We start from the raw sequence: 72,089 nt of genomic DNA on the forward strand, positions 1-72,089 counted from the left end.
TGGAGAGAGTTAGATGAGATGAAATTTTATAAAAAATAATTGAAAGAGAGAAAGAGTTAAATAAAAAATATTATAAAATTAAAATATTATCAGACACTTAGATTATAATTTTATAATATTATTTTTATTTTAAAATTTAAAAAGATAAATTATATTTTATTTGAAATTTGAAATTTTGAGAAAGTTGTAATGATTATTTTTAAAATTTTGTATTTCAGTTATGTTTAAAAAGAAGATATGATATGATATGAAAATTTTGGAATAAAATCTATTTTCAAATAGACTTTTATTTGAAACTAAGTAAGGGATGAACAGTGTTCTTATCAATTTTTCTCTCTCTCTTTTTTCCTTTTTTCTCATCAAATCCGATTCTCTTATGTTTTTGCTCTTTTGCTGATTAGGTGAGTTTGGATACTGAGGTTTTTTTTTTTTTTTTTTGATAGCTTAGATCCTAATTGAGTTGAGATTAGTTGAAATGAAAATTAAAAGTTAAATAAAATATTGTTAGAAAATTATTTTTTAATATTATAGAAGGAAAATGCTACATGCCCCGCTGGGGGCTCTCGCTGGAAGCTCCCGCTGGGACCTGTAGCATTTTTTTATATATATTTTTTAAATTTATTTTTATATAGATATTTTTAATAATTTTAAATATTTTAAAAAATAAAATAAAAATTATAATATTATTTAAAAATATTTTCTTAATTACTAAGTAGAATAAAAATTAATATTTAATGATTTGTATTTTACTTTCTGATTAAGGAAGTGTTTTTTAATGATTTGTTTTTTACTTTCTGATTAACGAAGTGTTTTTTAATGATTTTTTTTTTACTTTCTGATTAAGGAAGTGTTTTTTAATGATTTTTTTTTTTACTTTCTGATTAAGGAAGTGTTTTTTAATTATTTTTTTTCTACTTTCTGATTAAGGAAGTGTTTTTTAATGATATTTTAAATTTATTTTATTTTTTAAAAATATGTATAAGTGTAAAAAAAATCTATACAAAAAATAAATTAAAAAATTACACATAAAAAAGTACATGTTCAGCTCAACGGGAGCCCCCAACGGGGGCTGTAATATGACTATTTTAAAATATTAAAAAGTCTATATAAAAATTATTTAAATAAAATATATATTAAATAATACTACAGCCCAAGCGGGAGCCCCCAGCGGGGGCTGTAGCACTACCCATTATAGAAACATTAGTCTTTTAAACAAGAGATTTTGGTAAGGTTAACCAAACAATATTTTATTTTTAGTAAAAGAAATAATCTTAATTTGCTTATGGACGTTACATTTCATTTAAATGCATTCAATTCTTGAGTTTGCTGCCTAACAAGATCCAAGATTCTCATTATATATTATTTTATCTGGAACTCGTAAAAATACTATTGGATATAAGCATTGATATTAGGGTTTATAATATGAGATAAAGAGGGAAATGATTTAGTTAAAAATCCTTATTCATATGCTGCTTGTGATAATATGATGATTTACTTTACACGATGATTCTATCTGAAATTGATCATATTTTACTGCCTATTATATATCTTACAATATTTAATAGTATACAACTGGGCCCTTAACTAGTATATATATATATGTCTGTGAAATCTTTGAGGGGCTTTTAGCGGGAAAAAAATCTCTGAATAGTGAATAGTCAATCATAAATCCTGATTACCCATCCCCGAGTAGATTCTTTAGAATTTCTAAAAATTCCAGGTCTCGATTACAAAGAAATAAATATAACAAGGAGGAATATTTATCCAATAATTGATTGTTGTTTCAAACATGCACTATCGGCTTGATCATTACATTTCAAGGACATCATTGATTTTGATTTCGAATGCTATGATCATAAATGTCAAGAACTACTCGGTGAGTGCATGTCTTACAAAAAAAGGGAAAAAAAAAAGACTTGCTGTGAAAAGTAGTAAAAAAGCGCCTCTAGATCAGATTGCAACACGAACGTTAACGACTACAAAGATAGTCCTCGTAACATTGGCGTCAGATTACCAACGTAATCAGGAAGCCAATTATTGTAGACACATTACATATAGATAAGAGCAAACAAACATAGAGAGGGAACATCATAGTTTAGGGGAAACACGAACACCGGTAAATATCTAGTGCAGTGAGTTCAGAGCACCGTCAACATGACAGCACTTAAAGCTGATATAGGTCTCCATGACGCGGGGGCAGTGAGGGCAATGCATATGCTCAGGGATCTTTCCGACACCAAGGGGAATGTCAACACGGGAGCAAGGGCGATTCACTTCAATAACCTTATCATGGTATTGCTTGAATATAATTTCGAAGCCAATCTCGCGCACATACCCCTTCCATTTTTCAAACTCATCCACGACCTTCATAACTGTTGTCCCATGACCAGTGAATATCACTTTAGACCCTTTGCTCAGCACCGCCCATCCACTTTCATTCTTGTAAGACAGCAACTTTTGGATTTCCCTGGTCACAGCGTCCGGTTCAGTCTTCTTCTCAGTCTTGGAGAAGAAAAAGCTTTCCATTTTGTCCCAGAAACGCCCTAGGATGCCGACATCGTCCTGCCCTTTCTCGTTTTTCCCTAGAAGAACCAACTCAATGGAAATCCTTGCCTCCTTTATCGCCGGATCGTTGGCCAGGGCAGTTGCTTTCTTGGTGAACTGTTGAATCCACTCGTTGTCCTTGCCTCCATAGAAGAAAATGTATTTGTCATCCTTGATCTGATTGAATAAGATGTGTCAAACTCCCAAATGCAATTATAAAGATAATTAATTATGATTTTTTACTAAAAGTGCGAGCTTGCAGATGAATATTTGTAAGAACTTAACCAGACTATGAATATGAAGAGAAAAAAATTAAATAGAATGTGACAATGACTTTACCACGACAGGCGATCTTGGATTGACGCCAACCATGATGTCTTCCATCACATCTTCTTTAGTTGCTAAAACATCTTCTGCCTCTTTAGTGAAAGGAAAGGCCTTCATTCCCCATACCTTAATGATGTGGAGTGCATTCGGATGTTCCACCTTTCCTCTTGGATTTATCACCACGACGATAGGCTTATTCTTGAAGTTCCACTCCTCCTTGATGAACTTGATGCCCACCACAGGTGAAAAGTACTGCACTGTATACCAAGGCATCTTAGACCGCAGCACCTCAAACTTCTTTCTCAGCTCATCGGTCCAGTGCTCCACAATTGGAATCCATACAATTTTATGCTGATCCTTCTTACTTATTCCATCATAAACTGGCTTTAGGATCGAGATCTCTTCGATGGTGATTTCCAGGCTCGAAATGAAGAACAGAACATCCTTTTTCTTCAGCACGTCGATGCTAACCTGTTTTTGTGCAACACAACTACGAAAATCAGTTTACACAAAATAGTTCCTAATGTGCGCGGTGCAGTTTACTTAGACGAGGTATCGGAATATATATCAAAATATATCAAGGAGTGAAGATCGGAAATATCCAGATATAATTGCAGTTCTTAATGCTAACCTGTTATTAGGGATGATATTGGCCAATTAAAATTTGGGCTACTCAGAGTTTTCATTTTTCTTGGCTAAGAATTATATATCCCTCTCGGTATTCCAGTCTAATAATATAAGTATGATTAAATCTTGCCAAATATATCGTTTTAACCAATTAAGAATTCTATTTGGTGGAAATTCGAGATTTTTTTTTAAGAGCTAACCAATTTGTTGGTAGAACCATCAATAAGCTTGGGCTCTGCATCTTTGTGGAAAATGAGCGCCTTGAAAACCTCCATCACTTCGCTAGGCGTTTGAAATATTTTCTTGAGTTTCCTATAAGCCTCAATTACGTCTGCAACGAACAAGAATCTTTGGTCAGCATTGTCGCGCAATTGAAGTAGCATGCTTGCTTCTGAATGAAATCAACAGTCATAATTGCTAACCTATTTGTTCGTAGGCAAGTTTTATCGTCCTCCTTAGGACATTGAGGATGACGTTGATTTTCTGAGCGAAGGGCGATAGTTCCTGTGTCTTGCCTCTGAAATTAGGCAACAATGGTACTCATATGCCGTAAAATGAACAGATCAGGAAGCGTAACATGATATGCAAGGTGAAGGAATGAAACTTACTCATCCCCTGTGATGCAACACATCTGCGTGGTGCAAGCTACAACTGTTATGATAGCCCAGTAGACATCCACAGGGATTCGGTCCATGGCACCTGCCAATGCCGGTACGTCCTTTGTATCATAGACTGTTAGCTTCTCCAGCTCAAAAATGGACTCGATGACCTCCAATGTTGCCTTGATCAGATTGTTCAGCTCAACTATGGCTTTCCCATATTTTTGAAGGCCCGGGCGCTTTAAGACAACAGGTACTCTTTTCAGGATCCCCACTGATTTGGCGAGTTGGTCCGATGAGTGAAGATCGGCAAGCATCCAGAAATCCCCATAGTCCAAAGCAAAGGCCGCCAGTGTCAGCACTGCCTTGGCGTCCCATGAATAGTGTGCGAGTTTGTTAAGTATTGACAGTGTTGTTTTGTGGGCAATCTCCTCACCCGGTGCCTTGCATGACATCTACATTAATTACAGATTCGTTAGTGTGTAAAATGCTTATGCATTTATATAATAAAATCATCACATTCATCGATCGTAGTCCTATGTCATGCCACGAGCTACTGGAATAAGTGGCCGTTCCCTATAATCACCTCGCAGGAAAGTGCCTTCAGTGTGCACGACGGCGGATTGAAACTGGATTTGGGCACCTTTTCGTCCAGGTGCTCCTGTTGTGTCTTGGTACCCTGTAGTAAATCACGAGGAATATGAAGAAGTGTATGGAGAACAAAGAAAAGAAACAAAACCACAGAAACCGCATTGTCTCGGCCTGCCTCAATTTAAACTAAATTTAACTTCATCTCATCTACATTTTCTCGGTTGTAAAACAATGTGTTTGGAAGAAACTATATATATGTATATGTACCAGAACAACATTGTCAACGAGATGGGTAGCACGCTGAAGAATGTTCTCGGTAACAGCGAAAAGAGAGTCGACATCAAACTTCTCGTCACCGTGAACATGGGTTGCATAGATTGTATTCATGATCTGGTCGTCGGACATGGTTAGCACGCTGTGCTCAGCCTTAGCGGGTGGCTGAGCCCCAGCCAGGAGACTCTTGAGGGTGGCCATAGTGTTTGGTAGTGTAAAGTGCGAGAGGTCAGAACTTAGAAGCTCGAGTTTGGGAAAGTGCTAAGCAGTTTTGCTTGTGTTGTGCAATAGCGGTTCGCGAGACGGCCTTATTTATAGCCGTCGGGGAACGGTATGCTTTGCTAATTCTTTTCCAGATGGGGTCCTTCTAATAATAATTATCTAGGGGGCAGAATTCACGTGGATTAATCGTAGCGACTTGGAACCGGCCAATTTATGACATTGAAAAAAAATTCGGAAAAAGTTAAAAAAAAATTAGTTTTTTTTTAATATTAAATATCACTCTTTTTTAAAACGAATATATAATAATTATACTGTCTATAATTATATTTAATATTATTTAAAAATATATATAAAAAAATCATAAAACCATAAAATCAAATGGCATATATTTTGAATAAATAAAACCTTAGATTAAAAAATAAAAAATAAATCTAAACTAAAATAGAAATACTAATAGTGGATGATTCCCTTCACCAATTTTTATTTTTATTTTTATGTTTCTTAGTTTTTTTTTCGTGTTCACATATATATATTTTTAAAAATATTCTGGTTTTAATAAATAGTCTATTCTTTGCATTTTGATTTTTGTTGTTTTATTTTTATTAAAATTTTATTTTAATGATTTTGGCCTTTTTTAATTATTTCTATCAATTTCTTATTTTTTATTATTTTATTTGAGTTTAAAATCTTCATGCCAAGAGCATTTGTAATTCTCCAGATAAAAAATCTGAATCCAAGCCCACACTCTTGGTATAAACCAAATAAAAAAAAAGCCCCGTTCATGCCACACATACCAACCTACAAGCCGTTCGTTTGCTGAAATCACGTGACACCTAATGCTGTTACACGTTGCTTTGAAACAAACAAAGTAAATAATTGTCGCGTCATTAAGGTATAATAAAATTATTTTTTAAAAAATAATATCTTAAATATATAAACTTTATATAAGTTTTTATAAAAATGTGAAAACCACTTTTAAAATATGAATTTTTAATTTTTTTTTTTTACGATGAAGTTCACTATTTTACAAAGAGATTTACTATTCATAAGTTTGAAACGATGCAATTTCACTTAAACTTAAGTGAAATAACATCATTTCAAGAAGCATCTTCTTCTTCCCAGCCTCGTCATTCCGAATCCAATTTATTCCGCAACTCTTTCTCTCTTTCCTCTTTAACTCTCTCTCTCCCTCTCTCCTCTATGCAACTCTCTCCCTCTCAATCTCTCTCATTATTCTCTCAATAGATAATCGCTGCTAGGGGAATCGATGCCTATTGAGAACCGCCTCGATCGGTTTGCTCCTCCCCATCGGTCGGTTACGATCGGTGGCTCTCCCATTTTTTTAGACATCGGTCGACGTCGATTTTGCCCAAAAACCACACTGACGACACAGTTTTCACCTCCAATTTGTATATGTGAACATGAGGATACAAGAACTCTTGCCATATCTGAAGAGGGCTGCTACAGACACAAAGGGATCCCACACACTGATGTGGCACACTCACAGTGTGCCATATCTCCCCACTTTCTTTTCTTTTCTTTTCTTTTCCTTTTTCTTTTTTCCTCCCTTCCGCGTCTCCCCTCCCCTCCCCTCCTCCCCCCTCCCTCCTCCCTCCGCCCGTCTCCACCGTTCGCCTCGTCGCCATAGTGGTCGGGGACCACCTCAAGGCCGGCAAAAGCCACCAGCAGTCCAAGTGGCAGCGTCTCCCACTCAAGGCAGCGCGCGAGCCCCTCCCCTCCTCCCCCTTTCCCTTTCTGTCTCAGCCCGTCTCCACTATTCACGTCGCCCCCATGGTGGTCGAGGACCACCTCAGGGCTGGCAGAAGCCGCCGGCGGTCCAAGCAGCAGTGTCTCCCTGTTAGACCCCCACGTCGAGTTACCTCTAGAGATGCTGCACATGCCCTAGTCATGGTGGGGACATGTACATTGGCTAGCCCACAACCATGCCTTGGCTAGTGGGATAACACGCACGGGGCACCCAATATGCATGCATGTCTTGGCCCGCGCGATGGCACTCAAGGGCGCCCAGCATGCGGGCTGGTGAGGCTAGTGTGCGCCTGCCCATGCGCGCAGCCATGCGCCACGCGGCAATGCGCGCAGGCATGGCTATGCGCAACACAACTTCGAGTGCCCATGCTCATGGCATTGCGCGCAACAGTGTGCCGCACGCCCATGCGAGTTCCTGTGCGCAAGCCCATGTGCACGCAAATGGGCTGCGTGGCCCTTGCGCCCGCCCATGTGCCACAAGGCCATGCGCCGCACGGCCAGCCCAGCCAGCGCGCGCACATGCCCATGCCCACCATCCTACCGCACGTCGCATCCAGCGCACGACCCCAGGCCGTGCCTTGCGGAGCAGGCCAGTGGCATGCCATGCAGCGCACGGCTCCAGCCCGTGCCTTACAGAGCAGGTCAGTGGCATGCCCACCAGGCATGCCATCTAGCGTATGGCTCCAGCCCATTCCTTGCAGCCAGTGCCTAGGCCACTAGCCTGGGTCATGCAGTGCACCCACATGGCTCACCATCAGCAAGTCATGCCGCACCACCTAACCATGGACCAGCCCGAAGACTAACATGCAACCACTTAGCCCACCATGGGCCCATGCATGTCACGACCAAGAGTGGTCTATACCACTATCTTATTGCTTTTTTATTTATTTAATTATTATTTATTTCCAAGAGACCTATTGGGAGTTTCCAACTTGCAACTCTTATAAATAGGACCCATTAGTCATTTCTTTTACATCTTTTGGCAAATTTTCTAAAGGGAAGACTATTGTTTGAGAGATCATAAACGGTGCCTTTGCATTTGGACTTTTTGGGTGAAATTCGTGAATCCCAAAAAGAGAATTACACTTTGCAATTCTTTGAATAAGTGTGATTCATTTATCTTGTTTTTGCAACTTGGTGAAATTCATGAATCCAAGTTGTGTTCATCAATATATGAGATTTATTCAATTCTTGTGCAATTCGTGAATCAAGTGTTGAATTATCATTGTTATTCTTTTGTTCATTCAAGTTCATAAGTATTATTGCCATTGTTCTTGAGTGTTCTTCCTTAAGTTCTTGATGTTCTTTATAAGTTTGCTTTTCCAATCCATACAAGCCATAAAAGTCGACCAACACATTGTTTGTCAGCTTTCCATATTTAATTTGCCTCTTCAAATCCTAGCCTAGCCGAAACACACTTTTCCCTTGGTGCAAAGTCCTATTCGGCTACTACTTGCTTTATTTGGACTTGACCTAACTGCCCACTCCACTTGCCAAACTAGTATTACTATAATTTAAGAACCATAGTTGACCCAAACACTTCACCATACTTGGCCAAGTCCTTTTCAAATTGAGTTCCTAGATTTTAGGAAGAACTTCCTAGAATCACTCTCTAGCCTTGTTCAGCCAACCCTAGCTGACCACATCCTTACCCTAATTCCAAAACCCTAAACACAAACCCTAGCCGTCCATCATCATCTTCTAACCCTAAACCCTAATCTCAAGTGGTGCCAACCCTAATTCCTTCCTTTCCCGTGCACCACTTCTCACCAAAGTAGCCATACACTTTCCCAACCTTTTCCACCACTCCATACACCCATTCTAGCCTAAACACTTAACTTCACCATACTTAAGTGGTCATCTTGGCCACCATTGATCGAGAATCAAGCAAGAGAGGAACGGAGGTTCGGTCATCACAAGGTCACCATTGGCGTGGAGATCATAGTGTTTAGGGACTTGACCGAGATCCCTAACACTCCCACTCATGATAGTGCACGAGCCCCTCTCCTCCTCCTCCTTTCCCTCTTTGTCTCGGCCCGTTTCCATCTGCCAACCCTGAGCTGGTCCCTGACCACCATGGTGGTGACACGAACGGTGGAGATGGGCCGAGACAGAGAGGGAAAGGGGGAGGGGGCTCGCACGAGAGGAGAAAAAAAAACAAGGAAAAAAAAAATAAAGAAACGTGGCACACTTAAAAGTAAGTGTGCCACGTCAGTGTGTGGGATCCCTTTGTGTCTATAGTGAAACATGTACGTAAGACCCATATAGAGCTCAGCTAAGGTTATGGATGAAGAAAAAAGTTGGGTACCGATTGGGTCTAACAAATTTTTTATTTATTTAATGATTAAGTAAATATTTTTTAATGATGTTGCGAATTTTTTTTAAAAAAATATTAAATAAATAAAAAAATGAATAAAAAATTAAATTAAAATTAAAATTTTTTTTTTGCCCTTATCGAGACTCATCTCGTGTGGCTGTAGCAGTACTCTATGGATGAATGAAATGTTGAAATCCTACCAAGAAAAAAAAAAAGAAATGATGAAATCCCCTTCGGTTCCGTTTAGATAGTGAAAGTGTTTTATCTCATCTCATTTCATCATTACAACTTTCTCAAATTTTCGTACAAAATATAATAAACAATTCAAAATTTTCAAATCACAAAACAATAATAACATTAAAAAATAATATTTTAACAATATTTTATTTAATTTTCATCTAAAATCATCTCATATATTCCTACCATTCAAACCGGACCTTAGTCCTTACATATAAGGTGGGCAATGTTGTTTTTAAAGTTAGTTTATCGATCCTCGACAAAACGCCACCAAGAGTGCTGATATTGCGCTACGTGTCAGAAGAACTTTATTACTCATTATCTTTATACACCATACACTATAATTGTTTTTTAATTTTTTAATTCTATCATTCTTAAACTAATTGAATTTTTGTACTTATCATCCATATACCACACATTTGATAAAAAAAAAATAAATGTATTGTGTGTGATATGGAAGATGATGATTTCCCACCTAGAATACATGAACAAATATCATTGGGAAACGTCCAAGTTTACCGAGGACAAACTTTTGAAACATGAATTAAAGAGATTCGGGGAGCTAGCTTGAAAAAAATCATGCCATGCAGTTAATATTGAGAGAGAGAGAGAGAGAGAGAGATATGTTGGAGTATAGCCTTACATATAGAAAATATGAAATTAAAGTCCAAAGAAGAAAAAGTCAAACTAGATAATAAGCATTAATCACATTCTATTATCCGTTATTTCTGTTATTTTCAGTACTTAAGTATAAATACAATGCAAAGCTACTTGTAACGATATCAATTCATTCAATACAATTCAGTACAAATTTCATTTCCTTCTCTGTTCTCAAGTTTCCCTTATGCTTTTATCCAGTTCTTAACATGGTATCAAATTCAAAAATTTTTCTACAAAATTTTTCTTTTCTAGAACTTGCTTTATCTCTTTTCGATCATTTCTTTCTGCATTACAATATCTTTCTCAAGACCTTGTAGTGATTCCTTACACATTTCTACAAAAATATCGTGTTTTCTTACAGTCCCTATTACATTCATCCGAGTGATAACTCTGGTGCTCTCTTAGTCTCAAAGATTTTTAATGGAGACAATTACGTAGCTTGGAGCCGATTCATCATCATAGTTTTGACTGTCAAGAATAAAGTGGTGTTCGTCAATGGCTCAATCAACCCTCATGCTGTTGCTCACACAGCTTGGCCGCGCGCAAACAATTTGGTACTTTCTTGACTAATAAATTTCATTTCTAAAGAAATTAGAAATAGTCTGTTGAAGTGAAGTGATAGACCAAGAGTCTTTCATCTTCATAAATCTTTAAGGTGCATAAATCAAGGTTCTTCTTCTGTTATTGAATATTTCAATGCCTTCAAATCACTCTGAGATGAATATGTTAGCTATCGTCCATTTCTAACTTGTACTTATGAAAAAATGTCTAGTTGCACTTGTGATCTTTTTACTTTATTGCTACAAAGACAACAATCTGATTATGTTCTAAAATTTTTTGTTGGCTTGAATGACTAATATGCATCTGTTAGGAGTCAATTGCTTCTTGTTGTTCCATTACCTAGTATGGCCAAAGTATTTTCTCTGTTGTTTCAAGAAGAGAGTCAAAGGCAACTCACAAACTTAGTTTCTCATGAAACTCATGCCTTAATGGTCAAGCAGTCGAATCCAACAGCATATTAGTATAGATTTTCAAAAGAAAAATCTAAGAAGTCTTCTCTTCATTGTCACATTGTGGATACAATGGATACACTATTGACAAGTGTTTTCAACTTTATGGGTATCCTCATGGGTGGATTGGACCAAAAGGAAAAATGAATTACTCTATTGCACATCCTGTCATTTCAACTGATGAGGTTTACAATCAAAATAGTAATGAGCAACAAAGTTTTTCTTTAACCACTAAAGAATTTAATAAACTCTGAACACTTGCTAATTCCTCTATGCCTTCTCCAAATACTTAGAGTGTTCCACCAGCCTGTAATCTTGTTACTTCTTCTCAATCTGGTAAAGTCTCTTGCAATTTTGCCTCATTTATTCCAAAGTCCAATTATTCTTGGATTCTCGACACTGATGCAACAGATCATATGATCTATTCACCACTTTTGTATTGTTCTCCTCCCAAACATATCAATGCTTCTATAAATCTACCTAATGGTCATATTGTACCAACCACACACATTGGCACCATTTGTCTTTCTAATCAATTTTTCTTATCAAATGTCCAATGTGTACCTTCATTCTCTTTTAATCTTCTATCCGTTTCTAAGCTAATTAAATATTCTAACATTTGCTTATCTTTCTTTGGTTCTTATTGCCTTTTATAGGACCAATCATTGAAGAAGATGATTGGGATTTCAATTGAGAAACAAGGGCTCTATAATTTGTCACAAGCTTTTTCCCAAGCTTCTTCCTGCACTACTTTTAAGTCTAACTCAGTCCCTTTTATTTCAACTGTTTTACAAAAACCACTAGATATTTGGCATTGCAGGATTAGGCCATGTATCTTCTTCTAGACTATCTTCTCTTAAATAGTTAGATCCTTCTATTTCTATTGATTGTCAAAATGCCTATGACATATGTCATTTGGCAAAGCAAAGAAAGCTGTCTTTTTCTGTATCTCATAGCAGCTCTAATAAAATTTTTGATTTGATTCATTTTGATATCTGAGGTCCATTTGCAACTGTTTCTTACTCGGGTTATAAATTTTTCTTAACAATTGATGATGACTTTACACGTTGTACTTGGGTTTATATGCTTAAAGCTAAATTTGAAGTATCACTTATACTCAAAAACTTTTGCAAAATGATAAATACACAATTTAACACATCTGTAAAAATTGTAAGATCAAATAATGGACCATAATTTTTTCTTACTGATTTCTATCATGAAAATGGAATTTTACATCAAAAGAATTGTGTAAAAACTCCACGGCAAGATGGAGTAGTTGAAATGAAATATCAACATTTACTTAGTACATCTTGAGCCTTAATGTTTCAAGCCAATATTCCTTTGTCTTTTTGGAGTGGCTGTTTATTAGCTGCAGCACATATAATAAATAGAATCTCCACTCCACTTGTTTAAAATAAAACACATTATGAAATGCTTTTCAACAAAATAACCAATTTTTCTCACCTCAAGGTTTTTAGTTGTCTTTGTTTTGCCTCTACACTTCAACATCACGGACAAAAATTTGATCCAAGAGCTACAGAGTGTATTTTTCTTGTTACCCTTCTAATGTTAAAGGTTACAAAGTGATGGACCTTAACACCAATGAAGTGTTCATTTCTAAGAATGTTGTATTCCATGAAAATATCTTTCAATTCACAGTTGTTCCAATTAATTCTCATTATCATTCTTTTCTATTTCCTCCATCAGAAACTTCATATAGTAGTTATTCTACTCCTATTAACTGCTATTACCAAGCAAAGTGCATCATCAATTTTCCCTGTTGATGAACATGTTCCAAAAACTGACCAGGACATGCCTCGGCCTCAAATTAATCTTACCAATAGTCCACATATCATAAAATCTTCTTGAGTTAGACAAACACCTACTTTTTTGTAGGACTAATATTCTAGCAATGTTTCTTCAGATGCAGGTCCCTCCACTTCTTCTATTGATTGTTCTACCAAAGGTAATTTCAATTCCATTTCTTCTTCCCTATCTACTAGTAGATAATGAGCATCCCATATAGCTTTTCTTGCCTCTATCTTAAATTGTCTAGAACCCAAAACTTAAAAACAGGTTGCTAAATTTCCAGAATGGTAAAAAGCTAAGAAAAATGAACTTGATGCTTTAGAAATGAAAAAAACCCAGGAGCTTGTTACTCTTCCTAAAACTAAATAGACCATTGCTTGTAAATGGATGTTTCGAGTTAAATATAAAGTAGATGGAACCATAGAAAGACAATTTGCCAAATTAATGGCAAAAGGCTATACTCAGCAAGAACGATTAGATTTTTTTGACACATTCTCTCCTGTAGATAAGATAACTTCTATTCGACTATTGCTTGTTGTTGCTGCAATTAAAAATTGGCACATTCACCAACTAGATGTAAACAATGCATTTTTATATGGTGAATTGCATGAGGAGGTCTATATGGAGTTGCCCCTGGCTTGACTAACCAAGATAGCAAAATTTGCAGACTTTTAAAAAACCTTTATGGCCTCAAGCAGGCTTCTAGACAATGGTTTGAAAAAACTGTCTACTGTCCTTCTCAGCTATGGCTTTATTCAAGGCAATTCTGATTGTTCCTTACTCATCAAGAAATCTGCAACATCTTTCATGACACTGCTAGTATATGTAGATAATGTACTACTAGCTAGTATTAATTTGCTAGAAATTCAGCTCTTAAAGGATTTTCTACATGACCATTTTTCTACATCTATCAAATTCTTTTCTAGATGTTATCCTTTCATCACCGCATTATTTTCCAATTCTTATCTTATTCTGCGCATTCTTTTCCAGTTCTTATCCTATTCTGCTTTTGCCAAATTCTTTTCCAGATGTTATCCTTTTCATCACCACTTGAATCGACTCATTTTGAGTATAAAATCAGATTCATTTTCTAGTTGTTATCCTTTGTTCTGCATGAGGCAATAGTGTTGTTTCATCTTCTGTTATGCTTCACAATTTTACCCTATTGTGTTTCTCATTTGACGGTTTTGTCTCTTCGACACATGCACAACCATGGGAGTCTCGGTAAAAAAGTGAGCCAGTGGTGCAGCTCTAGATGTGGCGATGGAGCCGCGAAGGAAGCCCTCGAGCTTGATATACTATGCGAGAAGTTAGATCAGAGAGAGAAATGAAACACGACTTACCTTCGGTTCTTGCAAGGCTATCAGAAGCGACGAAGCTGAGGTCAACGCTCAGAGAATGATGGTCATTCCTATTGTTGGTGGAAGATGAGGGAATGCCATCGCCGTCTGGCCGAAGGCATTGACAGTGGCCATGCGGCCCCCAACGATGCCGTCATGCTCGACCTTATTATCGATATATTTTTCTAAATGAATTAGACATTATATAATTGTATTTTGTAAAATTAAACATATTTTAACTTTTCTTTAGGATATATAATTTATAAATATGACCTTTTTTGGACAAATACACACCGAAGTATCTAATTCTGAATATATGATACTATTTCGTAAATCATAAATGGACATATCAAACTCAATCAATGTCACAAATATATAAATGTCATTTGAAAATGTTTAAATAAAAAGCTTTTTAAATTATTTTAGAAAATAAAATAACGAGAATTGAGCTTTTGATCCTAACAGCTTTTGAGCTCCTTATTGGCGATCCCTCTTTTATTTTATACACGACACGAGATGGGTCCAAGTGGCGGGTAAAATTTTTGTAAAGATATTTATTAAACAATTTTTGTACATTTATTTGAATAAAATAATTATTTATTTCTCAATTTAAAATCATAATAAAATATTAAATACAATTAATAATATTTTATAAACAAATTTATAATAATTATTAAATAGTTATCTCTCATCAGTTCTTATGACAGCTAGAGCAACCTAAAGAAAGGGTCTCGCATCGGGACTGGGGCCTCCACTGAAAATTAATATTATTTTTTTATAAGTGTTTCATCTCATCTTATCTCATCATTACAATTTTTTTAATTTCTCACATAAAATATATTAAGCGATTTAACTTTTTCAAATATCAAAACATTGATATTATTAAAAAATAATATTTTATTCAACTTTTAATTTTTATCTCAATTCATCTCATCTCAATTCACAATTTAAATGACACCTAAACATGTAGATTCTTATCATTTCGCATCCTTTCTTCTCTATTTTTTATTTCTTGTCTCCTTTTGGCAAAAAAGCATTCCATACCATAAATGTTACTTAAAAGTAACTTCATAAATTGACTTGCTTTTATGGTATTCTTTAAATTTATTTTATAATAAAATTAACTTTACAATCACACTTATTATATCAACCCACACAAGTTTATAATTTACTTTTATATAATTCTTTTGTTACTAAAATATTTCCATCTTGGTAACCATTAGTACCTACTTATTTTCTTTATATATGATATTTACAATTATAAATTGTGCAAGCACTACATATTATTTTTAAAACGTAACTTAAATATAAGATTTACATAAAATAAAATAATTTCTAAATAATAAATTTACTTTTTTAAAAAATAATGCTTGATTTTACATAACTTATAACGGTAACTGACATTACTTTTTTTTTTTTTGTTGGGAGCATTTAAAACTTGAAAAATCTCATATTTAGGAGGGGAAAAAAATCTTCAATATTCATTGATATCTCATAATCTGAAAATCATTATATAAAATTTGCATAAAATGAGAATGACATAACAGGATAAATCGGCATGCGGTCGGCAACTGGGGACAACGTGCAATGCAACTGGGTACACGTGCATTGCACGTTGTGCCCTTACTAGTATGTATATATATATATATGTATGTATGTATATATACATATATAGAAATGGTGTGCCACTTCTACATTTTTCCACGTCCAAATTAGTACTACTCAGCGTACGCGACGAGTGTCGTTCACAGGGTTTGGTCCCAATTCCGAGTAATGTCGAAAGAAAACGCCAAAAAAAAAGAAAAAAAAAACCCGAAAAATGAAAACACACACTAGCTAGATAAGACTATGGATAAGATTCAGTGACTATATTCCTTTATCGGTATTCGCAAAGAATTATCCGCATGTGTAACCTTTTCCCTTATTTTATTTTATTTTTCTTGAGTGCCAAATTGATCGGAATTTAAGGCCTCCTTTAGATAATAAAATAAGATAATATAATCTGTAAATAATAATAAAATAAATTTTAAATAATAATAAAATAATTTGAATTAAAATATTTTATAAAATTTTAAAAAATGAGAAATAATAAAATTGAATAAAAATATTATAAAATAAAAATTTTTTATAATATAACTTTTATTTTAAAGTTTGAAAAAATTTAATAATTTTTTTGTATTTTATTTAGAAGTTTAAAAAAATTATAATAATTAAATAATAATTAAATAATAAAATTTAAAATTTAAAATTAAAAACTATCTATATTTATGATATTTAAATATTAAAATAAAATAAGATAAAAGTTTCACTATCCAAACCAAACCTAAATATTTAGCCTTCAAATGATAAAAAAAATCACGCGGCATGTCCATGATCCTCGTGGACAAGTTAAAGTCAAATGCATTCCCCATGGACATGAATAAGCCATTGGAGATAAGAAAATAGAAGTTGAACTTTATTTGTAAGATATGAACATGAGTAGTACTCTAGTATATGTATGACAAGAAAAATGAATATTTATAATGAATTATTTGTTATGATAATAACTTTTTACGATGAAAATAAACTTATTTTGATAGAAAATAGTTATTTTGTAGAAAATAACTAACCACAAATAAGTAATTTTTTTATTGTGGTAATTAATTAATTAATTAATATATATATATATATAGCGAAAGGAAAAAATGAAAGTTCCATCTTCCAACTAATTGAAGCGAAGACCGACCAAAGCAATAAAAGATGATCGATCATACTCATTCAAAACGTTACATGAAATTTTCAGAAAATAATATACTGATTTGCGTGAATATACTTATATATATTTGTCTGCTTATTAGGGGTGGGCAAAAATTTCGCCGGCTTTGATTCAGGCTGACGTCTGCTCCGATTCCGACTCCTTTGGAGTAAAAAAAAAATGATGTTTAGAGTTGAAGTCAGAGTTATTATGAAAAAAACAGTCGGAGTTGGAGGAAAAATTCGCTCTGACTAAACAAAATATATATATATATATATGTGATTTCCTTTTCAATGTCTAAGTCTTCAAAGTCTTCATTTTTTGTCTACTTAGCTGTGTGTCTGTTTAAGTCTATGTGTCTGTCTATCACATCAGTCTGTGTCGATCTCAATCTGTTTGTCACGTTTGCTTTATTTGCTTTGGATTCAAAATTCATCTTCGTTTTGGGTTTTTTTTTTCGTTTAATATACTCATAAATAAATCTCATTTACTTCATGTTTCAAAAGATCCCTAGAGTTTGCTACAACTGGTCTAAGCAAAGGAACAAAAGCAACGACACCTCCACTTTTTCACTGCCACAATGGGTCGTATGCATAGTTGTGGGTCTCTCTCTCTCTCTCTCTCTCTCTCTCTCTCTCTCTCTCTCTCTCTCTCTCTCTCTCCATATTGCCTCTCTTTTTAGCCTTGGCAAAATCAAATTGATTTTTGTGATATGATTCCAGTAAGGGTATCTCGACCTTTGCTCTGCTCTACAAAAGAACTCTGTCGAGTTGGCTTAAGATCTCTTTTTAAGACGTCCCCATAAAAAACCTAAACTCTCTTACAAGGGTCTGACGCTGTCCCAGATTGGTGTGATTTTTCGTGACACTCATGGTATCACTCAGGTCAAGAGCATTATTAGAAGCAATATTTTGCGTATTCTCAAGACTCATGCTATACAAATCCCCACCGCTGCCTCATTTTCATCAACGAATTGATTGTTTTTGGTTATTGTGTACATATATAAGTATTCAATCTGTAATTCTCCACTCTTCATCTCCTCCGTTTTCAGTTTTCAATTTTTGTTTTTGTCAAGGCGTCTTCCTGACGGACAAATGCACGGTGGCTTTGGGCCTTTGGCAGCGTTGAGGATGCACGTCACAAATGTGCCGACTAAGCCATCTACCTCTTCTCTCTCTCTCTCTCTCTCATAGCTTTGACCCTCTAACTTTGACTCCAGCAACTCCGATCGGAGTTGGAGTCGGAGTTTGAAATTACCTCCAACTCCAGTCATTGGAGGTGGGCTTTTCAACTACGTCGAAGTTGAAGCCCACCCCTACTACTTATACTTAATTAGATAAATGAAAAACATATAAGACGATATAATCTTGACAGCTAAGTACTCTTAATAAAGAGTGTCACGACTATTTTAGTTTGCAACCTATTGTTGAATATTGAAGATACAAACCGGCTAAGCAGGGTTAGGAAAAAAATAGGTAGAGGAAATATAAAATTGTTTTATATATATATATATATATATGTATGTATGTATGTATGAGAAATACTACTTATCATTCCTACCTCACACACTATACATATTTTTTTCTTTTATATCAAATGTCTGGTGTATGCATGATCAGTAGAAGAATCACTTTAGTTTAACAAGAATAAAAAAAAATTAAATGTGGTGTGTGGTGTATGGATAGAGAGTAGAAGGGCTCTATATATAACATATAAAAAATTATACTCATCATCCTCACATTACACACCCACACCACACACCACACATAATTTTTATTTTTTTTCTCTTACTAAATGTATAGTGTATGGATGATGAGTAGAAGAATTCAATTAATTTAGGAAGAATAAAACCAAAAACATTTAAAAAAATAAAAATAAAATAAAAAAATAAATAGGGTGTGTAGTTTGTGAGGATAATGAGTAACAAAACTCATAACATATATAACATGTATGTTTTAAACTCCTAATTAATTTCAGTCTCCAATCCTTCAGACATACTTGCACGTGGACACGAATAACTCATATATCATGGATATAAAAATTCTCTAATATCTTTATTGTATGAGAAATACATACTTTTGCAAATAATTAAGAGATTTCATAAAAATAAATTCATAAATTAACACAGCTTGATGTAGTACATTAGATTGTAAAGTTACTTCTATAATAAAATAGATCTAACATATTATATGAAATCATATCAATTTGTTAGTTTACTTTAATGTGATCTTTTTATGCATGGTTGTAGCACTTCTCTTATTGTATATACCGCTACATAATCGCACAAATTTGAAGATCAATATCCCTAGTGAGGAGGAATTAATGATGATCTTTTAAAACGTGCGAGCAATATTGATGATTATTTGAATAATTGTCCTTAGAAAAGATAATTATTAAAGATTGCCTAGTCTATCTCAAGTACTGTCCATGTTGCATACTCGTCTTTTTAAGATATAGTTGTAGTACTTAAAAAATCTTAAATGATTGTTGTGTAAAAAAAAAGCCCGAAAATAATTTTTGCCTTTTAAATACCCTTATTTAACTTGAAAATGACAATGTTTACTTATTGATCAGTAAAATATCTGTAAAATGCGTTGTAATTGTTTTTGAAAATGAATGGGTCCTCTTTAATCTATTGACTGCAAATTAAAGAAAAGGAGCTAACGTTAGAAAGAAAAGAAAACTAATAAATTTCACAACCTTTATTTTCTTTTTAATTTGCTTTTACCGTCTGAACAAGATGTACCTGTAAGCAAAGTTGGCATGCACGTCTAGAACTCTCTTTAATTTGCTCTCACGTGTTACACGTTTCCTTATTCATTTGAATAGATATGGGATCTAAAAAACAAAAGTGTTTGCACGTGGCACGTTCTTAAGCGGAGCTTGTGAAAACAGGATTAAATTCCGTCGTTGTCAGTTGGTTGCCTTCTTTTTCTGGCATAGCAAGTCCCGCTCCCCCAGATAATATATATATATATATATATATTTTTTTTTTTCTCTCCTAAGAAAATTCCAAAGATAATTTATTGCATGTCAATTCGTCTTTTTGAAATTAATTAAAGATGGGGGATAATTGCCATGCATGGTCCTACATCTCATCACCAAATCTGAGGACCATATTGCTTGGTATTATTGATCTTGCAAGTATCTCTCCTAAGAAATAATATATATATTTTTCTCTCCTAAGAAAATTCCAAAGATAATTTATTGCATGTCAATTCATCTTTTTGAAATTAATTAAACACTTTTTTCCACAACAGTGTTTTCATCTTAAATTACACGATTTAAATAGTTCAAATTAAAATATTTTATTAGTTTTGAAAAATCAGAAAAAATTAAATAGAAATATTATAAATTTTAAAAATTGTTTGAATATAATTTTTATTTTAAAATTTAGAAAAATTGTATTATTTTTTTATGTTTGTCTAATAGTTTAAAAAAAGTATAATTATTAAATAATTATTAGATAAAAAATTTAATATTTAATTAATATTTAAAAAATAAATATTTAAAAATATCGAAGATATTCTAACATACAAATTACCAGAACCAACATGTGCGCATATACCAGCATTGATATCTGCAACTGTTGTATGCGTTGCGAGCCAGAAGATGTGGAAAAATCTTCAACTAAAAGTAACGATTATTTACTATTTCAGGAACAATGTTAAATATATGCTGGTGGCCTACATTATCACGTCGCAGAAACGATGGGACCAATCGAGACCATATATTTGTGGTACGAATTACCTGACGCTTGAAAGGAGCGAATTGAAACGTGATAGAAAAAGAGAAAGAGAAGACAAGGTGCGTGCATGTGAGGATGTCATCGATTCTTCTCTGAAAAGTTAGATCCTTTCTCGATAAGAAACATGTGGCTCAGCTTCAACTATGGCCTTGTATGTTTTTGGAAAATATTTTATTTTATTTAATTATTATAATTTTTTTAATTTTTAATATAAAATAAAATAAATAATTTAACTTTTTTAAATTTAAAATAAAAATAATATTAAAAAATATATTTTAATAATATATTTTTTAATTTTTTAATTTTAATTTTAATTTAATTCATCTCATCTTTTTCCATTTTCGAAAACAACAAGAAACAGAAATCCAAAGGACGCGTGTAAGGAGAAAAGATGATGTTGTAATACTACTACTCTGTCGAGGTCAAAGAAATTGATGAAAAAGAAACACATTTACTCCATTTATTTACTACGTACACGCAACACTTTTTTTATAACAAGCTTTTGCAGTTTTCAGTCTTCAGATGTACGATAAAGCTGTAGGTTAATGGTTTAATTTCATGCGTGGTCCGCATCGTCCAAAGCATATCGGTCATCATTTCATCTCCATCTCACTACCTAAATATCATTTAAATATAAATATTTTTTAATTTTTAATATTTTTATCAAATAATTTTAACTTTCACAAACTTTCAAACGTAATAAAAAAAATAATTTAATTTTTTCAATTCATAAAATAGAAGTAAAAAATTATTTTCTAACATTCTTTTAACTTTAAATTTTCTCTCTAATTTTCAAAATCACATATAAAAATCTTAACTCAAATTATTTAATTATTATTTATAAAATATTTTATTATTATTTACAAATTTTTCATTTCATCTAATTTCTTGTCATCTATATAACAAAACTAGTTCTTACTATTTCTATCGTTTGGCAAGAAAGACATACGAGCTAGTTAATACTTGATTTACTAGGGCGTGTACTCCTCTGATCGAAATTATTTTTTAATTAGTTAATATAACACAAATTTTCTCTTTTTTTTTATTATATATATAACGAGAGATATAACTATCAAAAAAATTTTGATTTTTCATTTTCATACCATACATTATATGTTATTTTTTTTTATTAAATATGTGGTGTATAGATAATAAATAGAAGAACTCGATTAGTTTTAAAAAAATAAAACAAAAAATAAAATTAATAATTTGTAATATTGAAGGAGTTTTTTGTAACTCTCCCTGGTTCTCTTCTTGAAATCTTGTTACCCACCCACCTTTTCCTTTTCATGAACCGCCTAGTTCGAATTCCAATTCGAAGGTGCATAATAATATGTTGGCTTGAAAGAAATGATTGTGTTAATAATAAAGTGCATGAAGAGGTCCATATCCACTTGTCTTTTTTTTTTAGGCATTTTTAGTGTGGAAAATAATCATGGCTCGTCTGTAAATCAAAGACCAAGACCAGGAGTAGGTCCTACAAGGACTGTGGAGATGTCCTACAGATGGAGGAATTTCAAAAGGCTCTTGTTATAAAAAAAAAATGGTAAATAAATAGGAAGGAAAAAAACTATTTTATCTTTTTAATTGTATCGCTCCATTTGATAATTTGGTAAATTTTTTTTTATTTAGTGTTTAATTAAGTGATTTTAAGTATATTGAGATATTTTTTTTATTTTTTAAAAATATTTATATATATATAAATGTAAAAAGAAAAAAAAAAAACCAAAAACCAAAAGCGATAAACTTGAGCGAAAGGTACCTATCATTATCCATTTCAAGATGTACGTTAGCACTACCAACAACAAATCGCTGGCGACAACGTACGCTCTTGGTTTTATTATAGTGAAAACACTGAAAAGTCGCAGACTCGCGACGCGATGGCACGTCTGAGCAACAACAATACTCTGTGTGGTGAGTCGAGCTTCTGTCGCCCAGAGTGCTAGTTCAATTTAACCGCTTACTTAAATGTGTATTTTTATTTTTTTATTTTTCATATTTTTTTAACATATTTAAATATTTATAAAAAATAAAAAAATATAATAATACATTAAAAATTATTTTTTTAATCATTAAATATTAAGATTTAAAATAAATAATAAAATAAATTTATTTCTATTAGTTTAAATTTTTAAAATAAATGATAATTTTACATAATAGCAGAATAGAAATCTTAAATTCAAATCTGACTTTATATTTTATTATATTTAATTAAATATTTTACGTATTAAATTATTTATTAAAAAAAATCTGATCCACATGAAAAGAAATAATAAGATATAAAATAAATAATAAAATTTATATTTTTTTATGCATTAAAATTTTTAAGATAAATAATTAAATAAAAAAAATTTTAAAAAAATTAAATACAGTTACTATCAAAATGAAGGACAAACGCAAAATGAAGGGACTAGCATTTTCTCTGTATGGTTTGTTGGTAGATATATAGCAGTGCTATAATTATTTGATTCTGCTCCCAGCGAGGAATACAGTACGCTATGCATCGAAGAATGAAAATGATTTTTTATTTTAGTTACTTTTTGAAAAAGCGATCAGAAGAAAATAAAATAAAAACACGGTATAACTTAGAATTCTTTACTTGCGATTGGGTACCATATTATTTGTCTTGAAGTTTATTATAATTATAATAATGTTAATATATATTTTTAATTAGTGTCTATTTTTGTATTAATATTATATTAATAATATTAATAAATAAGCTTTGAAATAATTATATTTTTGGAGAACTGATTATAACTTGTTTTTCTACCGGATGCCTATAGCTGGTAATTTCTTAAAATTTAGTAAATTTTTTAGTTTTTTGACAAAAATCCCTTTCCATTTGGTGCCTATTTTAGGAAAAGATTTTGGAATCTAACAGTGGCTCCCTATATGTTCATCCATAAATTATTTTTTATAAATATTTTATTTTAATTAATAAAACAAAATTTTCTTCCAATCATCTATACTCTTATACTCATATTTTTTATAGTTGAAATTTGAAAAATATGTCACCATTGTCATAGTCCCTTTTTTTTATTATTAAATTGATCATTTGTGAAAATATGATTTTTTTTTATAAATATTATTGTTACGAAATCACTGATTTTAAAAATATTATCATTTAGAGAAATAAGTAGTTTAAAAAAAATTGTTATAGGTGAAAAATATAAAACATAGGTACAATAAATAATTAAATAATTATGAAAATGTGAAAAAAAATAAGTTAAAAAATTTTCTTCCGCTCTTTTCCCGAAAGAAAAAAAAGACTAGTTAAAAATGTATAAATAAATGAGTAGAAAAAATAATAAAGAAAGATAGAAAAAGATTATTTTAATAGAATATAAAAATAATAGGGAGTGAGATATAAGACGTTTTGGAAATATGAGTAAAATTTAGGAAGAAATTTAGAGAAAGATGATTTTTAGCTAAAATTTTGAGAAAATTTTGCTCATTTGCTCTAAACCTACTTATCTCTTTTCAAAATTTATCTCGGTAATTCCTTGTGGGTGGATTTTTTTTGTAACAAGTATGCTAGTGGTAATCATATATCCCTATTGGAGCCTAACAAGGCTATTTGGTTTTGGCAGTCTATTGTTAGATGTATACCGGAAGTTTTAGCTAATTATAAGTGGTTAGTGTGGGAGGGTAATATTTCTTTCTGGCATGACAATTGGGAGGAGGGTGGCCCCCTAAAAGACCAGTATCCGGTTATAGAGAATCTTTTTATTAAAATTAAAGAGTGTCACATTGAAAAAGAGTGGGATATCTCGCACTTGGAAATGTTAGTTGGATCTCAAAAAGCTAATGATTTATATCAATTTTTAGCTAATCCTAAGGAGGGTCAGGATGTTCTTATTTGGAATAAGGAAAGTGATGGTAATTTCACTACTAAAAGTGATTGGGATTGTATTAGGGTTCAAGCTCCAACTTTACCTTGGGCCAATTGGATTTGGAATAATCATCTACCTAAGAAAATTTCTGTAATGATGTGGAAAGCTACTAATAATTATTTGAGTGTGGATGTCAAGATTAAAATGATTCGTATTTCTATGGTTTCTAAATGTAACAGTTGCTCTTCGGGACATATTGAGGATCTTAATCACGTGCTTTTGTACATGTGATATTGTTAAACATCTTTGGCGACTAGTTTCGATTCAGTTAGGTGTGCACATGGGTAATTTTGGTACTTGGTAAGAGCAAGTGAACTTCTGGTTTCGTCGTGCTAGTAAGTCTAATCAGGTTCGAACTATTTTTGGGCTACTTCCTTCCATTATATCCTGGAAACTTTGGGATTGACATTGTAAAACTAGGTATGAAGGTAAGTGTACTACGGTGAATTCGGTATGGCATGCTATTAAAGTATGGATTCGTTGTATTATGCAGTTGACTGTTAAAATTGTGAATCTCCATTCTATGGATATTGATATTTTAAAAAGGCTAGATATCCTGGTGATTCTTCCTAAACCTAAGAAAGTATCTGTGGTGAAATGGTTATGGGCACAGCAGAACTGGGTGAGCTTAACAGGGGAAATTATAATATTTGGTATCTTGATAATTTTTGGGATGAGCTTCAGATTTGCCTAGGAAGCATGGAGTATAGAGTGAGTCATGTGTTTTGTGAAGGAAATGTTTTTGCTGATTTTTTAGCTGAGGGAGCTGAGGGTTTAAACATGTTTTGGACTAAAGACAGAGATATTTTGCCCAGTAAGTTGCGTGGCCTTTCTCCGCATGGATATGATTGGTGTTCTTTATTTGCGAATTTCTTAATGAGGTAGTTGTTTAATTGCATATGTTTTTCTTATTTTGGTGTGAGCTAATTTTTTTTTTGTAGGATGTCTTTCTTTTTTTGTAGGTGCGTTTTATTGTTGGTTTATTTATAATCCTTGGTTATTTGTCATTTGTTTAAATGCTTTAGGTTTTTTTGATGCTTGAGTTTTGGTCCTTTTTTATTATCTTGTAACCCCCAAGTGTCTGTTTGTAATCACAGTTTTTCTCAATCAATAAACTTGGGATACCGCCATCTTCTTAAAAAAAAAAAAAAAAAAAAGAAAGAAAGACCATGAAACAACGTGGAATAAACGAAGACAGATAAAGATTATGTATTCTCAGTGGTCATCCGTCTGGTAACATGAGCGCACCAAACGGCTATCTAAACCTTGTAGTTCAGCACGTGACAGTGGACTGAAAAAACCCCATATAGAATTGAGATTTACCAATGAAAAAAAAAGGACTTTTGGGCATGTTTGGGTAATTTGGAAATATTTGAGAATTGTTAGAATTTGTTTGAAATTAAGTTTTGGGAAATTAGAGAGAAAATGTTTAATAAAAATATTGTATTGTAGTTTGGGAAATTATTCAAACTTTTTTTTTTTTTAAATTATCAGATAAGGCGGGAACAAATGTATATCAGATGATTGTTAATGCTGTCATCCACTTTACTTCATTGGATTTGATTATACTGATCATATTCTTAATTATCAACAACTACTTGCCGCATGGGAATTAGCCCGCCTTGATCTCACTGATCTAGTTGCCGCACATAGGCCCATTAAATTATACTGATCTCACTACGGAACGTCCCACCAGCCCAATATTGCACCTTCCTAATTTCGCTGGGAGTATTAGAAGTCAGGCTCGATCACGTATATAGAAACACAGAGGAAACGAGTTAGGGAAAAGAGAGCAAGCATGTGGCAAAGAGAGTCAGATGCTCTTTATTTTAAGGATATGCACGACCATTTAACGATCGATTACATAGATACTTCACATAATATTACTGGCATCAGATCACCAACGTAATCCGACGCCCCTTTATTGTACGGATATATAATATTCTTGATCACTAGAGAAAAAACATTGAAAGGAAACCTTGCATTATTTTATTTAGTGCAGTGCGTTCAGAGCACCGTCAACGTGGCAGCACTTAAAACTAATATAGCTCTCCATAACGCGGGGGCAGTGAGGGCAATGCATATGCTCAGGGATCTTTCCGACACCAACAGGAATGTCAACACGGGAGCAAGGGCGATTCACTTCAATAACCTTGTCATGGTACTGTTTGAATATAATCTCGTAGCCAATCTCACGCACATATCCCTTCCATTTTTCAGCCTCATCCACGACCTTCAAAATAGTTGTTCCATGACCGGTGAATATCACTTTAGACCCTTTGCTCAGCACTACCCATCCACTCTCATTCTTGTAAGATAGCAGCTTTTGTATTTCCTTGGTCACAGTATCCGGTTGATCAGTTTTCTTTTCAGTCTTGGAGAAGAAAAAGCTTTCCATCTTGTCCCAAAAACGACCTAGAATGCCAACATCGTCATGCCCTTTCTCGTTCTTTCCCACAAGAACCAACTCGATAGAAATCCCTGCCTCTTTTAACGCAGGGTCATTCGCCAGGACAGTTGCTTTCCTGGTAAATTGTTGGATCCACTCGTTGTCCTTGCCTCCGTAGAAGAAAATGTACTTGTCATCCTTGATCTGATTGATAGAAGAAGACATGCGTGTTAATTCTCAAACACGCACAATTATAATGCTAATTAATTATGATTTTTATTAAAAGTATGAGCCTTTTATAATATGAATTTTGCTTAAGAGTAGTGTTGTAGAGTATGAAATAGAATTTACCACGACGGGTGATTTGGGATTGACGTCAAGCATGATGTCTTCCATCACATCCTCTTTAGTTGCCAAAGTTTGTTCTGCCTCTTTAGTGAAAGGAAAGGCCTTTGCTCCCCATACCTTAATGATGTGGAGTGCATTCGGGTGTTCCACCTTTCCTTTCGGGCTTACCACCACGACGAGAGGCTTATTCTTGAAGTTCCACTCCTCCTTAATGAACTTGATGCCTACCACTGGTGAAAAGTATCGCACTGAATACCAAGGCATCTTGGACCGCAGCACCTCAAACTTCTTCCTCAGGTCATCAGTCCAATACTCCACAATTGGGATCCATACAATTTTATGCTGATCCTTCTTACTTATTCCATCATAAACAGGCTTGAGGACCGAGACTTCTTCAATGGTGATGTCCAGGCTCGAAATGAAGAATAGAACATTCTTCTTTTTCAGCACTTCAATGTTAACCTGTTTGTGCAACACAATTAAGAAAATTAGAAGACCGTGAATAGATTGCTTTAATTAATTGCTGTTTTTACTTAAAAAATCTTAGTTAATTATCAATAATTGAGATTTGAGACATTTTTATATGGGGTAAATTCGGTATTTTTTTTAAGAAAATGTACAACATCGAGCTGACCAATTTGTTAGTTGAACCATCAATAAGCGAGGGCTCAACATCTTTGGGGAAAATGAGCGCCTTGAAAACCTCCTTAACTTCGGTGGGAGTCTGAAATATTTTCTTGAGTTTCCTATAAGCCTCAATAACATCTGCAACGAACAAAAATCTTTGGTCAACATTGTCGACCGTTTTAAGCCATAATTATATTGCATATGTTACGAACATCGATCATGCTTGTTTCCGAATGAAATCAGAACAATAACGTCTAACCTATTTGTTCGTGGGCAAGTTTTATAGTCCTCCTTAGGACGTTGAGGATGACGTTGATCTTCTGAGCAAAGGGCGAGAGTTCCTGCGTCTTGCCCCTGAAATAAGTCAACCGGGATGATCATTTGCCTGATATAAACAGATAATGTTACATATATAATGTCAAGGGCGACAACATACTCATCGCCAGTGATGCAACACAGCTTAGTCGTGCAAGCTACAATCGTGATGATAGCCCAATAGACATCCACAGGGATTCGGTCCAAGGCACCTGACAATGCTGGTACATCCTTTGTATCATAGATTGATAGCTTCTCCAGCTCAAAGATTGTCTCGATTACTTCCAATGTTGCCTTGATCAGATTGTTGAGCTCAATTATGGCTTTCCCATATTTTTGAAGGCCCGGGCGCTTTACGACCACAGGTACTCGTTTCAGGATCCCCACTGATTTGGCGAGTTGGTCCGATGACTGAAGCTCGGCAAGCAGCCAGAAATCCCCGTAGTCCAAAGCAAAGGCCGCCAATGTCAACACTGCCTTGGCGTCCCATGAATAGTGTGCGAGTTTGTTTAGTATTGACATGGTTGTTTTGTGGGCAATTTCCTCACCCGGAGCCTTGCATGCCATCTGACATTGGTTACAGATTTGTTAGTATGAAAAATGCTAATGCAGCTAAAACCATCGATCACGTTCATAATTTCACTCCAAATTCAGGCCACAAACTGCCCGAGGGTGGGAGGAGAAAAAGCCTATACGTATAATTACCTCGCAGGAAAGTGCCTTGAGTGTGCAAGAGGGGGGACTGAAGCTCGATTTGGGTGCCTTTTCGTCGAGGTTTTCCTGGTGTTCCTTGGTACCCTGTAACAAATAATGAGGAATATTCGAAAAGTGTAGACAGAAATTTACGAACAAAAAAAATGTATTGTCTCCTGCCTCAATCAAAACCACTTCATCCCATTTTTATTTTGTGACTTGTAGACTAAATGTGAAAAACTTTGTTGCTCATCTCTGGCGCATTACTAAATTATATATGAAGAGTTGGGACTAGAGTTTTGTGGGAAGAAAATTCTAGAAAAAAATAAGAACAGGTGTGGTAGAAACATAAAAATGTATATATACCAGCACAACATTTTCAACAAGATGGGTGGCACGCTGAAGAATGTTTTCGGTGACAGCAAAAAGAGAGTCGACATCAAACTTTTCGTCACCATGAACATGGGTTGCATAGATTGTATTCATAATCTGATCGTCGGACATGGTTAACACGTTAAGCTCAGCCTTAACGGGCAGCTGAGCGGTAGCTGGCAGAATCTTATTGGTGGCCATTGTGTTGTGCACTAGAATTTAAAGCTAGCGAGAGATCAGGTTAGAGACAGGCTCTTAGCTAGGTTTGGGGATGATCAGAGCAAGCAGAGAAGTTTGCTTGTGTTTCGTGCAGTGGCTAGACTGCCCTATTTATAGCGATCAGCCGGTCCAATATCTAATGAAAAAAATCAAGGGTCCGGATTCATTTGGATTGAATTATGAAACTCACACCTCAATGGAATACGACAGATAAATATTTGTTGGATTTTGGCTCGAAGTCCCTCTTCTTTTGCTTATTAATGGTGAATATCACGTATCATTGGATGGGTTATCCGAACACGTGTCTCATGGAGCACCAGCCCACTAAGCACCGGCCACAATCAAACTACAAATTAAATAATTAGCCAACTACCTGTCATATAAACGGACGACTCACAACACTATATTTGAAGGAATAGCTTATATATGTATATAATATATATGTGTGTATATATATATATATCTCAAGATATCAACTTGTATATATAGATGCACGATAATGGTATGTATCAATCACTATTTATTCTCATACCTTACATGTATTATTAAGGAATGTGACACAAAGCAAGAATCGAATTCAAATTCTCAACAAATCTGGAAGTAATCTGTAGCAATAATCAAGCCAAGAATCATGACTTGTAAATTGATTCATTTATGTAATTATATTCTGTAACTTATTTGTATTCCAGTTTTTCAATAGATGTATATTTCCTTATATAGAATTGTAAAGTCTATATAAGGGACATGCATCCATATTATCAATAAAGTGTGTGTTGAAATTTCTATTGTGAGCTTTTGAAATATTTACTTTCTTACATCTATAACATTTTTATAGGATGTGTGAGTATTTTTTATAAGATATAGAGGTATTTTTTATAGGGTATGGAGGAGTGGGGTGCATGATAAATAGTAATTGATAAGAGGAATTTTTCATAAAAGCACACTCTCAACTTAACGTTGAGAAAAAAAAGAGGTTTCTTACTATTTCTTTATTCAAGTCATCACTTGATTATATATAAGAAATCATGAGATGTGTTGGGAGTCTAATTAAGCCCAATTAAAGGAATTAAGAAAATGCAATAGTACTAGAAAGGGTCAGGGCAGAAGGCATGCATGCAGGAGAGGTCAGCCTAATTCAATATCCACTCAAACTATAAAAAAATTGTTTATTTGTAACCAATTATTTGTTATAAAAAGGATTATTTTTTGTTAAAAAGAATTTTTTTTATCGTAAATAATTTTTTTTATTGTAAATAATTCGTCACAAATACTCAATTATACAATATGACTAATCATCAACATTCGTCGCGCGACGAGCGAATGAAAAAAGCTGGGGACAAATTAATGTCGAAGAGATCAATAGTAATTCCTTGTGTCTCGATCCTCCAATGTCGGATCACTGATCGATTGCCTAATTAAGTAACCTCCATACATCAGCTAGATTAAATTAGCGTCAAAGTTGACATGATAATTCTTGTTTAATATTCTAATATTATTATCAAGAATAATTATTTTTGACTATAGGTTTTCTTAAAAAATGTCAAGAGTGTTAAAAAATCTTATTGTTTTAATTTAATACTTTAGTTTTGGGTTTTGAAAAAAAAAAGTATTGACGGATTATCTCCATATCCAAAACCCTAACGGACATTGGCTAAGAGCAATGGCATTATTAGAAAGGTAATGATACCCTTGTTGTATATATATATTGTTGGAAATTATGAAAATAAAAGTAAAAAAGTATTTAAAAATAAATTAAAAAGTATATAAAAAATTAACAAATAATAATATTTTATTATAAGTAATATTAAATACAGTCATGTGTTGTGAAAGCGCTGCACAATTCTTTTGAAAAAGAATGGGGTTCACCATTAAAAAATTAAAATTTTCATGTAAATCTCATATTTACTCACTTTTTCAAAAGATCAATGATACGGCGCTTTCTCACTCTAACTGCAAATATAATTTCTATTTTATTATTATAGAAAGTCTGATGACTAATCCAATGTAGAGTTCAAATTTTAAGAGATTAACTAAAAGCTAATATATTAACCAAATTTTGACTGAACCAATGCTAATACTCTAACGTGACAACTCTCCTACATGGATGCCACATGCACAAATCTAAAATTGCATATGATATGCACGTTACGTATTGTATAATAAAAAACTATTTTGGAACTTCAAATTTAAGAATTGAAACAAAATTGTTTTGAACCTTAGGACCATTAATATTTTAAAAATAAAATTGTCACGAGCATTACAAGAAGTACGACAAGAAGGAAGATGTATGCCAGCATTCTTTTCAAGATGTCCGATCTGAAGATTGAGAAAAACTTTGCGACATGTTTGAGGATCCATCATATAAGGTAAATTAAATGAATTCTTTATGTATTCTATTTGTATTTTTCACTTACTAATTTTTATAACTTCTATGTAGGAGCAAAGTTCTATAAACAAAACAAATAGATCGAAGTTGAAGATTCATCATAATGCAGGCTCAAGATCTTTCCATCGTCTCTCTGAAATTGGTAATATACTTTTTTTTTAATTCTATATAGTCTGTTTTTAATATTAACTTTATATCTTAACAATGTGTCTTGTAGAAAGAGTAAGACACAAATTATGATCTAACAAAATTATATGCTACATCACATATTAATCGTAATGGAGAGTGGACTCATCTCGATACTCGTGAGAATTATGTAAGTATTATAATTTATTTTAATTAAAAATATTTAAATTATTGTGTCAATGTTAATTTTATATGCTATGTGTAGGATAAACTGGTTGCCCTCTGTGCTGAAACTGCATTAGATCAAAATTCATCAACAAATAATGTTGAAATTTTTATACAAGTTTTGGGTCAACGTTCAGGATATTTGAGGGGTTTCGGTCGCTATGTAAAACCTTCAGACTCTTCATCAACGTCAAGTACTACAATTATTGTGTTAGAGAATGCAAATTCTAGGATCGAAAAATTGATTGTAAAACAGTACGAGTTAGAGGTTCAATTAACGAAACAAGCATACATGAAAATGCGCATAAAATAGCAAGAAGATCAACAAAGAGATATGTAACTCCAAATGCAGATGCTTATGCAACAATTAAAGCCTCCAAGCAATTGATTTTCGTATTTTGCAAAAATTTTAGGATTTATAAAATTCTGTATTGATAACATTATTAGTATTATTATTATTTTATTTATTTAGTTCTGACTTATTAGATTAGTTTTATTTATATTGAACAATTTGTAATGTATTTTTGAAATATTAATATCTATTTGGTTTTAAATTAGTATTCTCCATGAAAATACTAACCGTTTAAACGATCATCAAACGTTCGAACATATATACATCGGACACAACAGTTCAAACCTCACAAGTTAAAGTTTGAATGGTAAAAAAATGTTGCGACCCGTTCGAACAGGCAACTGACTCTTTTCTTCCCAAACACGTTCGAACGACTTATTCAATTATAAAAATTAATATAATTTACGTTTGATCATTAACTTGTTTGTTGGAACGTTTCTTCATATCTATTTGATCGATCGACCGACCATAAAGTACCCGTTCGAAGAGACATATTGTTCGAATGTTTTTTTGGCCATTTGAACAACTTCCTGAGAAAAATTTCAATCGTCCCAGAAAAAAAAAATTCGTTCGACCGTAATCGAATGATTTAGCAAAATTTTGTCCCAAAATATATTTTTGGGACGAATTTTTTATTTTCATCTCCAAATACTTTTTGAGACAGTTATATTGGGACGATCTTGAGACACTTTTTTTTCGTCTCAAAATATATTTTAAGATAAAAATCTAACCTTTTGAGATGAAACTTTTCATCCTTAAAAAACCTTATTTATTGTAGTGGTGACAACTCTCGCACATGGATGCCATATGCACAAATCTATAATGGCATATTATATGCACGTTACGTACTGCAAGACAAAAATATTTTGGAACTTCAAATGTAAGGATTGAAACAAAATTGTTTTAAACTTTTTAAGGACCATTAATTTTTTAAGGAGGCATAAGTCCATGGAGGAATAATTATCAAATTTATATTGCTGTTGTCACTTGTCATTGCTTTGGCCCAAAAAAACTGATGAAAATTCTTCTTGGTTGTTTTCTTCAGCACGTGGTCTTTTTTCTTTTTGTTTATACGTGATCACGTTCGCATAATTGATTGCAGCGGACACCAATCGATGATCATGCATATTGATCTAGAAAAGATTTGTTGTTTTCTTCAGCAATCTAGATAGGCTAGGTTTATATTTGAAAACATACTTCTGTGGATACTATCCCTGCCAGACGTGATCAAACACGGCCAACGTAGAGAGACAGAAACATATCTCCTCAGTCCTTTATATAAATATATATATATATATATATATATATATATATCTCTGTGTATGTGAGAGAGAGAGAGAGAAACATTAGTTATGGTTCTTGTCACCTTTTCTACTCGCTTATCCTCGAGAAAACATCACCAATTAATTGAGGCTGACGTCGCTAAATAACACAGAGGAGACGTCCAAATATACGAAGAACGAGCTTTATGAACATGAAAGAGATTGGGAGTTTTTTCTTTCATTTGGTAAAAAACTGGATATAAGTGATCTACATCGATCGTAACAGAGAGTGAAAAAAAAAATACACTTTATTGAGGATTTGAGAAAAAATTCCAAGCTTTTTGGAAAGAAAAATACTCAAAGTATTGAGAGAGAGATATATATAGCGCTTCGTGTAACCGCGCGTGTTTCTTTTATAGTTTTTTTCTTTTAAAAATAGGTTTAAATATTCAATATAGATGATATATAAGTAGCGCCTACTTAATTGTAAGAATCCCAATATATCATGTATAACAAATATTTGAGCGTAATGTTTTAACAAAATTGTCTAAGATAAAATTAATATAAATTCAATAAAAATATGAGTTCAAAATATGAATCCTTTTATGTTTCCACAAATAATTTATGCTCTACTTATTTGTTACTTGGAAATAATATTTCAATTTTGTTTAGAGAAAGTACAAAAATGTTTTGCCTCCCAAGTTTAATTTCAAAATAATGCATATTTGGTCTTACCAGCTGCACCACATTTTTTCCTGTTTTTTTCTACATATTCTAGAAATGCTGTAGAGATAGATATTTTGGTATCCAATAATCTATTTTACTTGTGATGTTTATTTATAGGATCATGTTAAATCTTCTATTAATTCTCTTTTTTTATAATATATTGCAGCGTGTAATTATTTATAAATTACATAAACATTACATCGTTATTTAATTAACCTAAAATATTATGTTATAAATAAAAAAATTAATTTTAACAAAAAAATTAAATATAAATTAAGTAAACGTGCATTATACGTTATTTTCACCTAGTATATATACATATAGATAGAGAGTGATTGATTGATTGAGCTCATGTATGCATACTGAAAATAAACATAATCGAGTGGGTACGTTCCCTTCCTAGAAATGATTTTTAAGATATTCTTAAAAATTTTAGATAAATTTAAAATTTATATAAGAAAATTATTTTTTAATATAGATTCTATTTTTTTTTAAAAAAAAAGAAATACTTAAGATTTTTAAGCTTATCTTTATCCTTATTTTTTGAATTATAATTTATATGTATATATATATAAAAAGAAGAAGAAGAAGAATATACGAACGGATGCAAAAGAAGGATGTGTAATTAATGAGGCCCGGAAAGAGACGTGACCAAAAAGAGACGGGAAATTCCAAGTTCAGTGTGAAATATACGACGCGATTCCATGAACGTGTGGGGGCTGTTTTGATTTGTACGTGTTGATTTTCTGGTTTTGATTTATTGATACACACGTCGTTTTTCATGTTTCAGATTGTTCCAATAAACTGCAATAAAGGAATAATTAATTGTATAGTGCAAATAGTGCAATTTAGCACGTGGCAAAGTCTCAACTACAGTATATATAATCTTCTCATTCCTTATCTTCTTTATTTGTTTGTTTGTTTGTTTTTTTAAAGAAACCTCTTTGTATTCATAAACAATCGATTACATTTTCACTATATCTCCTCTATAATTATATATATAGCATTATTCTAAATCTAATGCTAAAATAGATAAATGATTTTTTGAAATATTCACATATATAATGGTACGGCCGATACCTAATTAATTAACCAGAAGCAATTTTGAACTTTTGACTCGTAAGAAGCCGTATGCGTCTTCTATGTCACGACAATTGCATGTCAATACCCAGCCATGCCAGCAGTGCTAGAGGCCAACTAGCTAGCTAGTACACACACTGACACACGTACAGATTTCATTCGCGCGGCATTTAATTTGATAATGACTTTAAAGCAAAGATCATATCAAGGCCCATTTTTTTTTTTCCATTTGGGGGGGTGCTCTGTGGTGGGGGATTTTTTCCATTTTTTTTAAACAAAACTCATCCTCAGATCTTATCACAAGAGATATTAAGGCTGGATTCGGATATATAAATTTTTTTTTTTTTAGAAAAATAATATTTGTAGTTATGAATATGTAAGTGTCGTATAGTTATTTTAAAAAAAAAATAAGTATAATATCTACATAAAAAAAATTAATTTTTTAATAATAGATTCCATTCTTTTTCAAAGTGACTGCACGGTATTTGTATACTTTACGACTATACGTAACATTATTTTTTTTATATAATTTTATTTAATCTTATATTATAATTTTTTTAAATTTTTATATAAAAATATAATAATAATAATTTAATTTTTTCAAATTTAAAAATAAAAATAATATTAAAAAAATCCTATATAATCAAAACATCTCATCTGATTCTTTTTGGTAGGATTAAAGTGGCATCAATTTTGGTAGGCCTCACACATGCAAGTTAGGATTCTTTATCATTATTAATTCATTGTTATTGTTTTTCGTTTTGGATGCCATGCATGCAAAAGCCAAAATATGTATGGTGCCCTACGAAATATTTTCATTTCAGTATTTGGGACCCCTTTTAAGAAATAATATACATCACTAAAACTTGTTTTTTCTATTTTACATATTAATTTTTATAATATAGCATCCATCAATTTATCTATTTTTTTTTATATCATTTAAATATTTTTTTTATTCTTCTTAAATATTTCTTTTCTACTAATAAATTTATAATATTCATATATTTTTTTATATTTGCATTTTTTTTATATACAATGTAAAATACTTAAGTCATATACACGTAAAACAAAATATATAAGTCAAATAAAAATTAAAAATAAAATCTATGAAAAAATTGATTAAAAAATATTCCTTTAGAAGAAAATGAAATATATGTGTTTTAAATGATGAACAATAAAAAAAATTTACTTACATGATAAAAATTAAAATAAAAGAAAATGATGGAGAAAATAAAATATCAATATTAATAAAATTTTTACACAATGAACAATATCCACGATATGTAACGAATTATTGTAGCTAATTATATTTTACAGTTACTTTTACATAATTGGATGAAACTTCTTTTACATAATTGGATATTGAAGTGAGTTGAGTTGAGTTGAGATGATAAAATATTATTAGAATATTATTATTTATTATTATTATTATTTTGATATTTGAAAAAGTTGAATTGTCTATTATATTTTATGTTAAAATTTAAAAAAATTATAATAATAAATTGAGATGAGTTGAGATGAACTCAACTTCCAAACAAAGCCATATGAGTGCTCTTAGGTACTCATAGAGGGCGTCACTAGCCTTTCTGAAGTGGAGTGATGAATGCTGAAGCATGCCCTTGACAAGGATAGCGCACCATTTTCTTTTGGAAAACACTATTTTTATAGAAGATTTCTACGGAAATCTTCTACCGAGATTTTTTATTTATTTAATGATTAAGTAAAAGTTTTTAAATGAATATGTGATTTTTTTTTTATTTTTAAAAAAATATCTAAATAGTTTAAAAAATGGTGAAAATAAAAAATAAAAAATAAAAAAAAGTGTTTGAGTGTTCGGTAGAAATTCTCTCTGGACGTAGCACGTCCTTTTCTTTTATAGGCAATAGTAATTAGTAGATATGAATAACGCATTTTATCGGAAGTGTCCTACAAGTCCTTGAATAACATCAAACGGTCAAAACCTTTAATTTACAACCATGCAGTGCAAGCTTATCAAAAACTTATAGACACAAGTTTCCGAATTAAATACTGAACAATTAGTGCTTCATATTCCAAAAATACCAGACGGGGTGAATGTGTATTTGCAAAATTTATTGGACTATTTAAAGTCAATAATGAACCAATTAATCAATTAATCAAATCACAATAAATAATAAACACATCAACTTAGTTAAGACTATTTGAAGTCAATAATCATCCTATCAATCAAATCACAATAAATAATAAATACATAAACTTTGGTAACGAATGAAAACTTATTTAAAGAACGTTTGACGGAGAAAAAATATCCCAAGTCCACATAATTAAGCCAGTCAAAGGATCGTAGAAAACAAAAGAATTAGAGAAGAAGTAGAGGAGGAAAAGAGAAGAGAATGTGTCAAGAGAAAAATAAAAAAGAGACGAAAAGAAAAAAAGAAAAATTAGAAAGAAAGAATGTTAGACATGCAAGAAAAAAAATGATTGTTCATAACCACTATAGAGGGGCACGAGGAAATATGAGTTAGATAAAAGGAACCAGTTAGATGACTTTAGAGCGACTTCAACTTCCTTTTCAGCTTCTACAACCTTGCAACGAGGACTTCAGAAAGAATATCTCCTCCAATAAATTGTTATTTGACTCCCATTGTATAGTGACAAATAAGAGGTTACGAGAAATTGTAAAATATCATGTTATAGTAGATTTCCTTTCCCCAAACACCTTATGGATGTAGATATTATGGCAAATCACGTAAATCTATGTGTCTCATTTTCTTTTATTTCCTTCGTATTTATTTTTCATCCAAAGCCATGGACATATGCACCGACATCGTACAGCCACATTAGACTACTACCGGGGGATCCAAACCACACCAATCGTCATAGTAGATCAAGAATGACTCTTTCTCCTATTCCGACTTGTTGTGCAATTTTTTTGACATTAACAACGTCTTCAATATTTAAAACCACTCCGGGTGTAGTCATCATCTAAAATTCACTAAAAAAATTAAGTTCGTTACAACCAATTTAAAAGCACTTCCAAGACCCTTGAAGTAATTAAACTAGGCTTATAACTCCACAAATATCCCATTTGATCTCTGCATCCTAGGAGTTTCGGACCACCGACCTTTCTATAATTTCACTACAAGTACCAACTCGATCTCTGCACCTAGGTAGCTCCGAAAATCCTCCGGCCAAAGAACAAGTCCAAACCAACAAACTCAACAATGCTTAAACATAAGCACAATATAATGAAGGTCTATTTATCATGAGAGAATCGATCTTCAATGTGCAATTAATTCTCTTAGGATTTCTCTTAAGAATACCATGAATATTGTAGTTCTGGTCTCTCTCCATGACTTAGAAGATGTGCATAGTATTGTATATATACTTAATGCTTGAGTAGACCATTTAGAGTGTCTCAACCCTAATTAAAAGGTAAATGTTGGAAATTTTGCTCGAACGAGTGTCGAGCGAACTTTTGTCCAGTTTTTCTTGTCAACCTCTTTCGATCCCGTGAGCTTTAGAATTTGAAGATACTTGTGAATCATGAATTTTTAGATAATCGAATTAGTTTTCATATGCCACCAAGTTCACATCAATTCAATATATAAGGAAATCAAAAGTTATCACCAATTTACTCAGTATTGGTCATCAAATTTTGCGAATAATTTGTAATATTTTCACTTTTTGTTCCAATTGCAACCAAGACTCTACTCAATATATTTACAATTCAATTAGGCTAATTTTTTTCATAAGAACATGCCCAATTTACTCAGTACAGGTCAATCTCATCAAATCTTGTGAATAATTTGTAATCTTTGCACTTTTTGTTCCAATTATAACCCAAACTCTACTCAATATATTTACAAATCAATTAGGCTAAGTTTTGTCAAAAGAACATGCCATCATATTATTTTTTCTGAATAATTTGTAATCTTTGCACCTTTTGTTCCAATTATAACCCATACTCTACTCAATATATTTACAGTTCAATTAGGCTAAGTTTTGTCATAAGAACATGCCATCATATTATTTTTTATCAGAATAAGGAAAAATGCAAAAAACGTAGAACACATACGGGACTCTGTGAAATGATTTCCTCACAATGCATATTCAATATCATTCATGCCTTTATATAGGCATTTGGTTACAAGTAGAGTAATGGACATGGTAGAGCAGAGAGAATAATAATCTGTTACAAAGGACTGTACTAGCTAACAGAATGTACAACTAATGGTTTTATTCCTGAAGATTTTAAGACTTTTGCTGAGGTGGAATCTTTTATTTTATTTATGTTAATATGCCCCCGCGAGTACAATGGGGTGTCACACACCTTGAGACTCGTCCTTAGAGAAGAAAACTTGACAGCAACTAACAGCTTGGTAAAGACATCTGCAAGCTGGTCATTGCTGCTACAAAATGAAACCTATAATGTCTTGACAACGACTCTGCCTCGAACAAAGTAAAAATTTATGTCCATATGTTTGGTACGGGAGTGATAGACTGGATTAGAATTGAGGTATATGGCGCCAAGGTTATCACACCATAGAATAGGTGGATGATGAAGAGAGAATCCAAGTTCTTTGATCAAGGTTTGTAACCAAATGAGCTCAGCTGTAGTGGTTGCTAAGGAACGATACTCAACCTTTGTGCTTGATCTAGCAACCGTGTTTTGTTTGCGAGAGCTCCAAGATATCAAATGGTGGCCCAAAAAGATGCAAAAACCTCTAGTAAACCGTCGATCATCAGGACAACCTGCCCAATCAACATCCGAATAAGTATGAAGAGTACGATCAGAATTTTTTTTGTAAAAAAGAGACCATGGTTAATAGAGTATTAGAGATACCTCATAATCCTTTTTACAGCAAACCAGTGTGTGAGTTTAGGATCATGCATAAACTGGCAAACTTTGTTTACAGCAAATGAAATATCTAGTCTGGTCAGTGATAGGTATTGCAGACTTCCAACAGCACTCCTAAACAGGGTATGATTATCAAATGAGGGAGAATCAAATTTAGAGAGCTTAATGGACGCTAACATGGGGGAAGAAATGGGATTTGCATCAATCATATTTGTCTTTCTGAGAATGTCAGAGATGTATTTTGTCTGTGACAGAAGCATACCATCGGGTAAATAGTCTAACTCCAACCCAAGAAAATAAGATACTTGCCCTAAATCTTTCATAGGGAATACTCGACGAAGGTCCTCAAGAAAATATTTAGTAGCAACAGAAGATGAAGATGTTGTAACCATGTCATCAACGTAAACTAAAGTAAAGATGCAAAAATCAGATTTATGAAAGATGAACAAGGAAGGGTCCCCATTGGAGGTAGTGAAGCCATAACTGATAAACCAGTTGCTTAGTTCAGAGAACAGGCATGTGGTGCCTGTTTGAGACCATAGATGGCCTTGTGAAGTTAACACACATAATTGGGCTGATGGGGGTCAAAAAACCAGGGGGTTGTTGCATAAAAATAGTCTCATTTAGCCTTCCATGAAGAAAAGTGTTTTGAATATCAATTTGTCTAATAGTCTAGTTTTGAGCAATGGCAATGGAGAGAACTAACCGAATAGTAATGAGTTTTACAACTGGGCTGAAGGTCTCTATGTAATCCACACCAGGTTGTTGGTGAAATCATTTTGTAACAAGCCGAGCTTTTCTCCTTTCAATTGAGCCGTGCGAATGCAATTTGGTTTTGAACACCCACCTACAACCAACGATGTTAGAAGCATCTGTAAGGGGAACGAGTGACCATGTTTGGGTCTGAACCAAGGCTTGATATTCATGGGTCGTGGCTTCTTGCCAGTCTTGAAATTTTGAGGCTAGGGCAAATTATGATGGTTCATCAGGGATGGATCTGGTAGAAATGAGACAATTTCGTGGTGGATAGGGAATTGTGCCATCATTAAAGACATGAGGATGGGAAGAGAGAGTTTGTGATCGCGTGATGATGGGGGATCGAGGAGGGAGCATGCGAGGGGTGAATAATAGTGCGGAGGAAATTTCAAGGGAAGAAGACGAAGGCTCTTCATGTTGGGTAGAAGAAGTAATGGGTTGGGACAGAGCTGAGCTATGTTGAGTACCGAAAAGGGCTGTGCTATGTGTTGTGTTAGGCAACGAAGGAATTATTTGTGTGGAAGTTGGGCTGGGAGAAGATATAGGACGTGTAGGAAGTGGGCTAGTGAATGAGAGTGGAGGTGGGCCCAAGATGGATGGTAACGTGCAGGGAATAGAAACTGTGGAATTTTTATTCAGAGTTGGTGTGGATTTGTTGTGTTTTGTGTAAGGAAAGTTTGTTTCGGGAAAAAGAATGTCTCTAGAGATATAGAGACGATGTGATTTTAGATCAAGACATTTGTAACCCTTGTGAGATGACTATAACCAAGAAAGATACATGAAGTGGACCAAAAATCTAATTTGTGACGGTTATAGGGATGAAGATTTGGCCAACACTCACATTCAAGAATTTTAAAAAAAGAGTAATCCGGTGGTTTGTGATGGACCATAAGATATGGAGATTTATTTTTTAGAACTCTAGTGGGAAGTAAGTTAATTAAGTAAGTAGTTGTTACAAATGCATCATCCCAAAAAGAAAAAGGAAGAGAGGCTTGAGCTAAGAGAGTAAGCCCAGTCTTTACAATGTGTCTATGTTTGAGTTCGATAAGCCCATTTTGTTGGTGAGTAAGTGGACAAGAAAAGCGGTGAGTAATGCCAAGATTTTTGCAAATGGGAGTGAGAGAACGGAATTCTCCACCAGCATCGATTTGAAGAGTTATTATTTTATTATTGAAGAAAAGTTCAGCAAAGGTAATAAAAGAAGTGAAAGTTGACAAAACATCTGATTTGAGCGTTAAAGGAAAAATCCATAAGAACCTTGTGTAATGATCAACTATGGATAAATAATACTTAAACCCATTCTTTGACACAATAGTAGTTGGGTCCCAGACATCAGCCCATATCAACTCTAATGGCCTAGCAGTGTGAATTAAACTAGAAGAAAAAGAGAGTTGCCGTGCTTTTGCAAGTGGACATTCTGGACAAGTAAACTGAGACTCAGTGGGAAAATTAAAAATATGGCAAACGGTTGGAGCGCAATAAATGGGAGACCAACTCAAGAGTGGGATGACCAAGTCGCCCGTGCCATTGGCTGAGAGAAGTGCGTTCACCGAGAAGAGCTGTTGGGGAAGAAAAGTGCGATGGAGGTGGAAACTGATATAGGTCATCACGGGTTGAGCCGCTAATGAAGAGCTTCCCGGTAGTTTTGTCCTTGACATTGAAATGATTGGAATAGAATTCAAAAAAGCAACTATTGTCAGTGCAAAATTGAGAAACAAAATCCAAGTTTTTTGTAATAGGTGGTACATGAAGCAAATGTTGTAAATGAAAAGAGGAGAAGTTAGAAAGAAAGGAGGAGTCACCAATATTTTCAATAGGCAGTCCATTCCCGTTGCCAACACGAATTTGGTCATGTCCTGTGTATGGTTCAGAGGAAATATTTAAGTGGGAAAGATCATGGGTGAGGTGATGGGTTGCAGCAGAATCGGGATACCAAGTTGGGTCAGCAATTGAAGTGGAAGAGGTGTAGTTTGCAGTGAATGATTGCAGTGGTTCATATTGGTAAGCATGGTCAAACCTGTAGTGGTATTGTAAGGCTACGTGACCTAGTTTAGAACAAACTTGACAGATGGGTCGGTTGGTGTTTAATGGAGAGTAGTTATTTTGGAAAGTGTTGGATGATGGGTAATTTTGAAAGGGCTGAGAAGAATGACCTATGTAAGATCCTCTGTTTCTGCCACGGCTACCACGATTCCCCCTATAAGTGCCTCTCCCTCGTTGATCACGGTGCTGTCCAGTACTCAAATTGACCGAAGGTTGGAGAGAAAAGGTGGGGATGGTGTTACGAGAGTTATGAGACAGCCTCGTCTCATGAATAAGGAGAAGGTGATACAATTCATGAGGGGTAATAGGATCGGATTTGGTAGTTATTGAAGTAACAAAAGACTCATGTGAAGGGCCAAGACCATTAAGAAGGTAAGTGACCAATTCTTTGTTAGAGAGCGGGCTTCCAATAGTTGCAAGAGTATCAACTAACATTCGGACTTTACTGAAGAACTCAGTAACCAATTGTTCATTTTTTGATAGGTTGGTGAGCTGAAACCTAATCTAAAATTCTTTAGCCTGAGAAAGGGAGCTAAACATTGATTCTAGAGTGAGCCATGGCTTTCTAGAGGTAGTTGTCGAGGCAACATGTCCTACTACAAACTTCGTAAGAGAAGAAAATAAAACACTAAGGATGAATTGATCTGTTTTCTGCCAAGAAAGAAAATCAGGACTACTTTTTAGTGTGGTGGTAGCCTCGTCAGTGGGATCGATTGGAAGATATTTGAGAGGAATGATCTGAGTTCCATCAACAAAGGAAAACATGTCTTGTCCTTTGAGGTAAGCGGAAATTTGCACTTTCCACAGCAAGTAGTTATCCTGGTTTAATTTGATAGTGACTACGGAAAAGGAAGAAGGGGGTGTGAAGGTAGTCATGGTGGGGCTGAGGGCAGGATCGAGAGACTGCTAGTCAACAACTCTAATACCATATCAGAATAAGGAAAAATGCAGAAAATGTAGGACACATACTAGACTCTGTGAAATGATTTCCTCACACTGCATATTCAATATCATGCATGCCTTTATATAGGCATTTGGTTACAAGTAGAGTAATGGACGTGGTACAACAGAGAGAATAATAATTTGTTACAAACTATTGTACTAGCTAACAGAATGTATAGCTAATGGTTTTATTCAATTGGGTACGTTTGGGTAGTAAGAAGTATTGAGAAGTGTTGAGAATGTTTGTGAATAGTAGTAAAAAAGTAATGAAAAAGTAATAATAAAATATTGAATAGTAGTAAAAAATAGGTAAAAAGTAATGAATAGTAGAAAAGTAGGTAAAAAGTAATAATAAAATAAAGAATAATAATGAGAGTACTTAAGGATATTTTCATGTTTATATGCCCCCCATGTTTAACCTAATTGCTTCATTCTTTTCATTTCTTTTTTGGCTTCCTTTTTCTCCCCCCACAACCAATTATTAGGAGCTAATGATCGATCGATGTTGGGAAATGGATATATTAATTTCACCTTGGCATGCACTTCTACAGAGAGTTAATGGAATTTAGAGATCGTCGGTAGGCTGATAGAACTAAGATATTGATATCATTGTAGGGTTTGTTTCCCTTTAATTATAATTAAGCTAGGCCAGCTTTCTTTTTCCTTTTTTATTTTAATTATTTTTTGTACATATTTTTTTGTTTTTTAACCCAGTAATTGTACATATATATAATACATTAAATCAACGAAGTTTAGGTTGCCTTTTGTTTTTCTGAATAATTGGAAATGTGGGGCTTGAACAGGTGTGTTAATGTGATATCAAAATCTATTTTACAATGATAACAAGTGGTAATTCTCGGCTAGATTCAAATAAGTATAAGATTAGACTTCAAATTAATGCACCAATTCCACTAAATTTTTTTGAAGGAATTTCACTCGCCAAAATACATAAAGATGCATTAAAATATGTGAATTGATAGCATCGACCAAATCTTAATAAAGTTTCCCTTGCTCTCCCACTTCCACTTCTATTCTTTTAATTTTGTTAAGATTTCTAAATATTACTGATACGATCCAGTGAGAATGAATAGCACGTATATGCATGCGTGGTCAATAAAACAAAAGGAAATGTAAGATTTTCCACCCCAATGCTTGCCGCGAAGACTCATGCCGCCTCAGATGAAGTGTTTGGACTAAATTATCCAATTAACGTTTTTCTTTCGTTACTGTTAATGGGATCTAATTTATGATCGATTTAACTACTGGTCTGTCCCCAACTTGGGCTTTTTATAGTTTTTCTTTTTCTTTCTAATATAACTTTGCTCATCCAAAAGATGAAATTATTATCGTATTTTGAAGTCTCGGGACAAAGAATTTATCCTTGGGGTTTTCGTATGTTATATCCCTAAATTTTATGATGTATTTTGTATAGGTAGTTTTTTTAGGTAAGATTATTTTATTTTTTTCGGAGCTCAAATGCAAGTTTCATTTTTCAATGTCCAAAGTTGCACATTTTTCTGTGATTATATAATTGTCTGAGCTAAGAAAGTTGATATGGCGTAACTTCCTCTGATTTTTCTTCCTTCCTTTAAAGAAAACAACGTGTCCCATGTAACATCCCGATCCAATATTATACAGAACGTATTATGGATGATTTTATTGGACTTAAATTAATTTTAATCGGCCTTATTAGATAAACTCACAAATGATTATTTATTGAGGTTGGTTAGAGGTTTTAATTCAGCTCATACGTCCAAAAGTATATTCTAAGGCTTATTAAGGTTTAGTGGTTGATTTTGGGATGATAATCATGCATGGTATTAATGAGCCAATATATTAAGAAGCCCTTTATTGGATAATTTTGAATAGACCAGAGGACAAATTTGTTATGGTGGATCATGAAATTTTATTCAGGTTAGTAACTCGATTAAAGTTCATTTAATATTTATAAACAAAGTGGGCTCAATTTATTTGATATTAGGCCCATGAATTTATTTAAAAGACCAAATATATGTATTGGACAAGTTGGACTCGTTTTGAAATTTAAGATTAGTCCTGTAAGAGGATTTTTCCCTCAAGGCCCAAGAGACCCTATCAAGCCCAGCCCAGAGCAGAAAACCATTAACTCGGCCCACTAGGAGGCTCCTCTGTACATGGCCTGTTGGAGGAATGGTACAGCAGAGGATGAGACTTGTCGGTCTGAGGACCCCTTAAGTAGTGTCCAGTTCTCGATTGCCCACTTGCACAACAGGCGTGATATATAGGGAGCCGTTGATTTTCTGACAGAGAATACATGAACAGACTAGAAGGTAGGCAAACTGAGTGGAGGAGGTTGAAGAACCACAATGCATTAATGGTTTTGCCACCCGGACAACACGCCACATTAATGACCTAATCATAGTGTCACGCCGCATTTAAATATTCTAACAAAAGGAACAGTATGAAGAACACGAACTTCATGAAAGCAGGCACGATCTGCTCCTCAGACCTGTAGAATAAATAGTAGAACTCAGGTACGAGAATATCTCTCTGATCCCTAGACTCTCTTACTTATTTGGTACACTCTAAGAATGCTTACTAACTGTGGCATCAGAGGTTACCTGGCCCCAAGGTCGTCCTCTCAAACCGCAGTCTTTTCTACCATGTGCAAAACCCGTTTTCGAAAACTTGAGTTGTTGGAGTTTGGCCTAAAGGTGTACGAAATATGACGTTAACAGGTCTGTTAAAGTTATTAAGTGGTTTAACTTAGGAGATTATAAGCAAACCCTAAAATTTAGTCGGACCATTAAAATGGCCCAACCCATTTATTAGAATCCAAGAGAAAACCCCAGAATGCATGAAAGCCCATAAAATGGACTCTAACCCATGTGAAAGGCCCAACCCTTGTGCTTGATAAACACAGAGTGAGAGTACCCAACCCCTAACACCCAACTCCTAAACCCGCATGTGTGTAAAGCACTAGCCCTCACCATACACTGTACTTCTTCCCCCTCGTGAAGCCTTGGGTTGCTATATATCTGAATGTCCCAAGCTGCAGCGCCTACCCACAAGTCCCTATCTCCCTCTATTTTGATCAGCCATGGTCATCCGCTTCACATAGCACCATTGTCGAGAGCTTCCTCCACACCCATAGTATTTTTACTCAATTTTTTCTCTATCATTTTTCAAAATCTAATAAAATATATTAACTTAAAATATTTTACTAATATTCACAAACAATTTTACTACTATTCATAAAATTCTAAAATAATTCAAGTATCCAAGTGAGCAAACGAATACTACTCCCCTTTAAAATGAAAATGATTTCCGGCTTTCTTTTGGAGTTCATAAATTAAATGTAATAGAATAGAATTAGGTGAATTAATGGATATAATCGGATCATTCAGACAAAATCTTAATGTTTAACTCTCGAGTTTTGGGGTTTGAAGAAAAAAAAGTATCGACAGATCTACATCCAAAACCCTAATGCGAGGATATTGACTAATGTAACATGATCTCACACATGCATGTATGCCATATGCATAGCTCCTTTACTATTGATTTATTATCCAATTTTTTTTGTTTGTTTTGCTATTTGAATATGGATTAAAAATATCAGAACCTGACCTTTTATACATAATTTAGAAGAGCAAAAGAATGTCAATTTTTATAAAATTAAATTTATTTTAATTAAATTTTACATTGATTGATTGAATTTATTTTCTAATAAATTATGCAAGAATGTCATGTTGTGAAAATTTTAGTCCAAATTCAAAGAGCAAAAGAAAAAAAAAATAGGTAAGTAGTAAAACAGTAATAAAGGGGTGTAAATGTATCATTACCCAAACTAAAATGGCATGCATGTTACTCGTAAAAAAACATAAAATTAGATAGAAATATTTTGGAACTTGAAACTTAAGAATTGAAACAAAATGGTTTTGAACTATAGGACCATTAATTTTTAAGAAGGCCAGCATAAACACATGGAATAATTATCAAATTTATATTGCTATAATTGACATTAAGGGCTCGTTTGTTTTCAGAGATGAGATGAGATGAGATGAGATGAGTTGAGATTAAAGTTAAAAAGTTGAATAAAATATTGTTAGAATATATTTTTTAATATTATTGTTGTTTTGGGATTTGAAAAAGTTGAATTGTTTATTTTATTTTGTGTGGGGATTTAGAAAAGTTGTAATGATGAGATGAGATGAGATGTTTTTGAAAAACAAACAAGGCCTAATTGCTTTGGCCTAAAAAAGCTGATATGAAAAAGTTTGTTCTTGGTCGTTTTCTTCAGCACGAGGTCAATTTTCTTTATAATTCTAGATAAGATTTTTTGTTTTCTTGAGCAATCTAGCTAGATAGGTTTATTTGTATTTGAAAACATACCTCTGTGGATACTATCCCTGCCAGACGTAAAACGCGACCAACATAGAGATTGCGCTCCAATATTGAATCATGAAATTAAGAATGCTTATAAAAGCAATATCAGCTCTTAGTCCTACCTGAATGCGACGTGATAGTAGTACTCTAGATGTGACGTCATAGTAATATTTTATATTATAATAACAATATGTACATAATATTTTATAATATATTTCACAACAAATATTAAAAAATAAGTATATTTTTTGTAAACTAATCTTATTTTTATATGGTAATTTACAAAAATATCCATCTTTTAAAAATATTATTATATAAAATATTATAAAATTTTCATTTTTCATCGTTGTAAGTTGGATAGAAAGGGGTATAGACAGCCAAAAGTAATAAAAAAAAAAAAAAAAAAAAAGACTTTATAATAAGATAAGAGGTGATATGGGATGATGGAACAAACTTGACTGTCAGGGTACGTACGCTGCATCAATTTTAATATTTTGATTTGCAAAATGCAAAAACTTTCATATATTATTTGGACGTGCAAAATATATTTTTCATATACAATAAAATGTCTCAATCGATACAAGAAAAATAAGTATATATGCATCATAACATGATGACGTGGGGCATATGTACTCTATATTAACATCTTATTCCAAAATGGTATATGACTATATATAATCAATACGGGTGGATTAATTGGGCTGACCGGCTGATCAGTTTTAAAATGTGATTTCCGGTAATTGAGGTTGCTCTCTACGGCTCTAATGGTCCTTTATTGGCTTTGGATCTTGGTTCTAGGTGTACTACACCTTGCATGAATACTACACCGTCACCATTATCTTTTTTTTTTTAATAATATTAGATATAATTTTAAAATATATAAATCTCATATATTCTTTTTAAAAAAAATAAAATTTACTATAATTATAAATATTATTTTTCTATCTTTTTCCACCACCATCACAAGAAAAATAATTGTTTGTCAAGAGTAATTTACAATAAAAAAAAAAACTTATCATTTTTATTCTAAATAATAGCAAAGTCTTATAAATATCTTACTTTGCGTGTACGCCCCTGCTCCATATGCCAGCTAAAAATCTAGGTTTCAGTCTTACAAACAGTAGTAATGGTTTTAAATAAAAAAAAAACATATTTAATACCACAAGCTAAAAACTATCAGAAAGATTTTCTTAGTAGTGCATATTTTAGGAATAAATTTCTGCCAGATATCTGTTTCTCTTTTATTAACATTTCTTTGTATGAGCCTTCTTTCAATATTGTCCCCTTCCTAAATTGATCTATTGTATAAGAGTATTGTCAATAGCCTAGTCAAATACTAATACAAGTCCATAATTTGGCTATATGTAAAATAAAATAAAATAAAAAATCTACATTGGACTAACTAAAAGTCCAAAGTTTAATACTTGAGTTACAGTAAATCTGGACTCCTCTCCAAACATAACGAGTTACTGTTCACCATTGAAACCTACATTTTATTATTTCATCTATTTTCCCTCGTTCTTTTCTCTTTCTTCATCCAATTTCCCTCGTTTTTTTCTTTCTTCATCCTGAAACGTGCGAACAAACCCCATATCTCCGTCTTGAGTCCTTCGACTTCTTCAACCGCAAGCACCCAAGAGACCGGCATCTTCTTCAACCTCAAGGCGCCTTCTCTCTGTCGTGAGTCCACGTAGCCGTCGTCTTCTACTCCAAAAGGTAATTTCTCTTCCTTGCTCCTCTCTCTCTTCTCTGCTTAGATTTCCTCTCTCTCTTCTCTTTCTATTTTCTCTCATTTCCTCTTCATCAAGTGATTGAATCTGTATTAGGATTTGCAAGGATTAGTCTGTCACAAGGGTTCCTTGCCGGTGAATCGTCGTCCAAAAGGTTGCATATTTCCTCCACAAACTGAACTTGAAAATCTCGATTTGGGTATTTCCGTATAACTGATTTGTGATTTCAGTATTTTGGTTTGTGATTTGGGTATTTCTCTATGGTCATTAGTGTGTTATCAGGAAGCATTTCCATTTTTTCTCTATGATTTGCTTAGATTTTCTTAGTTTTTTGCGTTTAGATTTTTTTAGTTTCTTGACAAATTGATTTGCGATTATCCCCATACTTGGTATGTTTTTATTTTCTTGGGCAAATAAAATAAAAATGGTTTTTTGTTTAATGTTTTCTCATTGATTAGAGAAGAAGGTCTATGTTAGTTTGGAAGTTATCATTTTTGGAGACTTGACTTGCTTCCAAGTTTTGTAAGTTGGGTGACTTGATTTACTTCGAAGGTTGTAATGAGAGATGTGGGAGGATGAGTTTCTTTCTTCCTTGCTTGGAACTCTATTGCAGGGCACGAGTTCATGAGTTCATTGTCACTTTTTTGGGTTTCTCTGACAAATGTTATCCTTCATTGTGACTTGCTATGAATTTGCTATGGAAATAGACCATGAGTTAGATTTTGCATTTGTTTACTGTGCACTTATAACTATTGGAGAGTGATCATGATTAAAGTATCTTCATCTTCCATTCGTCTCAACATGTGTAGTTGTGAATTTGCTTCTTATGAATCCTTGATAATTGTTATTGAAAATATAGAAAGTATTTAGTTTAATATACCTTTCTGGATATGTAAAGAAATGCAGGAAAAAATTTAGTTTAATATACCTTTCTGGATATTTGAAGGGAATTTTCTAGTAATGCATCATCTGCCTAACTATTTATATAACAAAATTTATATAAACTAAAACAAATTCGAACCAAATGTTGAATTCTCTCATGATAAAAATTAAAAATGTTCAAGTTTGGAATGAACTTAAGTGAAAAAAGTAAGAAAAGGCACAAGCTTCTTCTAGGACTAAACATGATGGTGTATGAGACGTAGGAGAGTGTTAACCTGGAAGCACATTATCCTGCTATGGGTGTTTGGTCCTCTTTCTTATCAACATCTACCTACTTCAATCTTTATATTTGTTTAATTCAAGTTGGTGTGAAACTGAGTCATCTTTCTGATTGGTCAAGCATAAAATGGTAGTTGCTATTTGGTTGCTGTTTATTGGTTGCCCTCCAATCAGTTCAATTATCTATGATATTTATCATTTCTGAAAAACCAAAGCAGAGTATATTATGTTATTTTTGTTGGTTTGCAAGGCAATCGGTATGCATTTATATTTGCTTTGCATTTGTCCTCTCACTTAACTTTTAAAAACAAATTAATTTTAAAAAGAAGGCAACTGAAGCTAGAATCTTGTGAATTCGTTCTAGTCTTTTTCAAATTTAACTATAACTGTTGTGCTCAAAATATACTTCTTTTGCATTTATCTATAACAGTGAGCACATGGACAAACTTAGGATGGAAGACATAGAAAATATAGAGGCAAGACATGAGGAAGAATTTTCCGGATGGTTTAAAAAACGTGTATAAACTAAAATTATATTTATGTTATATTTTGAAACTTTTAACTCTGGGTAACTTTTAATAAATATATACTATTTCCATTGTTAGATTTTGGAATAATGTGCTCGTGATCCTGGATCAATTTCTTCTGAATTGTATGCATTGGCTCATGGTCCCTCAAATAGAGCACTTCGATACACTGCATGCACGGTTCGAGGTTATAGATTTCATACTCTGGACCGTGAATGTAATAGAAAGACTCAAAACTCTGGTGTCTTGGTCGAGGGGAGTTATGGAACAAATGATATTAACTATTATGGTGTCATACATGATCTTATTGGATTGAAATATCTGGGTGAGTCTGTAACATATGTCTTTAAATGTGATTGGTGGGATCTAGGCGATGGTCAAGTTTCAATACATAGGGATAATCACTTTACGAGTATCAATACTGCATCTAAATGGTACAAAGATGATCCATTCGTATTGGCTTGTTAAGCTACCCAAGTCTATTACTTGATTGATCCAATTAAAAGTACTGATGAAGATAATGGAGAGATAACTTGGCGAGTTGTACAAAAATTTGTCCCTCGAAATATATATGAAGCAAGAATGAGTGCAGAGTACGAGAATAGTGGAGATGAAGATGACACTCCGATGGTGGTGGCATACTAGGAAGATGGAGAGGGTACTAACTTGTTTGTTGACCTCGGTGCACTCGAGTTGCTCCCCTTGTGTAGAGATGATGTCTCACCCGTCCATCTCGACCCGTCCGTATTAAATGATCATTCAATTCAAGTAAGTGAGGAGGAAGAAGAAGAATAAGTGTTAGAAGATAAAGACGAATCATAATCAGGTCAGGAAGTGATAATGAGGATGATGAAGAGGTGCATGATAATGATAAAGATGTTATTGACGAAAATTCTGAAACAAGCGTAGAAAATACATCTGAAGATGAAAAATAAAAGTAATAAATACTTTATTCATATAGGTGACTATAAAATATCTTGAATTTTCATAATTTCTTCTAATTAATTTTCTTTGATATAATTAATTATTCTCAAGAATGTCGCCAAAACGACAACGAAGAAATGTGCCTCCACCAAGTCCAAGTCTCGAACCCATTCAGGTCTTCCCACTCGAGGAATTTGCTCCTGAAGATCAAGTTAACAAATAAGAGAATAACAGTCAGTCAACACCTACCAGTAAGAAAATATTGTCGTCGATAATTAATTATATAGTTAATATTTTTGTCTCAATAAATATATAACTATAATTATACTATCTATTATCATGCAGTTGATGCATCGACACGTCGCAGTCGTGACTATACACGTAGTATCTCTCTTGAAAAAAGTAAAAGGAACGGAAAACTCAAGATCACCATTCTTGATAATTCCACTGGAGGAGTAGATGATAGTGCAGCAGCGCTTTCCTCCTATATTGGCACAGTAGTTCGAGCTTATGCTCCATTTTATGTGCGCTCATGGCGAGATGTTCCGAATGAGATTAAGGAGCACATTCGAAATCGTGTGCTAGTGAGTTTACTTTGAGAGTACATTTTTCACCTAGATTAGTATATCATATTTTTGACTTGATTCACATGTTAGGATGAATTCGACCTCAACTTTGGTCGTAGCGAATATTTGAGAACCTTGAATGAGTTTATAACTATACTATTTCGACATCACAAGGGACGATGTCATGACCACTTCAAGAAGTTTGAGACGTTGGAAGAGGCTGGAAGAGGCTGCACAGTCTCATTTCCAACAAATGAAGTTAGATGATTGGAGAAAGTGTTGTGATCTTTTTGCATCTCCAGATTATCAGGTATTTTACATTTATATCTTTTAATTATTTACATTCATATTCGTTCTATATATTATATGTATATATATTACAATTAATATTCCTAATATATTTTGTAGCACTTGAATTTTACAAATGCACAGAATATATCCGCTCTGACTGTCCACCATCGTGCCGGTTCAAGGTCATTCTACCGTCTTGTTGAAAAACTGGTAATTAAAAGATTATAGAATTCATTTATTTGTCTGATATTCTTTTATTTAAGTACTAACATTATCTTTTTAAAATTGCTAATATCGCTTTGTTAGAAATGCGATGATCCTGAAAACTTTTCCTTCATTCATGTCTATGCTGCTGCTCACACTAATGAGCATAGTGAGTGGATGGATCCTGTCGCTGCAGATAATTATGTAAGCAGTGTTAATTTTGTTAAATAAATTATGTAACATGTGAATAATTTATTTTTTATTTCTAATACATTACTTATTAACAATCATTACCTTTCAAATTGCAGGAAAAAATGATGGAGATGCAATAACCTTCTGAAGTATCCTCTCCTAGTGACATCGACATATTCAAGCAAGTGCTCAGGCCACAGTCTAGTATGGCAAGAGGTTTGGGACGATCTGTCAAGCATAGATGTTCATCCTCCTCAAGCTCATCGACTTCACAAATTAATAATCTTACCAAAGATTTAGAAGCTGCACGGCGTGAGAAGTATATGAGGTCGAGACAGCAAGAGTTAGAGTCTTTCTTAGAACGACAGTCTCATTTAAAGACGCGTTTGCAGGACCAACAGAGAGACCAGGAGAAAAAAATACGCAGTGAAGTCCAACAGCAAGTGCAACAGGAGATGATCGTACAAATGGAGCATGTTATATCGTTGCAATAGAATTGCGGTGGGCGAGGGAAAAAGAAGATATAAATTTTATCAGTATTGGTGGCTAGTTTTAATATCTAATTTTAAAATTTTATAAGACATTATTACTTGTTAATTGATGATATGTAATATGATACAATTGGTATGTTTTAAAATTTTATGAAATTAGTATTTCTGATCTGTACATTCGAATGTAAATAAAAAACGTTCAAATGTTGGTTCACATTCGAACCAACGTTCGAACGTGAATACATAAATTGTATAGTAACATTCGAACGTAGCGAACGTACTCACCCTCAAATGAACAAAACGTTCGAATGATTAAACGATTAACGTTCGAACAAACCTCTGAACGTACCACTTGCATTCGAACGCTCGTTCGTTTACATTCGAAATAACTTCTGAACGTTAAATCCGTTACATTTGAACATTGGTCTGTTAACGTTCGGATGCATACATGTTCGAACGTAAATATGATACGTTCAAACTATAATCAACGAACATCAACTTCTCTCATTCGAACGCCAATCGGTTGGGTTGCCGTTCGAACGGTCAATTAGATGTTCGAACGTTACTTTCTATGACAGTTCTCAACCGTCACAAAAAAAGTAACGTTCGAACGTTCAACCAAACGGAACACTTCTAACCATCACTAAAATTATTTTTAGTGACGGTTCAACTGTAAACCGTCACCAATTATTTTCTGTGATGCACATTAGGTAACGGTCGTAGTGACGGTTTCAAACCGTCACCAAATATCTTTAGTGACGTGTTGGCAATTTTTTGTGACGATTTTCTCTATCACAAAAGGCAAATTGTGTTGTAGTGATACTCATATTGCCTTACACCCAACTGCCTGACTTTCATGTTGGGAAATATCTTCATCCATAGCATTTCCTTAGCGACCTCTGTAGCTGCAATGGCCTCTGCCTTCCTTCCACCCCCACTTTGGCCAGGGAGAGGAAGAGGAGAAGCAAATACGGGTCACTCAAAGCGTATTGCAGTAGTCTCGGTGGAATGATCGTGAATTCGTGATTCATTCCATAGAGTTGGGCGGGATTTGAGTATTTCTCGCGTTATTCAATTGACACATATCAAGTACGTAGAATCACTCTTCTAAATAGTCTCCGTCGTTCATGTGAAAGTTGTAGACTCGAGGGAAATGGGAAATGGGTGACTTTCGAGTCTCGACTCACTTTCCTCTCTCAACTTTAAAGAGTTTTTGCCATCTAGATTTTGATGTTTAACGACTAGGCATTTTAATTCTTGTATGTTCGGGTGGGTACATATATACCTTTCAAGTATGTTCCGGAATAAGGGAATAAGGGTTTTAATTTTATTATCATTTGCGGCAGATCGATTATTATCGCCGCAAAACTAATAACCTCGAAAACTAATAACCCACGGGAAAAAATTATTTCTGGTAAGTTTATTTGCAGTGACAAAAAGTCGCCGCAAGTACTAATAATCCAAAGAAAAAAAAATTTCTGGTAAGTTTATATGCTGTGACAAGGAGTCACCGCAAAAACTAATAACCTTGCAAACGCCGCCACCTAGATAGAGTAAGAGATTTCAAACTCAAGAAATAAATGGATCGATCCCATCCATGGATGTACTAGAGAACTAAAGTAGCATTAGCATATTCTTTATGAACTAAAACAAGAATACCTTGATTCAAGATTACACAGAAATTACCTCAAACTCATCACCTCAGTCACTTTCAGTACTATTTCCTGTAAAAAATCTAAACTAGGCAAACGTCCAAGCTCTATTACTACTATATGTATTATGTCTGTGAAATCTTTGAGGGGCTTTTAGGGGAAAAAAATCACTGAATAGTTAATACTCAATCATAAATCCTGATTACCAAACCGAGTGGATTCTTTAGAATTTCTAAAAATTCCAGGTCTCGTTGTCAAAGAAATAAATATAACAAGGAGGAATATTTATCCAATAATTGATCGTTGTTTCAAACATGCACTATCGGCTTGATCATTACTTTTCAAGGACATCATTGATTTTGATTTTGAATGCTATGATCATAAATGTCAAGAACTACTCGGTGAGTGCATGTCTTACAAAAAGTGAAAAAAAAAAAAAAAAACTTGCTGTGAAAAGTAGATCAGATTGCAACACGAACATTAACGACTACAAAGATAGTCCTCGTAACATTGGCGTCAGATTACCAACGTAATCAGGATGCCAATTATTGTAGACACATTACATATAGATAAGTGCAAATAAACATCGAGAGGGAACATCATAGTTTAGGGAAAACACGAACACCGGTAAATATCTAGTGCAGTGAGTTCAGAGCACCGTCAACATGACAGCACTTAAAGCTGATATAGGTCTCCATGACGCGGGGGCAGTGAGGGCAATGCATATGCTCAGGGACCTTTCCGACACCAAGGGGAATGTCAACACGGGAGCAAGGGCGATTCACTTCAATAACCTTATCATGGTTTTGCTTGAAAATAATTTCGAAGGCAATCTCGCGCACATACCCCTTCCATTTTTCAAACTCATCCACGACCTTCATAACTGTTGTCCCATGACCAGTGAATATCACTTTAGACCCTTTGCTCAGCACCGCCCATCCACTTTCATTCTTGTAAGACAGCAACTTTTGGATTTCCCTGGTCACAGCGTCCGGTTCAGTCTTCTTCTCAGTCTTGGAGAAGAAAAAGCTTTCCATTTTGTCCCAGAAACGCCCTAGGATGCCGACATCATCCTGCCCTTTCTCGTTTTTCCCTACAAGAACCAACTCGATGGAAAGCCTTGCCTCCTTTATTGCCGGATCGTTGGCCAGGGCAGTTGCTTTCTTGGTGAACTGTTGAATCCACTCGTTGTCCTTGCCTCCATAGAAGAAAATGTACTTGTCATCCTTGATCTGATTGAATAAGATGTGTCAAACTCCCAAATGCAATTACAATGATGATTAATTATGAGTTTTTACTAAAAGTGCGAGCTTGCAGATGAATATTTGTAAGAACTTAACCAGAGTATGAATATGAAGAGAAAAAAATTAAATAGAATGTGACAATGACTTTACCACGACAGGCGATCTTGGATTGACGCCAACCATGATGTCTTCCATCACATCTTCTTTAGTTGCTAAAACATCTTCTGCCTCTTTCGTGAAAGGAAAGGCCTTCATTCCCCATACCTTAATGATGTGGAGGGCATTCGGATGTTCAACCTTTCCTCTTGGATTTATCACCACGACGATAGGCTTATTCTTGAAGTTCCACTCCTCCTTGATGAACTTGATGCCCACCACAGGTGAAAAGTACTGCACTGTATACCAAGGCATCTTAGACCGCAGCACCTCAAACTTCTTTCTCAGCTCATCGGTCCAGTGCTCCACAATTGGGATCCATACAATTTTATGCTGATCCTTCTTACATATTCCACCATAAACTGGCTTTAGGATCGAGATCTCTTCGATGGTGATGTTCAGACTCGAAATGAAGAACAGAACATCCTTTTTCTTCAGCACGTCGATGCTAACCTGTTTTTGTGCAACACAATTACGAAAATCAGTTTACTCAAAATAGTTCCTAATGTGCGCAGTGCAGTTTACTTAGACGAGGTATCGGAATATATATCAAAATATATTAAGGAGTGAAGATCGGAAATATCCAGATATATTGCAGTTCTTAATGCTAACCTGTTATTAGGGATAATATTGGCCAATTAAAATTTGGGCTACTCCGAGTTTTCATTGTTCTTGGCTAAGTATTATAAGTATGGTTAAATCTTGCCAAATGTATCGTTTTAACCTATTAAGAATTCGGTTTGTTGGAAATTCTAGATTTGTTTTTAAGAGCTAACCAATTTGTTGGTAGAACCATCAATAAGCGAGGGCTCTGCATCTTTGTGGAAAATGAGCGCCTTGAAAACCTCCATCACTTCGCTAGGTGTTTGAAATATTTTCTTGAGTTTCCTATAAGCCTCAATTACGTCTGCAACGAACAAGGATCTTTGGTCAGCATTGTCGCGCAATCGAAGAGAAATGCTTGCTTCTGAATGAAATCAACAGTCATAATTGCTAACCTATTTGTTCGTAGGCAAGTTTTATCGTCCTCCTTAGGACATTGAGGATGACGTTGATTTTCTGAGCGACGGGCGATAATTCCTGTGTCTTGCCTCTGAAATTAGGCAACAATGGTACTCATTAGCCGTAAAATCAACAGATCAGGAAGCGTAACATGATATGCAAGGTGAAGGAATGAAACTTACTCATCCCCTGTGATGCAACACATCTGCGTGGTGCAAGCTACAACTGTTATGATAGCCCAGTAGACATCCACAGGGATTCGGTCCATGGCACCTGCCAATGCCGGTACGTCCTTTGTATCATAGACTGTTAGCTTCTCCAGCTCAAAAATGGACTCGATGACTTCCAATGTTGCCTTGATCAGATTGTTCAGCTCAACTATGGCTTTCCCATATTTTTGAAGGCCCGGGCGCTTTAAGACAACAGGTACTCTTTTCAGGATCCCCACTGATTTGGCAAGTTGGTCCGATGAGTGAAGATCGGCAAGCAACCAGAAGTCCCCATAGTCCAAAGCAAAGGCCGCCAGTGTCAGCACTGCCTTGGCGTCCCATGAATAGTGTGCGAGTTTGTTAAGTATTGACAGTGTTGTTTTGTGGGCAATCTCCTCACCCGGAGCCTTGCATGACATCTACATTAATTACAGATTTGTTAGTATGTAAAATGCTTATGCCTTTATATTATAAAATCATTACATTCATCGATCGTAGTCCTATGCCATGCCACGAGCTACTGGAATAAGTGGCCGTTCCCTATAATCACCTCGCAGGAAAGTGCCTTCAGTGTGCACGACGGTGGATTGAAACTGGCTTTGGGCACCTTTTCGTCCAGGTGCTCCCGTTGTGTCTTGGTACCCTGTAGAGTAAATCACGAGGAATAAGAGGAAGTGTCTGGAGAACAAAGAAAAAAAAAACAAAACCAAAGAAACCGCATTGTCTCCTGGCTCAATTTAAACTAAGTTTAACTTCATCTCATCTACATTTTCTCGGTTGTAAAACAACGTGTATGGAAGAAAATTTTTATATGTATATGTACCAGAACAACATTGTCAACGAGATGGGTAGCACGCTGAAGAATATTCTCGGTGACAGCGAAAAGAGAGTCGACATCAAACTTCTCGTCACCGTGAACATGGGTTGCATAGATTGTATTCATGATCTGGTTGTCGGACATGGTTAGCACGCTGTGCTCAGCCTTAGCGGGTGGCTGAGCGCCAGACAGGAGCATCTTGAGGGTGGCCATGGTGTTTGGTATTGTAAAGTGCGAAGAGGTTAGAACTTAATTTGAAGCTCTTGGGTTTGGGAAAGTGCAAAGCAGTTTTGCTTGTGTTGTGCAATAGTGAGGCGGCCTTATTTATAGCCGTCGGGGAACGGTACGCTTTGCTAATTCCTTCCCAGATGGGGTCCTTCTGGTAATAAATTATCTAGGGGCAGAAATCACGTGGATTATTCGTAGCGATTTGGAACCGGCCAATTGTGACATTGAAAAACAAAATTAAAATTGTTTTTAAAAAAAATAATTTTTTAATAACAAATCTTACCCTTCTAAAATTTAAAAAAAAAAAACGTAATATTTACACAACTTATAACTATATTTAACATTATTCAAAAATAATATATAAGAGAAAAACATAGAACCATAAAATCAAATGGCATATTATATATAGAATAAATAAAACCCTAGATTAAAAACTAAATAAAATAAACTAAAATAAAATTACTAATTGTGGATGATTCCCTTCACCACTTTTATTTTTTTTATTTTTCTTACTTTTTCTCTTGTTCACATATATACATTTTTAAAAATATCCTGGCTTTAATAAATAATCTATTCTTTGCATTTTGATGATTTTGGCCTTTTTTTTTATTATTTTTATCAATTTCTTTTTTTTCCACCTTTTCTTTGATTTTAAAACTTTTCATACTAAGAGTTTGATAAGCTCATTGCATATGACAATTCTTCAAATAAAAAAACCTATATTTGAAACCCGACACCATATATATTAAAAAAAGGCCTCCATGCCGCACATACCAACTTGGGCCAGCCATCAAATCTCATGAAGTGGCTTACTTCATAACCCCCAAAAGGAGGTGAAGGGGTGCCCACTATGGGTGCCCCTTTCTTACATCTCACACTCACACATAGTGGGCAAGACCCAAAATTTGCATCCCTCAATATGTTTTCAATCTTGTTCATATTAGCAAATAGGCCGTGAGACCATCGAGCACAACTGAAAAAGAAAAATGGGAGCACTATACCAAATCTCTCCTAGCAACATCCCTAAAAGTGTCTCATTATGCCCCGACTCATTTGGTCGCATCAGACTAAGCATCCCTAATCCCTCTCGAGTCCAAATGACTCAGAGCAATGCTCAATCTTCATAAAACATAATGTACTCACAGCTATATTGCAAATACCAAGAAGAAACATAACTTACCGGCAATGAGTATACACCATTATCGATGTGTTACCAAATAGTCTTCTCTTCGCTCTCATGTCATTTAGTTTCAGTCTAGTCGCTTTCCCAGCAATACCTCTTTAAACCGCATCATTCATGACCATAGATAACATGCCAAAGTAGTAGATACTAAAACATCAACCTCATGACATAGTTAAAGGTCTCCTAAGGGTATAAATAAATTAAGATCGTCAATTATAACCTACAGGACTCACACGCTGAGGAAGCAGGGAACCCTTCACTTACCTATACTGTTGGTCGTAAAAGCACATGTAATATGAAATACATGTTACGGTAGAGTTCTCTTTCCAAAGAAAGAGTGTATATTTAATCTCAATTCACCGTACAGATATTAGTCTAGTCGCTATCTCAGCGCCTAACTCGAGTCTCTCTTTTTGCTCGCTATCCAAAGCGCCAAAGAAGATCTCACATCTGGCTAAACCACGGGTTGCATGAATTGTGGGTAACTATACACAGTTCTTAGACCTCATCTTAGCTCCCACTAAGGAGACATATATTTTGTGTCTAACAACTTATCTCTCTCTGGATAAGTACCGAGTGACACATTATCTCATCTTTGCTCACTACCTCTTTGTAGCGCCAAAGGCAATCGCTCGTGTGAGTGAGCCGATCTAAGCCTGTTAATATACATTTTTCACCATAACTCCTAAGTTTATGGTGAATGTGTGTGTTGTGATGCCCCCGACCCCCACGTATAGGGACGCGAGAATCGAGACGTCGGGATGATGACAACACGGTCACGCATCCCAACGAAAGTGCCAAGTGTGTGTACATGCAACAGTGTACAAAAACAACGCAGTGGATTAGTCAACTAAGTACCAGAATTTAAATACAATTTAAATATCAGTAAGGTTTAAAAAGTAGTTATACAGTCATCCAAAATTAAAATACAATGTAGTAAAATAAAATAACCAAGCAAGTGATCCCAGATCACTCCTCGGGCGGAGCCGTCTCCTCAGGCTCGCCCTCAACCTCCTCATCTGCATCAAAATCTGCGTTACCACAAAATGGTACCGCAGGTAAGTATAACCCAAATAACCACATAATGAAAATGCATTAATGCAACCAACATGCATGCATATGAAGAAATATGCATTTTCCTCAAAACATCATTTTTCCTGAAAATGATTATTTTCTAACACACGCCAAAATTCCATTTGGCCCAAAATATCCGTAAAACATTTTCCCAGAAAATGATTTAAACAAAATCCAACACACACTATTTTTCCAGAAAATAGCCAATTAATCCATTATTACCATATGCACCATGATCTCCCCTAGGGATCATCCGCACGTCCTGGCTTCGTAGCGATGCCCAGTTCCACGCCCAGCGCGTTTATGGCCGAGCACCCACTACGCAACAAGCGATGCCCAGTTCCGCGCCCAGCGCGTTCATGGCCAGACATCCTCTAGTCCCCGCCAGCAGAAGGACCACGGAGTCGGCACGAGACCATCTCGTCAGATCCCACTGTCGCCCAGCGACAATCTAGGGGACGTTACTCAGTATATTCCGCTCCCGAGTAACCAGAGGAGCTCCACCGAGATAATGCCTCATCTCGGCTTGGGGTCGTGATACACACGCACCCAAAATCCATTCTCACATGAAAACCCAGTTTTCATAAACACATGAACATGAATGCAATACACAAAAACTCAATTTCCTTTACAAACATGATCATGCGTGCAAAATGTAATATACATGAACAACACAATATCCAAACCAACAATTACCAACCCAATCAATCACATAAACAACTCCAATCACCAATCCATTCGACCCCCGTACTCCTCGGACTTAGTCCGGCATGTCCAACAAAATACAGTGAAATGCGTTAGTGCAAAAATACATTTAAATCATGAAAGTTCTTTGGAGAAATACTTACAGTGCAATATAGCAATTTCTGAAGGATCACGAAGCTGCAAGAAGTGACGTCTGAGCAACGCAACAGTGCAAAATGCACTGTGGCCATGGGTCTCAAATACTCACTTTTCAACGGAGGCAAACGAAAACCCAAAATTGATAGGGTAGGGCCTAGAGAGGTCGGTGAAGCTAGTGGGGGTGAATGTTGGCCGTGGGTGGCGGCGTGGGGGGCGGTAGAAGACCAAAAACACCCAAATCGGAAATGGGGTTGTTGTGCTTCACCGATGACGAATCGAAGCTGGGGTTGGGTCCAATGGGTTGCTAAGAGGTCGAGGATGAAGTGGTGAGAAGATGGTGGCCAATGGTGGTGCGACGGCTGTGCAGCGGCGGAAAGAGTGTCGCGGCTTGGAGAGGCTCGTGGTGGCTAACGGCGGCGCGAATGAAGCTGAGATCGGAGGGGTAGCATCGCCGGTGGCTGGGGAAGTGGGGGAGCCGGGAGGTGTCAACCATCGCCGGCGCACGGCGGCGGGCTGGGGGAGAAGCGACCGACACACAGGAGAGAAGGAAGAAAGCGTCGCGCGCGGGAGAGCCAGGAAAGGAAGAAGAAAAAGGAAAGAAAAGAAAAAAAGAAAGGAAGAAAAGAAAAATGAAAAAGAAAAAATGTAGGAAAAGAAATGAGGTCCAATCCTCACATCTTGGGTAACAAAAATGATCCAACAGAAACGATTTTAAAACAGTTAGTGAAATAAAATATTTCAAACGCAGTGATTAACATGAAAATAAATAATTAAACCCAATAATAAGTTAATTTAGTTCGAGAAGAAATTTAAACACATAACAATAATTAATTTAAAGAAAGCACTTCAAAAATAATTTTCGTAAACTAAAAATCATAAAAATAACCCAATTAAAAATTCAATAATTTTAAAATAAGAGAATAATTTTTTGAATAAATAAAAATAATTCTTCAGTAAAAATACACTAAAATACGGGGTGTTACATGTGCTTACCAAAGAATGCTTCCAATCACGCCAGATGATCATAGAATACATCAGTATCATGTGTATGACGAGCAATACAGTGAGGTACAGAGAAATCACATGGTCAATAACAAATTATTAAACCACAACTCTCAAGTGGAGTTTAATGGTCATTTATCTCCATGCGCAATCTAATGTGTAGCAACTTTCCATAATATGCTCCTACCAAGAGACTCAGATTTTATATGTAAAAGTTCTTTGCACAACCATGAAGTCAAAGATGACTCATCGCGAATCTCATTTAGGTCAGACTCACAATATAAGCCGTAGATTCTAGTCAGCAAGTCTAACTGCGATTTTTAAGAATCTACAAGATGACCACAAATGTTATTCAACAAACTTAATTTGCGACTTCAATGTTTCATTTAAATCTCTTACATTCAACAAAAGCATGTGAGATAATCATAATTTATTTTTCATCAAGGATAAAGCAATTAGGGCCTTTGCCCCCAAAGACAATCATAATAGTCTAGTCATTAATTTTAACGACAATCACATCCCAAAATCACTTAACAAAGTAAGTCATATTTACCCTCTAACAAAATCTTAACCTCTAACTCTCATGAGCAAATCATAATGGAAACACCAAACAGTATAGGCAAAACTAGATTCTTTAGTATTTTCCATCTCATTAATTGCCTATGGATTTTGAACAAGAGTTCCTAGAAACTGTTTTTCTTATAAACAGTCACACAAGACATGAAACCTGAGCTACTTTTCACAAACCCATGTCTATCACCTTGTAGTATGGAAAACCTCTTATTAAGCGACAATTAATTATCTAAGATAACCAGTTCGCAATATCTCTTATGATTACACTTTTCTAATATTGTCAACAGCGTTCAAAGAATCTCGTTTGATTCAATGATTTTTAATAAAAAATAACGACTAGGTACATTAGGTATCTTTGAATAGATGGTTTGTTTAGGCCGCATGTAAACAGCACCAGCAGCATTCTTTCGCTTTCTGTACTAAAATAATACTAGCAACAATCATGCGCTCAAAGTACTTCATGCTAAATATCACAACAACTAACCATCTAATTCTCCTATGAGAATAAGTTATTTAACATCTTCAATAAAAATTTCAATAAATATGCGATCAATAACTATCTAAATACAACTCAATTAGTGCTAAGAGATTGATCTATACTTCTATCAACTGCACTTTTCCTTTGCCAATTAGATCAACAACCCCAGGTTGGATCATATAAGTGAAGCGAATTTAAGATTTTATGTTGGGATTCCTACTATGTGAATTCAATACCTTTAGCATAGCTATATTACAAATATTCTCTTCTAGTCTCTAAACGACGAGAGAATATTGATTTAAAGCTATCGTGCTATTTAAGAGGATCCTTATATTCTATAACTTTTGAGAGTCACTATTACTAATGGTACACCTTAACTCAAAGGTATACTCCCACTAATTGTTGAATTACTCCCACTATTTTCGGCGATCTTATATAAAAAAAATTTGAAAATATTAAGGTTAAGGTAATGTGGAATGAAAAGTGATGAAAACATTCTTTCCAAAAATAAGTGTTAATAATCCACAATTCCCCACCCTCGCCAAAAATACGAGTAATTTTCTTGACTCAACCAAAAAATGATTAAGCTTCGATCCCCTCGATTTTTAATAGAATTCACGTTTGTACAAAATAGTCACTCAGCTTCTTAAAAGCAAATGAACTCGGTCTAAGGCCGACAAATCAAAATTAAGGTTGCACCCTAAATTACATCAACCCAAGTGTGATGTAACAATTGTTTTGTACCATAATTCATTTATAACACCATTCTCAGCAAGTCAATAAATTACGAGATAATTGTTTTCATTATATAACTCATACGATTGTGATTTCGAAAAAAATTTAATTGAAAAATATATTTTCATAAAAAAAAAAAAAAAAATTGGATCGCATTTATATGATGAAACAACATATTTATTATCAAAGTCCTTAGATTGAATGCATAAGAACTTCATGGAAAATATATTGCATTTTCTCTTTGACTCTACTAAACTAAGAAGAGGGATCTCATTAGCGAGAAAATATTCAATTTCTCAAGCTTCACACCATTTTCCTATACCTTCATGGCATTTTTTAGTATATCATTTCCCCACCCGATAAATAATACCACTGAGTCAATGAGTGACCATCCAACTTTTAAACCTCTAGGAATTCTCACTAACACCACTACTTTCAATAAATCTTAAATCAAATTAAGTCTAGACTTCTTTAATATCGCATTAAAAGCACAAATAAAAAACATTGATTTTTGCAACAAATGCAGTATGCGACATTTTAGCCACTAACTAACGATATATCCTTATTTCTTACATACTCAATATTTTTCATATTCTTCAATCCACTATAGGAGAGAAAAGAAAAACTTTTGCAAGAAATTATTTTAGCCTAAAACCTATTTTGCATCAGTGCAACCACGAGCAAGATTTTTAAGTTTAATTTAAGTCGTACCTAATTATTCAAACTTTTGCCACAGTTACCATGCAAACCTCCAAGATGCTTGATATTATTACTCTCAAGAGGTACTGCAAAGTTTATATATCTGCAAAAACCTATTTGTTCTAGCTAGAGAGAAATAAAACTTGAGCAAGATTACCAGTACGAGTACCACATAGAGGTGCATTGATAAAAACTTTAAAAAATGAATGTGCCAATCAAAAATATTCGCAACACTCCTGCACACTCAAATTTTAATGTCCTTACTTGCCAAACATACTAGCAAGTAAAGATGGTATATGCTTATCTGTGAGTTAATCTAAATTGCTTCAAGATTATAATGTTCAACCTCAAGTATAGAAGTAATTCATCTTTGCGTTACAAAAACAATACGCAACTTCTGTTATTATCCACAAGATTCAAAGGTAAAATAGTGGTTTAGCTCTATTTGATAGTTGATCCCATCAATTTCTATAAAAATTGTAGTGCATGCGTCTTACGGGCACTTTCAATTTTACTCTAGACCTTTTAGAGGTTTTACAATAATGATGGTTTAAGACAATCTGACACTCACAATGATCTTTATTTGTTTCCAACTACTGCTCATGGAGGAGATTAATGCGATGATTAAGTCGTATAAATAATCTCTAGGCTTTCTTCATGGTTATCTCAAAGTTACTAAACTATGCGCATCTAATTGCAGACACATTTAAGAAATTTGACACGTTAATCTAAGTCAGAACAAAAATAATTAATACACGTCGCAATATCTAAAATTCGCTAAGCTTCCTAATCATCTATTGCGCCTCAATGTCTAATTATTAATTTCTAACTTAATTTTTGCACAAATTTATATCGTATAGGAGATTAATTTCAAATCAATCTCAACCATACTCCCACTAGGATAAGCAATTTACCGAGTTAGTCACATGAAAAAAAAAAAACAATTTCTTCTCAGATCGAAGAAATTCATTTGAGCCAATTAGAAGCATAGACTAATCAAACTCGGGCTACTTAATCCTCAAGTTTATCACATCTAAAAAATTGAAGACTAGTTCTTAAAAATAGTCTAACAATACAAGTGATAAAATAAGCTCATCACATAAAATGATCACATCACATTTGATCCAAATAATTATTATTCACCCAAAAATAATAATCTAGTCAATTTATAACATAAAATAAAATGCCTAATAAATGAGATAAAATATGACATCATAATATCATGGCATGCATGTATTCAATAAGTACATGCAAAAAAAATACATTTCATTAAATATTTTATGCCACAATCACATGCTGAATTAGTAAATAAAATCAACAAAAATTAACAATAAGCTCTAGCCCAAAGGTTGAGCTTATAGCCCTTGTGTTTGTGGTCCTAGGTTCAAAACACCACCCAAGCATTTTGTCAAAAAAATACTGTTCTTAGACAGCCAATGGGCCGCACCCCTTGGAGGCCCAACTACAGAACGAGCCTGTGTCTACTGGGCTCACAACCCAATCCACAAGCACCCTTAACATGATGTGATACGGGTTGGAGTTTTTAAAAATGGCCCAAATCAGTAAAACAGGTTCTTAGCTCAAAGATAATTTAAACCAAACTAAACCTGTTTTTGTTTTGTTGGAAAAAAAGTTCATGGGCCGGGCCTAAAACATTGATTTAAAAAAAACACTTGTTTTATAAACGACAACCCAAATTCATCAAAGCCCAAAAATAATTTAAAATATCCCAAGCCTAGGCCCGTATACTTTTAAAATGCAATAGATCACAGTGCGTCTTCATCCTTAAAACACATAAGGGTAATGTTCATCTTCCTCCTCCACCCAACAGTTAAGTGTAACGGAAGAGAAAAAAATAAAAACAGCCCTTGTAACCGCCGTCAGTTACTGCGTGGCTGGCATTTAATCGAGACACAGAAGTTCCTAGCAGAGGCGCCCCACCCAGCCAACGTCACACAGTGGGGAAGATAGCCCCACCACAACTCACTGGTGAGCACTGCACTTGGTGCACGTAGCACCATGTGCGTGATGTGTGCTTCCATCAATCATGCGATGCCGCCACCTGTATCAGAGCACGTCGCGCGTCCCAACAGCGGATCTGCCTGCAACAGTGCACCACCATGACACAAGGCTTTGGGCATGACAAGCACGACCTGGTGCTTGGCCCAGGTAATTGGCAGCGTTCTTATCTGTCGTGTTCCCTTGCGATGCGCATGGCACTACGTGCGATCCCCTTGCGGTGCGCTTTGCAGTGCTCGTCGCACGATGTGCGTTGCACTGCTCGCAGCACCCTAGCTGCACCATAACACGTCGTGGAGATGCATCAACATGTAGCATGTAGCGGAGCTTGCCGTGACCTTGCGTTCATAACCTTTCAGTCGACGTCTGCAGTATCCCATGCGTTCAGAACCCAGGTGCAACCTCTGATGCGCGCAGCACCAAGGTGTAGAACACCATCAGGTGCGCGATGCACCACATAAGGTGGTCGCAATGCCACATGTGGATAGTCGCACCAAGATCATGCGCTCAGCTTTGCGTGGGTGGCAATCACTGCCGGTGCAGCGACGCTACCACCGCAATGACCAACTCGTCGGCAACAATGGTTACTTATCATCGTGCATAAAAAAAATTTCACATCATAGAAAAAATATTCGGTAAAAGAAATTACTACAAGCACGACAAATATAAATCGAGAACAATCGATTCATGCTCTGATACCAATGTTAGAAATACTAGATCAGAATGTACAGCAAAAGCGATATTACCTCACAGGAAATATCTCGGATATAGTTCGGTTATTCCACGGTTGTCACACACACACACACACAACCGATTCGTGTGTGTGTGTGTGTGTGAGAGAGAGAGAGAGACAGACAGACACACATTAATTATGATTCTTGTCACCTTTCCTACTTGTTTATCATCGAGAAAACATCGCCAATTGAGGTTGACGTCGCTAAATATATACCAAGCCAGTAGTGAACAAAGAGGAAACTGAAAAGGTAGCGGTTCTATCTAATATAATACTTAGAAGGGGTGAATAGGTACAGTTCAAATTTTCCGGTCTAATAAAATATATTGACAAGTAAGCACTTAAAATATGAAACAAATCACACAAATAATCAACACAGAGATTTGTTCATGAACTGGAAACTCATTTGAAGAACGTCATCAAATTCTAAAACTACTCCAGGTGTAAGACACCACCTAAAATCTATTACACAAAAAAATTGTTACAACTAATATAGAGACACTCATAAAACCTTTGTAGTTCCTAAACTTAGCTTGCAACATCACGAGTGACCCACTAAATCTCTACATGCATGTAGTGTCGGAACTCCGACCTTTCTATAGCATATCACGAGAACCTCTCGATCTCTGTAGCAACAACAGCTCTTGAAACATTTTGGCCAATGAACACGTCCACTCCAATGGACTCAAATAAAGTTTGATCTTGAGTGTGGTGTGGTGGAGATATGTTTGTCCAAGAGAGATTCACAATCTAGGGGCAACTAGGGTTTTCTCTGTTTCTCCACACCAAAGAACATAAATAAGTTATTCTATATATAGTCCTAACAGATCACAGCGCTCAAAACCCTGAATTTTAAGTTGTCTTGAATATTGGGTCGAGTGAGGTGTTTGGAGCAAGTCGAGTGCACGTTGTCTTTCAGAAACAGCTCAAGCGACATGTCGAGCGCACATTGAGCGAACCTCTCTGGAAGAGTTCTGCTCGAGCGCTATGTCGAGCGCACATCGAGCGGACCTCTCTGGAAGGTTCCAATCGAGCTCCAATTGAGCCGTGTTGAGCATATTTCAATCTTTTTCATGTACACCACTTCAACACTTGTTACAACACAATTTTACACATGTTTTCACAAGAATATGCCAACCAACTAATTTTTCCCTCAACAGTCTCCCCCTTTGACATTTCTGTGACAAAATCTCTAACCTATACATAGGACCTAATCCTGACACACCCCAAACAAGATTCCCATGATTCAAGCATAGTCTTGAACAAGTTGAGATATTTTTGTAAACACTTAGCAAACGGTTAAACGTACAAATAAAAATATGCAAGAAATATTCTCATAAGTATAAACAATGTCTATTCGCAAATTACAAATCAGAATACAAGTATAGAGATGACAAACACAGTTTTCATAAAAAAAAAAAAAAAAATTCACTAAGCAATTAATCAAACATTGAGTTCAATTAGACAAATAATAGTAGCACAACCAGCATGTGATACAAAAAGGAAAGCTGCTTTAAATAAATATGTATATGTTGTCGTTTCATATAAATAAAATACAGATTTATTCAATCCTAACTTCAGTTCTTATTGTACACGAATCGGTTAATATATAGAAACGATTAAACATTATATATCTAATGTGTAATGATATATTATTAATGCATCAACAGTACTAGCTACTTCGTATACAGATGTGTAACGTACGTAGGTTCTTCTATATATATAGAAACGATTAAACATTATATATCTAGTTTGTTTGTTTTTTTTTTTTTTTTGCGTTTTCCTTTGACATTACTCGAAAATGGGAATTGGGACCAAACCTGTGAACGACACTCGTCGCACACGCTGAGTGGTACTAATTTGGACGTGGAAAAATGAAGTAGTGGCAAACCATTTCTATCTTTTTATATCCTTAATTATTATTATTTTTAAAAATCACAACGTCTTTAAAAAAATATTTCCTTAAATAAATATTTAAAAAATATTATTTTATATTTAAGTGATATTTTTTAAAAAATATTTAATAATTTCGAAGATATTCTAATATACAGACCAGAACCAACGTGTGCACATATACCAGCTTTGAGATCTGCAACTGTTGTGGTAGAAATATGTCCGAGTTTTGCTGGCTTACAATATACCACGTCGTAGAAACGATGGGACCAATCGAAATCTATTTGTGGTACACTGGTACGAATTACCTGACGCTTGAAAGGAGTCAATTGAAACGTGATAGAAAAAGAGAGTGAGAGAGAACAAGGTGCATGTGAGGCTGTCATGAGCAGTACAGGCACGTCTTGCTGAAAAGCTAGCTAGCATCGCCATGACCATAATATGGCGAAATCATCGGTTCTTGTGATCTGAAAAGTAGATCCCTTCTCGATAAGAAATATGTGGCTCAGCTCCAGCTATGTTGCAAAAGACAGAAACCTAATAGACGAGGGGTAAAGAAGATGTTGCAGACTTGCAGTTGCAGTACTACTCTTTCGAGATCAATGCAATTGGTGAAAAAGGAGAACATTTATTTACTATGAACAACCAACACTTTTATTTATAGAGAAATGAAAAATATCAGCCTACATTCTCGATATA

The 72,089-nt window shown here is 34.4% G+C and overlaps 3 protein-coding genes across 3 annotated transcripts; all 3 read right to left on the minus strand.

Annotated features, from left to right (window-relative positions):
• Positions 1 to 1,922: 1,922 nt before the first annotated feature.
• On the minus strand, positions 1,923 to 5,304 carry LOC109011886 (protein SIEVE ELEMENT OCCLUSION B-like). The gene is made up of 7 exons (XM_018993249.2): positions 4,956 to 5,304; positions 4,684 to 4,776; positions 4,107 to 4,552; positions 3,921 to 4,015; positions 3,699 to 3,829; positions 2,884 to 3,342; positions 1,923 to 2,721 (listed from the first exon to the last, which is right to left on the minus strand). Exons 1-7 carry the CDS (start codon positions 5,160 to 5,162, stop codon positions 2,125 to 2,127), a joined length of 2,028 nt encoding a protein of 675 aa, XP_018848794.1. The 5' UTR covers positions 5,163 to 5,304; the 3' UTR covers positions 1,923 to 2,124.
• Positions 5,305 to 26,497: 21,193 nt separating this feature from the next.
• LOC109011885 (protein SIEVE ELEMENT OCCLUSION B-like) lies at positions 26,498 to 29,746 on the minus strand. The gene is made up of 7 exons (XM_018993247.2): positions 29,437 to 29,746; positions 29,083 to 29,175; positions 28,499 to 28,944; positions 28,322 to 28,416; positions 28,070 to 28,200; positions 27,439 to 27,897; positions 26,498 to 27,291 (listed from the first exon to the last, which is right to left on the minus strand). The coding sequence occupies exons 1-7, from the start codon at positions 29,641 to 29,643 to the stop codon at positions 26,692 to 26,694; spliced, it is 2,031 nt and encodes a 676-aa protein (XP_018848792.1). The 5' UTR covers positions 29,644 to 29,746; the 3' UTR covers positions 26,498 to 26,691.
• Positions 29,747 to 56,946: 27,200 nt separating this feature from the next.
• LOC109011883 (protein SIEVE ELEMENT OCCLUSION B-like) lies at positions 56,947 to 60,244 on the minus strand. The gene is made up of 7 exons (XM_018993245.2): positions 59,937 to 60,244; positions 59,664 to 59,756; positions 59,087 to 59,532; positions 58,901 to 58,995; positions 58,679 to 58,809; positions 57,897 to 58,355; positions 56,947 to 57,734 (listed from the first exon to the last, which is right to left on the minus strand). Exons 1-7 carry the CDS (start codon positions 60,141 to 60,143, stop codon positions 57,138 to 57,140), a joined length of 2,028 nt encoding a protein of 675 aa, XP_018848790.1. The 5' UTR covers positions 60,144 to 60,244; the 3' UTR covers positions 56,947 to 57,137.
• Between the last annotated feature and the right edge of the window lie 11,845 nt (positions 60,245 to 72,089).

The sequence above is a fragment of the Juglans regia genome, chromosome 7, assembly GCF_001411555.2.
Source record: "Juglans regia cultivar Chandler chromosome 7, Walnut 2.0, whole genome shotgun sequence".
Lineage (NCBI taxonomy): Eukaryota > Viridiplantae > Streptophyta > Magnoliopsida > Fagales > Juglandaceae > Juglans > Juglans regia.

Excerpts from the sequence above, each read along its gene's own strand:
- LOC109011886 (XM_018993249.2), bottom strand. The coding sequence starts at position 5,162 with ATGGCCACCCTCAAGAGTCTCCTGGCTGGGGCTCAGCCACCCGCTAAG. Across the intron at positions 3,343-3,698 it reads ATGGTTCTACCAACAAATTG|GTTAGCATCGACGTGCTGAA; the intron begins GTTAGCTCTTAA and ends GCACAAAAACAG. Across the intron at positions 2,722-2,883 it reads ATCCAAGATCGCCTGTCGTG|ATCAAGGATGACAAATACAT; the intron begins GTAAAGTCATTG and ends TTATTCAATCAG.
- LOC109011885 (XM_018993247.2), bottom strand. The coding sequence starts at position 29,643 with ATGGCCACCAATAAGATTCTGCCAGCTACCGCTCAGCTGCCCGTTAAG. Across the intron at positions 28,201-28,321 it reads ACTTGCCCACGAACAAATAG|ATGTTATTGAGGCTTATAGG; the intron begins GTTAGACGTTAT and ends TGTTCGTTGCAG. Across the intron at positions 27,292-27,438 it reads ATCCCAAATCACCCGTCGTG|ATCAAGGATGACAAGTACAT; the intron begins GTAAATTCTATT and ends TCTATCAATCAG.
- LOC109011883 (XM_018993245.2), bottom strand. The coding sequence starts at position 60,143 with ATGGCCACCCTCAAGATGCTCCTGTCTGGCGCTCAGCCACCCGCTAAG. Across the intron at positions 59,757-59,936 it reads TCGTTGACAATGTTGTTCTG|GGTACCAAGACACAACGGGA; the intron begins GTACATATACAT and ends TTTACTCTACAG. Across the intron at positions 58,996-59,086 it reads TGTTGCATCACAGGGGATGA|AGGCAAGACACAGGAATTAT; the intron begins GTAAGTTTCATT and ends GCCTAATTTCAG.